The following is a 72,089-nucleotide window of genomic DNA, read 5'->3' on the forward strand; positions in this document are numbered from 1 at the left end:
TGAACATGAGGAGTGAGAGAGAGCTTCAGCACAACCAGATCTAGCCTAGTTTTCCTGCAGATTAAAGTCTGACATTTCTGACATTAAACATCATGATCTTTAATGTAGTTGAGTATGGTAAGTATGCTTATAGCAACGGGTTTTTGTACATTTTAATGTAAAAGACAGTTTATACTTAATTGGTTTTCAGTCTTTATTCAGGAAATTTGTCAGTAAATATAGATTTTGTAACTGACTAAATAGACTCTTTAGACTGGATGTTGCTTTAAGTCTATAACGGTGTCTTGATGCTCGTAACGGTTCAGAGGTGAAGTGAACTGTACATTTTCATTTTTTAAGATGACATTTTTTGAAGAGTTTGTATATAAACAAATCGGTAGTGTTTAAGCACATTTCAGTTGACTACATTTTAATTTTGTATTTGTATTTCAACATGCGTATGTCAAGCATCTGTTGATTGAACTATTCCATGCTGAGAAAAAAAAAACGTAATTTTTTTTTTTTTTTTTTTTTGTGCTTTAAATGCAAATAATTGTATGTATCTTTTGGCAGTTAAGTAGGGGGAGACCGGGGACAGTTGCAACACTTTTTGCATTTCTCTCAATTACTCAGAGACTATTGTATATATTAAACTTGCATCTGTCTGCTAATTACCCATACCATTTAAAGATGATTATATATGACATATCGTTCACAGTATTTATTTGAATGGAAGAAGTCAGATGTTGCAACTGACCCCGACCCAGGGGACAGTTGCAACACAACCCAGGGACGGTTGCAACATGTTAAAAATACCTTAAATTTCATTAATTAACTTAAGCTTTTTGTCTCAATGAGCAAAGAATTCTGAAAATATTAACTGTTTTAGGCCTACTATAATATTATAGTATTATTTATTTCAATAATATTATTGTAGCCTATTATTTATTTATTTAGTCATATTTATCAAATAACAGTTATTGAGTTTTGTTTGTTCATGTGTAGAACATAGGCCTACATAGATTCAGTGTGCAGGTGTTACAGATGCTATTCAATCCCTCCATATTTCAGCGTCAGACAGGAAGAATTTAACAATTTGCAATGCAACAAACTTTTATTAAACATGCAATTTATAACATGTTGCAACCGTCCCCAACCCTATCAGCCATGACAGAACATCATGTGCCTGCTAGACACACTGACTTTGACACATGCTAACCATGTCACTTAGTAGTCAACAAAACAACAATTCAAACTATGTAAGTTTTGATTAAATCATACAAAATTTCAGGACAGTATGACAAAAATATATCTCATGAAAAAATGTACTTTCATACCTCCAAAACAAGTTTTGTTCAATAAATACATCAGCAGAGGTTGAATATGTCTACTGTCTTCTTGGTGGGTGGAGGGTCTAACTGTGGTTGTGCAGTATGAGTGTCATCACTCTAGCTTGTTTCTGATTGGAGAAAAATGACATGTTGCAACCGTCCCCTGTTGCAACTGTCCCCGGTCTCCCCTATTTTATGTTAGCAGCGTCAGTATAAAATTGCTTAGTAACTAATTCAACAACTATTCCTATTATCATATAACATGTAACAAATAAAATGATAAACAATAAACTGTTTTTTGTCATTTGTAATTGACAGAATCTTCACACTAGATTTCTAAATGTTGGACTAAATAAAACTTCTCAGTTGAATGAACTATGAAACTAGTTGAGCAAACATGTTTTAAAATTGAAGTCAATGGGCCAACTAAAAAAATAATATGTATTCTTTTTGATAATATTCAGTGTTGAAATTGACGATGGTGAATGAATACAAACCAATAATATTTTATATTAACTACTAACAAATTATCTTTTTATTTGTGCATAATTTGACAAAAACAGCAGAATAAAAATATTTGATATGTGAAATGTACCTGGTTTTTATGTATACTGTTCACCTCATTTCATTTTGTTGGCTCTTTGGTAACTGGAAACAATAACTTTTTAAGAAATCATTTTCACTTGATAAATAGGCTATTCAAATGTTATATATTTATTTATTTTAGGTTTATCATAGTTTTACAATGAATTTTCATAGTTTTAGATTGAAAGTCTAGAGCTGGCAGGGTAAATCAAAATCTATATATAAAAGTAATTTAAAACATTCACACGTGATAAAAAAAAATATGTAATTGTCATGTAATTGTTTGAATCAACAACTAGAACATTTAAATAATAACCATTTCCATCCTCAGGAGTTCTGGCGCGGCCTTTGTGACGTCATAAGCACTCAGTCAAGAGTTCGGTGAGTGAATGCAGTGTGGAGAAGTGAATCTGCTGCATCGCGCGACATCAGAGGTAGGAACAACTATTTACATTATTTCGCCATTAGATGGCGGCAAAGACTGTCTTTATGAGACAGTCTGTCAGACGCAAATGACTAGGGTGTCAGGGCACGGGAAAACCCCTTAACTGTTAAAAGTTCAAGATATTGCAGCGGACATTCAAACAGATTTTTCTTATGAATATATGACTATATCTACTGTAAATGCAGGTACTCTCGTAATACTCTACTCTATAAGCTTCAATGAACAATATCAATGAGAAGTTTATGTTTATGTTGCTAAGATGGTTGCTAGGGGTGTTGTGCAGTGAAATGTTGAACCATTGAAGCGATCATTGCCGTGTTTTATCTGGAAAAAACCCCACTAACGTTAATCAGAACCAAGGACTGGAACTACCCGTTTTATATAGATAAATATACTGCAGATAATGGCTTTATTGGTAAATGATGTTGTTAAGCATTTATAATTGCAGGATGTTTTTTCGTTGCTATATTTTCGTCTTGATAATTTCTCTTGTTTTAGTAAAAAAAAAGTATTTATAAAATTTTTACAATTTTCAAAACTCTTAGCTAAAAAAATCCAAACTGATCACACTTGTAACCCAGCTAGTCATTCTTTCAAAACCTGATCCATGCTTTCATTACAGTTATGCACATTTTCAGTCCACATAATCAATGTTTCAAAACACAAGATGATTGTAATATGTAACGGAACATTTGGTTTAATCACCAAAACACACATGACCTTCTTTCAGTTTAGTACTTTTAAAGGAATAGTAAACACCAAACAAATAGTTCATGGCCCTGTATGAGTTTCTTTCTCCTGCTGAACACAAAATAAGATATTTTGAAGAGTATCGGTAACCAAACAGTTGATGGACCCCATTGACCTCCATAGTATGGGGGTAAAAAATATGATGGATGTCAGTGGGGTCAATCAACTGTTTGGTTACCGATACTCTTCAAAATATCTTATGTTGTGTTCAGCAGGACAGAGAAACCCTACAGGATTGGAACAACTTGAGGGTGAGTAAATGATGACAGGATTTTCACAGAGATGGGACCAAGTCACACATGTGTAAGTCTCAAGTAAGTCTCAAGTCTTAACCTTCAAGTCTCAAGTTAGTCCCAAGTATTTTTTTCTTGGGCAAGTCAAGTCAAGTCACAGGCTATGTCAAGTCAAGTCAAGTCAAGTCACCTTATTATTGTAATTTTACCTGCAGAATCTGATCTTAATAAAGTGAAAAGACAAGATATAAGTAGCCTAACTGTCAGTAAATTACAATAATTTGGATTTGCATTGTAAATACTCATTAAAATTGAAAATATATTTTAACAATCATCAACCATTTCAATTGTGACTTATACAACCAGTTAAATTAATGTAATTGAAAATATGAATTAAATTAAATTTACATTCTTTATTGTCACTAAAGCATATACACAAGTATCGAAGTGAAGGTCTTGGATGCAATTATGTTGTGACAGGAAAGACCAGAATTCACAAAACATTAACTGCATAATATAGGCCTACATGTACAGTATTCTCATATACATTACAATACAAAATGAAAAATTACAAATACAGAATACATTTTAAAAATTCATATACATTTTAAATGTTGCAATGATTCTTTGAGCAGTTCCTGTTGCAGTTCAAGTAACATAGCAGTGACTGGATACAAGCAGTACAAGGATAGTCCACCCAAAAAATTTGAATTCTCTCATCATTTACTCCTTCATGCCATCCCAGATGTATATGACTTTCTTCTTCACATAAACATAGACAAAGATTTTTAAGGAAATAATCCATCTCTGTGAGTCCATAATACAAGTGGATTGTAACCCATGTACGCAAGACAGTTGGTCGGAAGTGATTTTTAATAGTTAAAACAGTTTACATTATTAATATTTCTTTTATCTAGCCTATTGTTTGACTTCAGAAGGCATTGATTCATTCACTGAGGTCGCATGGATTACCGTCACGCTCACTGTGTGTGGTTTTTAAAGCGTCTTTAGGACTCACCGAGATGGATTACTTTCCTTATAATCTTAATTCGTGTTTATCTGTAGAAAGAAAGTAAAATGCATCTGGGACAGCATGAGGGTGAGAAAAATAAGTGAGAATTGTATTTTTGGGTGAACTATGCCCTTAACATTCATATGCTGTTGGTATGCTAATCCAAGATCAGCACAGACTTAATACGAATAAAGTGCAAGGTGTCTGAAGATCAAGATCCCAGTCATTCAAAGGTGATGTGTCTGAACAAAGTAAGATTATTGTCTGATAGGGACATCTCTGGTACTATCACTCCATCCTCTGTGTCAGCATCAGAATTTTGTTTATGGAAAAGTTGCTCCACTCCTGGAAAATGAGAGAGGAAATTAATTATAATCTAACAATACAAACTACTTTGAACCCCCACATACAGTAACAAGTTGCAGATTTACAATATTTTTTCCAAACAAATTATATAAATGTTTTAAGGGATTTTACAGTACTAGCTTAAATATTTACCTCGGGAGTCATGAAGCATTTATCATATGTAATACTGTTGTGTAACCAGTAGATGGCTGTATACCCCTATAAACATATATCCATGGCTGTGTATTCCCCAGTTGCTGGATGTTTTCAGTCATAATTACTTGCATGTATTAAGGTTTTAATTTGGACATATATTTATTATTAAAGACTATTAAAGATTAAAAAAAATTCTCAGAAATGTTCATTTGAAGTGCAATTTTTGGCATTATTATTAGTCAAATATTGACACAGAAAAAGCATTTACTCATACTAGCTACATATAATAGCTTTATCTATCAGTCATCTTTATCACACAAAAGTAATCAGAATAAATTATTTCTAAATAATTAAATAATTTTCAAGATACTTCAAAATAATTGAGTGTTTATTATTATGAACTGTGACGTGTTCTGTGGTCAAGTCGTTTCTCTCCTCTTTCAAAAACTCTGCATCGCAAATTAATCAGCAATTGAGAAATTCAGGTTTAAATAGCTTTATTGGCATGGTAAAAAAAAGGCTTTACATTGCCAAAGTTAAATCAGGCAGTGATTGACAGCGCTCTGGTCCAATGGCATCATTGACTGATACAGTACTTTTTGTACTGTAGGCTACAGTACATATACTGTACAGTACTCTAGCACAATGTTGTTTGGGGTGGCTGGGGGGAAATATGATATAATCGAAGACTGTAACCGAATGTAGATAAACAAGTCATTTAATGATTGGGCTAAGTTAAATCAAGACAACACAGCTGTATAATGTTATGGGCTCTCACCTGAAAAAAGCCAGTACTGTATTATAAATAGTATTAGTAGGCTATAGTATTGATTAAAAATAAATAAATCTGACTTACCACGAGTAGGCTATCCAGTAACCTTATAGCGACGATGGCTAATGATATCATTCGTCTGTACTATTCCTTCTATAAGAAATCATCTAAAAAATATAGTGTAGCAGCAAAAAAATACAGATATAAAATGAAATAGAAAGCTGCGCTTACAGACGCTCACATCCACACATAAACACAGCACTGACGTCTTCACTTCCAGGTGAAGAAGCTGTCAATCAAAAACTCAGTAGCCAATAAGAGCACACTGCTACTAGCCCCGCCCCCACGAGAGAAATGTGTCAGAACAGCAAACGAAAACTCTGGGAGCGTAAACGAAAACTTCAGAAGCGTAAATGAAATCTCTGGAAGCGCATTTGTAAGTTCAGATCAGCGAACGAAATATGAGAAATTGTTAGCAAAACATGCAGTGTATTAAAAACGAAGTAAAAAAATTTGCCTGCGATTTATTCTTTTTCAGTTTCAAAGATATTTTATTCAGTTTCAATTTATATTTTCATTAGTTTCTTGAAAAGTAACGTTCATTATTATTGGATCAAAATTAATTCCATAGGGAGTCCATAAAACAAATAACAGCTTAACATCCAACAGACTCCTCTCTGAACACCTCCTCTCTCTCTCTCTCTCTCTCTCTCTCTCTCTCTCTCTCAAACACAGTTTACTTACAACATTAAACTTTGTTACATTTCTCCTCTCTCTCACACACTCACTCTCACACACACTCTCTCTCTCTCTCACACACACACACACACACTCACTCATCGTTAGGAAAGATTAGATGAATGTGATCATTTATATTTGGGCCTTTTTTGGGCCTGAAATCGCTGATAAAACCTTATGGCTACTTTAGCTATTATTACATTAGCTAACTACCAACTAACCAGATAACATTAACAAATTGACAAGCACTTACTGGGCAGAATGGCTGTTAATGTTGCATGTCTTGCAAAGCGCTGTTCGTCTTTTGCCATCATGTGAACAATTCTTGAAGCCGAAAGCGATGACCCTCGGTACCCCTCCGGCTGACATGTTGATGTGATATCTGATCTAAGTGGGCGTGGTGTGCGTAAGGTACGAGAGGGCATGACTGATGATAGTTTCATGATCCAGTCATGACAACGCTATTCTCAGCCTGCGCTCCAGCTGGGTAATCAACTTGATTTTTAAAAATAATTTCTATATTTTATATTCAAACTGAAAACATGATGTGATTAACACTCAAGTCATTCAAGTCATCGTGTCTCAAGTCATGTCAAGTCCCGAGTCTTTAACTTCCAAGTCCGAGTCAAGTCTCAAGTATTTTATTTTTTGTCAAGTCAAGTCACAAGTCATAAAAATAGCGACTCGAGTCCAAGTCACAAGTCCCCATGTCTGCCTCCAGCTGTTCCAGGAAGAGCTCCAGGAACTCCTCAGGTACGTGCAGAACCTCCTCAAAGTGCTGCAGGATGTAGTGCTGTGCTTTACAGCGGAGCTTTGAGCAGGAGGAAAAGTCCTCTGTCAACTTGCAGATGCCAATGCAGTTTCCTATATTAAATTTGAAATGCTGGGTAAAACTTCATTCATAGCCACTTCCAGAATAAAATTTCAAGAATGTGTTTGCCTAGATATCATAGTTACATTCTTTTTTCTGGCAATACACTCATTCATTTTCATGCATTTATATATTTGGACTTAGGCAGTTTCAACCGTATAATGTTGGCAGTGGAAATGATGTATATAATTATAATCATTTCTAGGTAATTTGCACACAATTGCAGTTCAAATGCTTCTTCTCACCTAAAGTAGGAGCTGCAGCCACACATGATGATCTTGTGCACTTGAAATTCTCTGTCATTTGACTTGATGATCAAGTCAGTGTGTTCGCCCAGTAAACGTGCTTCATCAAACACGTCAAAGGCTGTTGCTCTTATGTTCTCCATGTTCTCTCAGGACTGTAAATGTATTCAGTCTTCTCTCCTCAAACTCTGATTAAAGTCTCCTCAGGATTGTGTCTTTGTGGGACTTTTGCTCAGGAGAGTTCTATAGAATGTCTCTGTGACATCATAGTTGTAGAGCTTCAATATATCTTTTCAGTTTGTGTCTTGGCCACATAATTATTAAAGAGTTTGGTTTTATCGATTCCTTTTGAATGAAACATCTTCACAGTAACAAAGATATTAAATTCAGAATTACTGCCATTATAAGTAAAATTACAAATAAATGGGCAAGCTGATTTTTTTTTTTTTTACAATATTTACAACTGGAAAAATTCAACAAACAAGACTTTGAACAGTCACTAAGACACTACGGCTGTATCTGAAATTGTCCCTTATACTGGACCAGCAGTTCTCAACTGGTTTGGCCATGGGACCCACATTTTCCCATGGACATTAATATTATTATTGGGTTTTTTTTTTTAGGAATTTGACCGAATATATATGGTATTATCACGATATTGAAATGAGCGTTTTCAAACAATAAGAGGTTTTATATATTTTTTCTTAAAACAAAACAAACTAAATTATATTTCAATCCAATAAAGTAATACACACAAAAACTACATAAAGTAAACAAATGTTTTAAACTGATTCAAGTGTTATAAAGAATTATAAAGAACAATAGGTAACACTTTACAATAAGGTAAAGTCAGTTAATGCATTAACCAACATTAACATTGAGCAAAAGCTACATCTGTTACCATAGTTATTCTTTGTTAACATTAGTTTAAAAAAAAATACAACTGATCATTGTTAGTTCATGTTAGCTCAGGTCCATTAAATCCTTCTGAATTTAATAATGTGTTATTAAATGTTGAAATGAACATTAACCAAGATTAATAACTGCTTTAGGAGTATTGTCCATTGTCAGTTTATGTTAACTATAGTGAATTAACTAATAAAGCCTTATTGTAAAGTGTTACCTGTTACAGAATGCAGATCCAGACACAAAGAAATACATTGAAATGTGAGCTTTATTAACAGCACTGAGCAGAATGGAGAATACAGATGAGTATGCAGTTCAAATAGACTTTGAAGAATGAGTAAAGCTTAGTAACGAAGACCTTCCTTGTTTTACAGGTGCAGGAGATCATGGATAGTTGGACGGATGGCTGGATGGACGCACACACCTTTTCGTGTTTGGTGAGTATGCAGGATGATGACAGGAGAACACAGGAGAGGAATACACTGGAGCACCAACGCTGGAGAACAGGTAAGCACTTCATAGAAACAAGACCAGACAATGATGTGAGACGAGGTGTGTGCTTTTGTAGCTGGCTTGATGATGGTGCAGATGAAGTGCAGGTGTGAGTGTTCAGTACTCTGGTGAAGGTGTGCTGTGTGAATGGCTGATGTGACAGCCTGGCAGATCCGTGACAATTACCCAACAATAATAAAGAATCAGAACATTTGCAATCAATGTGTAGGGCAGGGGTTCTCAACTCTGGTCCTCGAGGTCTATTTTCCTGCAGAGTTTAGCAGCAACCTTGATCAAACTCACCTGCTTATTGATCTTATGGGGACATTTTTTTGGTCCCCACAAGGAAAACAGCTTGTAAATCATACATAATGCAGAACATTTTCTGTAATGGGAGGTTTCAGATTAGGGGATATAATTTGTACAGTAAAACAAATCATTATTTCTATGGAAAATCCCCATAAAACATGAAGTGTGTGTGTGTGTGTGTGTGTGTGTGTGTGTGTGTGTGTGTGTGTGTGTGTGTGTGTGTGTGTGTGTGTGTGTGTGTGTGTGTGTGTGTGTGTGTGTGTGTGTGTGTGTGTGTGTGTGTGTGTGTGAATTAGTCTACTACAAACTTCCTTAACAGTATTTATGCTTACAGGGCACCTATTATGACCCTTTTCACAAAAAATAAGTCTCTGATGTCCCCAGAGTATGTATGTGAAGTTTTAGCTGAAAATACCCAACAGATATTTTTTTTACAGCATGTTTAAATTGTCATTTTTTGGGGGCTCAGAAAAACACACCGTTTTAGTGTGTATCCCTTTAAATGCAAATGAGCTGCTGCTGCCGCCCAAAGGGTGGAGCCTTACGAGCTCGCGCTCAGAGCCAGGACAATCTCATCTGATAATATCAAAACAGAAACTCTCATTAGTGGTGTTCATTTCGACTCGGAGTCGGACAATAATGCCCACAGAGCCAGAGAATATATACTGTATGGAGATTGAACAGGTATAGTTTAGCTTAATTATGGTTATAACTTATTTGTCATCTGCTTTTATCCACTATTAATACAAGCCTGCTGTAGCAGACCTCGTCCGAATGATGACCAAAATATACTGATGAGTTCGATTAAGTTTATTGTACATCACACAAAAGATGAAGCGTTAGTTTTACTCCAGAAAATCACTGTAAGAGCAGCTAAATAAAAACAGTATAAGATGTGAGCATTTAAGTCTTATCCAAAACTCTCTCTCTCCCTTTCATTAGCATGGAACATACACAGCGAAGTACACAAAACACTCGTTACAACTAACAGTAAACAAATATATACACACCTTTTCAGTCTGTGCTTAAAGGTGAACTAAGTATCTTTTTTACTTTAACCGAACAGCTTCGGAGTCATTGGAATAGTTATATGACTTATTTCGGGTTGAATGGTGGTCGTCTCGCACCCCCCAAGCGCCTGTGAGCCGAAAAACCACCCTTGCAACTTTGGGCCGGCGGGCGTGTATCGCTTGATATCAGGTCTCGCGTTGCAACGAATTGCTTTATGGCACTGCAAAGTGCACACGTACACGTAGAAAAAGGTAACGTTAGATACTGAGTTCTTCACACTTTCGTCATGGCTGAACCGGTAAAAAAGAAGCAGAAAGCTAGGAAAGGTTTGTCGGAGGACCAAAGAAAGAGGAAACGGCAGACTGACCGAGCAAGGAGTCAGACTCGAGTAAATATCGTTCTTGTTGATGGACTAGTAGACATCTTCAGAGCTTATCTGTGCCTGTTCGATGTCCGACGCTTTGTAACGCGTTGTGTCAGGAGGAGAAATAGGGATAGCTCACAGATGAAGTTATTACAGAGGCCAGACAGACTCACGGAGGCGATTGGCATCTCACAACTTGCACTTTATTCCCCAATCGAACTCGTGTAACTGTTTGTCACCCATTCTACCGTCCACAGCTTAATGAGCATCAAACTGAAATAACCCGCATACATGGGGGTGTTCGAGGTGCACACACAATACAGACTGCCGACAGTTCAACAGGGCGCGCGCAGCTCTTAAAGGGGCCACACCTTATTTCCACTCATTACAGCCTCATTACAGCCTCCATCTGCGCGAGTGGCGACAGTAATATTAAATACAAGTACTCCACAGCGACTCTAGGGGTCGCTGTTTGACAAAAACGGAAAGCTGCATAGTGTGCCTTTAATAAAGTGAAAGTGAAAGTGACACATGACGGCGCTTGTCTGAAGTTTTAAATCATTGGTTACCCGTAAGCCAATCACATAACGTTTGGTTATGACGTGTGTTATGCGCTGGCTCAGCCGCATCGAACTTCCACTGTAAACACATGTATGATGTGAAAACAAAACCATCGAGCGAAATACCGGAGTGAACATGGCTGTGAACGACTTTTGCAGATTATGTGAAGTAAATCTCCGCATCCACGGTACAATCAACGTCTACGTCACGGCTCTCAGCCCGCCCTCTGTTCGTTGATTGGCCGGCTGTTTTGAGGCCGGAGGAAAACTGAGAGATAGGTCGCTATCTCAGACTGAGTACAGAAGCGAACTGAAATTGAGCGGAAGTACGAAGTCTGACGTAGTCAGGCTAGTCTACAGCTGCTCAAGCGTCGAAACAATGGCGGACTGTGTCCCGCTCCCTCAGGGCGGGTCTATGCTCAAACTGCAGTGTCAATCAACAGTCGTGGGAGGGGCCTGTGCAAAGTGACGTCACATTGCCGCGAATCTGAGAACGGCTTGTTCTGAGACAGTGCTTATGATTTTTTGGGATTATAAAAAAAGCACTGGGTGGATTTTTATCATTATAGGGTGGTTGTGTACACACACTGCCAACACACATTTATGTTGGCATAACGTTGGCTGTCTTGCGCAGTCTACCCTCGTCGGACAGGTAATACAAGGTGCAGGCGACAGGGAACCGCATGACGGTCGTCTCAGCCTCGATGTAGGGACGCAGCAATTCGGAGAGTGACAGCAGCGATGACCTTGACATCCTACAATTTTCACGCCACTCATCCGGGACAACCACTTCATTTTCGAAGTTCTCCCACCAGACAGCAGTTCGCCCAGGTCGGACCCAAAACCGGCGACGCTGGCGGTGACGCGGACTGGTTCTTTTGTGTTGGAGGGAGGAGAAGTTGTTGCAAAATTGCTGACCTCCGAGCACTCATTCGTCTCTGCTCCTCGACATAATGGAGCAGCTGTATTTGCAAATGCAAACACATTGTAGCAAATTAGCTCTATATGAAATATTAATAATCAATAATAACTGGTTATAATTGATTATGAATATTTGGATTAGTTAATATAATTAATTTACTGTCGTAAATTAATATTACAATCAATGAACCTATTTGTCCCATGAACACTCAGGATCAATTGTTTATTAACTCTAAGAAATGTACATTTCCGGGGCATGGGAAATGTCTTTCTTAATTTACAATACTACTAAGAGCAGTAACCAAGATCTAAATGATTAGTGACTCCAGTTATGAGCTTGAGACAAGGACAACTTTACGTGTGACATAAACAAGATTTTATTAACTAGTCTAAACACTTAAACTACTCTAACATACACACACATACATGCATACAGTTTACCAAGGGAAAGAGAGCTGAAGCAGAATACAGGAAAGCAAGAAATTATAGCATTGTTTGAAATCATTGTTTGTCAGCAGATCAACAGCCTTGAGCAAACCATCATTTTAGTTCTAAAACGCCCTTCTTTAAAGGGTTAAGGATACTTAAGGATACTTAATGTATCAACTAATGAGACTTAGTTTGATACTTGCATGTCTCGCCCATTTGAATTAAAATGTCCTGATGCAATTTGTTGAGGCTCCAGTTGATCTTTGCTGATGTGGTCTTGATGAGAGAGAACCAGTGGTTTTCAGAGTATCTTTGGTGAATGGAAAGACAAGGCCGCAGCCTGGCACAAGCTTGGTGGGTCCTTAGAGGCTTCTAGTTCAGCATCATCTTCACGTCAGCATTTCAGAAAGGGACTAAGAGAGAGCTAAGAGCTGATCAGTGACTTTAAAGCATGAAGATGGCACAACCTCTGGAGCTGTGTGAGCCAATGAGAAGATTTCCGTTTGGAGGGAAATTTTTACGACCCATTGTCCCTTTGAACATGCAATTTGATTGGATGTTTAACACTAGTGATGTATGTCTCGAGACCGGTCTTGGTCTCGAGACCGGTCTCGAGACCACTTTTACGTGGTCTCGGTCTTGTCACGGCCTTGACGGTCTTTGGTCTTGGTCTTGTCTTGGTCTCGGACCTCTCGGTCTTGTCTTGGTCTCGCTGTCTCAGACCGACATAGTGGTCGGGGAATTTAGCAATACAATACTACAATATCCACGATGACACAACGTTCGATAATGCAACATTATTATCCGCAACGGAACGGATTGAAGCGCGCGTCCGAGTGAAAGTGCGGCGCGTGCGCGAGCCACACCAGAAAACACTTTATCCGCGCCACTGATCGCAGCGGCAACGAGCACTTTGATCACTTGATTTAAAAAACACATATCAGTGACATGATGGGTTTTAATTTCATTCAGGAGATTTTGGGTAACTGCACAACTGACAGATGACTTTGAGCGCACCGCCAACGGTGTGTGTGTGTGTGTGTGTGTGTGTAACCATAGCGACAAAACGACCAACTTTCAGATCCTGCACTTAAGCCTATAATTTCGTTTTTAAAATTTTTATTATTTATTTAAAAGTTGCAGAATGGATTAATTTGGAGACTCCGAAATCGGCAGAGATAGGCAGGCATTTGCTTAGATGAATTTGTGACTTTGATATATGTGTGTGTGTCTGTGTGTGTGTGTTGTTTGATTACAGTATTGTATTTAAGATGGTGTTAGACTAAATAAATGGTCTTTTAAATATCATATGCATATCTCTGTTGTGTTGACTAAACATTAGGTCTAATCCAAGTTTACAATTGTGTATCTTTAATTTGATGTTACGATTTCAACTACACATTAAGTATAAATGTAAACTGCGGCTGAACCCTAGTATGCTGCTGTTCTTGAATTCATACAAGTTGCTTAGCTTCAACACTAGTCTGTTTTTTTTCCCCTCCGGTCTCGACTTGGTCTCGGTCTTGGTCTCGTCTTAGTCTTGGTCTTGACTTGGTCTGTCTTGGTCTTGGTCTTGGTCTTGTCTTGGTCTCGATACCCTCTGGTCTTGGTAGTGTCTTGGTCTCGGTTTAGGCGGTCTTGACTACAAGTCTATTTAACACAAGAATCTTTAAGATGCTTATAATACTAATGCGTCACAAAGTTAGCAGAATGTAATGTAAATTAACAAAACGGGGATGAAGATTGGAGTTTATAGAGACCAAAAATGCCGCACATATAATGTTGGTTAACCATAATATGCAAAGTCTGAAACATTAACCCAATTGAGTTTACAAGAATACAAACGCCACATAAAAGGGAAAATCATGAGATGGGAAAAATTAGATACATGTTTACACATTTATCAAGTGGTTATATATAGAATATATATAGGATTAACAGGGTTTTTATTTCTCTTCCTCGGCAAGAGTTTAAGTGAGAGTCGCAGCTCTCAGGACATTCCTTTCGCTCGTAAAATCAGTTTCAGTGTGTGTCCTGTAACAAGACACCGCGTCCTGCCAGTGTGTTAGCTTCATTTGGGGAACGTTTCACAGGCCTTATTTGGGAGAGTGAGTTTACACAGATTATTCATTAACTAAATGAATAATTTGTGTGTCTGATTGGTCCAGACGCTACATATTCCCCCCTTTCGATCGTTGTTGTCCCTCTCAAGGACAACCACGAACGACGTTGGAAGTGCAGAAAGATCAGACACACCTCTGTCATACAAGGCTGGAAGGCCATGGTGGCCTCTGGTTGTTTGTGTTTCCTGGAGCGGTGGTCGTTCCATCGGGTGATGGTGACAGTAGCCAAGTCCAGGTCTCTGCAGCAGGTGCCGAGGCAGCAGGTGCCTTGACAGTGTGTCACCTGTCCTTTGAGGCAGGTGGTTGCTTGTGACTGCAGGGAGTGGTTATGGGTGTTGTGTAGCGTGGAGAGAGTTTCAGACTGACCTAGTGTTGGTAGCAAAAGGGCAGCAGGTGGTCATTCGCCCTTGGTTCTGTATCCAGGGACCAGGAATCTGAAGTCTGCATTGTTACTCTGCTCTGTGGTAGTGCTGACTTAAGCTTGCCCGAGCTGTGTTGGGCAAGAGTCAGAGGTTCGTTCGTCCCAGTACTCCTCAGGGGAGTTCTGTTCAAGGAGCTCCTTTGCTAGTGCTAGCAGCTCTTGTAACTCGGAATCAGGCATGTCCTGCTGTCTTTGTGCAGCCTCTGTTTGGCACCTGTGTGAAAGGTGTGGAGAAGGATGTTGTTGTTGTAGACTGCTGTGGGACGTCCTGTGGTGTTTGCTGGGTGAGGATGTTCTTTTCCATGGCTCCTCCAAGCGGGTGGTCTTGTGTCTAGGTCTATGGCCATGGTGACAGTTCTGCCCTCTGCTGGCTAGCTTTTCGTTAAAGGCTCTTGCATTGTGGAAATGCTGGGTGCCTTCTGGTGCCAGCTTTGGATTCTGGATTTTGCCATTCAGAATCGCTGGGATCTTACAAACCCTTTTTGAGGAGGCCTTGTGTTTGTTAAAGGCCTTCTGTGTCAGGTCACGCAGTTGGTGGATAGGCATTGTGTTGGCGCAGGCCATGATGCCTAAATGATGACTTACAATAGGATGGAGGTTTCGGAGGAAAAGGCTCTTGAAGCTGGTGTCCTCCTCCATCCCAGATTCGTTGCGAGCTCCGAGGTAAGCTCGTCTGAGTCTGTGATAGTAAACATAGGGAGTTTCATGCCGACCTTGTTTGGTATCTAGGGCAGCGATCAGTCCGTTTTCAAACTCAGAGAACTCCTTTATGATGGCTTGTTTCAGCTGCTGGTAGTTAGACTGGATGTTTTCTGGCTGCCGAGCCAGAAAGCGTTGCACCTCTGGGCTGGATGTTATCCAGATAAGATAGAGTCTATCTTGATGGTGCACACTCATCAAAGACTGCAGGTGAAAGTCAATGTCTCGCAGGTAAGCGTGGACGTCTCCTGCAAGCTCTGGTGTAAATGCAGGGATCTGTCTGGCCATTCGGTTGAGGTCTTTGAGTGTCACTACATGTGTCGTTTCAGGATTCGTTTCAATCAGTCCTTTTCCTTCTGCGGCTGCAGAAGCTTTAAGGAAATTGTCCGATGACATGTTCAGCAGAGGGTTTTTTCTCCCCCCTTGGTAACTCTGTGCTTGGCTGGGGGAGGTTTCTCTGCTGATTGCAAGTGGGGGAGTGAGATGTCTCTCCTGCTGTGGTTCTTTTTGCAGCAGGTAAGAGTGTCTCAGTTCTCGTTGGACCATGTCAAGTTCATCTTTGGTATTGTCCAGCTGCTGGGTCAGTGCCTCAATTTCAGCTCTGGACACCTTCAGTTGACCTTCACAGGCCATGATTCTGGCATCTTTTTCCAAGATTTCAGAATTTGCTGCTTTTAACAGTGACTCTGTGTGAAAGAGTTCCTTTTCCAGGTCCTCTCTGGCTGTCTTTTCAAACTGCTCTTGTTGTTTAGCAGTTGTCAGTGCGGTTTGAAGACTGTGGATTTTCTCCTGTGTCTCTCTTCTGCCAGGGTCCTTGTGTCTGTCCTGAGCCTCCATCTCTAGCTGGTCTATCCGGCTTTTAGCATGTGTCAGCTACTTTTGAGACTCTGTGATCTGGAGTTTGAGGTTGTTTACCTCCTGTTTCAAACCTGTGAGGTTGTGGGCCAGGAAGATAACCTCAGTCAGATATTTGTGGTCATACCTCTGGTTTGAGTCATCTTTCATTAGTTGTCTTCCCTTGTTTTCCAGTTGCCTTTGGCTCTTGTGCTGAAAGTCGTCAGCAGCCGTGGGTAAAAGAGTGTTCTTCAAAACACCTAGCCAGTCCTTTTGGTCTGCCATCTGGGCAGTTAGGCTGAGCATCTGCAACATTCTGGCACACTTGTGGTGAGAGTAAGGGCAAGAGACTAATGCAAGATCAAACAGAATTTGGAGCTAAAGGCAAAGTGAGACAGCTAGGTGTATAATGTACAGCTAGGTTTTGCCAGGTGTGGTTAGCAAGTGAAATGTGTACCTGATTATTACTATCTTAGCTGCAAATAGCAGGATGCTCAGATTTGTGTGGATATGAGTGGCTTTGCTAGAAGAGCGTAAGCCTAGATTTAATAAATGACTTAAGATGGTTCTTATGGTCAAATTATTTCTCAGAACTTACTGATAGCATACAACAGGCTTGATCTCTGAACAAATGAAGAAGAGAAAGAAAGAGGAAGAGCAGAGCTTTCCGATTAGATTGTGTTTATTAGTGGTACTCAAAATTATGCCATAGCAATCGTCTAGATTACTTGTGTAGCTGGCTCATAAAATTGAAGAAACTGTTGAAAATAAACAAACCAAGAAGGAAAGTTGTCTAGTTACTTTTGCGGTTTTATGGGGAAATAAAACCACACTAGAACAAGTGGGTTAAATGAAAAAATTAATGGCTGACTTCTATTATGATTAAATTTAATAAAAAGATTTAAAGTGATTAAAACAGCTGAATGATCTAGTATTGGGAATAATCAATTGCACTTATGATCAACCATTAGATTTGCTTTGGACATCATTCTATAGTTGGTCACAGCTGCTGCGTGTTCAAGACCATACCATGTGTTTGTCCCTCCATAAAGTTTAGTCAACGTGCCATTGAAAGTTCCGAATAACTATAAAAATTCTCTATTCTTCTCTAGCTAAACAGTTTACATGTAATTAAGTTTAGATTTAATTAACAAAGTAACTGTAAATTTAGCTGAACAGCGTTCAGTAAGGAATGCACCTGAAAAGTGCAGGTGAAATTAGATGAGAAGAATTAAAGTTAAGGAAAGAGAAAGTAAGAATTCAGAAACCAGAAATGGTTCGGCTGTTTGTTTACAAAATGGCGTCGGAAGGTAACACATGTGCTATCTAGAGTTAGCACTTCCTGTGACAAGTCGTTGTCATGGGAACCAATGCACTTCAGAGTTTCAGTGAGTGAGACACAGTTTTGATCACCAGGTAGCTATGCTTTTTAAATGCACGGATAAAGTTTAGATGAATGACATCAATCTAACTATAATTTGTAAGGCTTCTACACTGTAAAAAGGGGAGCATCGCCCATATTTACATTTATATAACACTGTACTGAGATTCCTTCATCAGAAACAGGTTAAGCAATACTGCATTTGGAATTCTTTAACCAAAGCAGAATAATCAATTCTGGTACAGTTTATATGCCGCTGAGCTGAGATTCCTTCGTCAAAACAGACTTACGCTTTAATACTGAAATTAGGGTTTCTTCGCTAAAATCATATTAACCTTACACTGATACCATTTGAAAATATGCTTAAATGTGTTAAGACTTTTTCAATTACAGTAGAGACGTCAATTCAAATCATCATTTATCCGCATTTAAACAAGCCAGCAACTAGCGACCTTAATGCGGTATCGCATGTTGTGTCCTATTCTGACTAGAATTATCAAATACACACTTTTAGGTTGACAGTGGTTTAAGCTCATAACCTTTGTTTAATCATGCCCTATTCATCCTCCACCATAATGTAGCAAATTAGCTCTATATGAAATATTAATAATCAATAATAACTGGTTATAATTGATTATGAATATTTGGATTAGTTAATATAATTAATTTACTGTCGTAAATTAATATTACAATCAATGAACCTATTTGTCCCATGAACACTCAGGATCAATTGTTTATTAACTCTAAGAAATGTACATTTCCGGGGCATGGGAAATGTATTTCTTAATTTACAATACTACTAAGAGCAGTAACCAAGATCTAAATGATTAGTGACTCCAGTTATGAGCTTGAGACAAGGACAACTTTACGTGTGACATAAACAAGATTTTATTAACTAGTCTAAACACTTAAACTACTCTAACATACACACACATACATGCATACAGTTTACCAAGGGAAAGAGAGCTGAAGCAGAATACAGGAAAGCAAGAAATTATAGCATTGTTTGAAATCATTGTTTGTCAGCAGATCAACAGCCTTGACCAAACCATCATTTTAGTTCTAAAACGCCCTTCTTTAAAGGGTTAAGGATACTTAAGGATACTTAATGTATCAAATAATGAGACTTAGTTTGATACTTGCATGTCTCGCCCATTTGAATTAAAATGTCCTGATGCAATTTGTTGAGGCTCCAGTTGATCTTTGCTGATGTGGTCTTGATGAGAGAGAACCAGTGGTTTTCAGAGTATCTTTGGTGAATGGAAAGACAAGGCCGCAGCCTGGCACAAGCTTGGTGGGTCCTTAGAGGCTTCTAGTTCAGCATCATCTTCACGTCAGCATTTCAGAAAGGGACTAAGAGAGAGCTAAGAGCTGATCAGTGACTTTAAAGCGTGAAGATGGCACAACCTCTGGAGCTGTGTGAGCCAATGAGAAGATTTCCGTTTGGAGGGAAATTTTTACGACCCATTGTCCCTTTGAACATGCAATTTGATTGGATGTTTAACACAAGAATCTTTAAGATGCTTATAATACTAATGCGTCACAAAGTTTGCAGAATGTAATGTAAATTAACAAAACGGGGATGAAGATTGGAGTTTATAGAGACCAAAAATGCCGCACATATAATGTTGGTTAACCATAATATGCAAAGTCTGAAACATTAACCCAATTGAGTTTACAAGAATACAAACGCCACATAAAAGGGAAAATCATGAGATGGGAAAAATTAGATACATGTTTACACATTTATCAAGTGGTTATATATAGAATATATATAGGATTAACAGGGTTTTTATTTCTCTTCCTCGGCAAGAGTTTAAGTGAGAGTCGCAGCTCTCAGGACATTCCTTTCGCTCGTAAAATCAGTTTCAGTGTGTGTCCTGTAACAAGACACCGCGTCCTGCCAGTGTGTTAGCTTCATTTGGGGAACGTTTCACAGGCCTTATTTGGGAGAGTGAGTTTACACAGATTATTCATTAACTAAATGAATAATTTGTGTGTCTGATTGGTCCAGACGCTACATATACTGTAACGACTCGGGGTAAATGTGAATTAGCTCAAGAATATAGGGAATTTTTAGCCTGGGTGCCAGCCCGAACCCCGCCCACAAAATTTTTTGGTCGGGAAGTTCGGTCTGGACTCGCTCCGTTGAGGAGCTATTATGCCCGAACAAAAATTGTTCGGACCAATCAAATTGTCACGGCGGGCTTTATACGATGATGGACAGATGAGCAACGGTAACGTAATCATCCACGTCACCAAAGAGCGCTTGATTTGAATTAGTTTACAACAAAGGCGACTGCTGCTGGAGAATTGAGATTTCACGAGTTCACATTTACAAATAAGTTAGATAGAATAAATGCGTATATAAGATTTCACACAAATAAGTCGATAGAATAAATGCGTATATGACGTGCTGTCCGAGGAGAGGGCTGTGGGCTCGGTAGCCATACTCCCCCGTATTCCTGGTTGTGAGAGAACAAGACAAGAGTGAGGATTCGGGGTGGTGGAGGGATGCTGAAAAACTGTCAAGGAGTGTTAGGTAAGTTGACAGAGTGAATTTGCTTCCTCATGCTGATAGATAGGGTAACGTTAGACATGGTATTGTTTGATGACAAGTTGATATTGTATTGATTATTTGTACGTGCTCCTCCCGAACTTTGTTTATGAAACATCATGTGTAGATTCCGCCATCGCGTCTGTTATAGAAGATATCGACAGCGCATTCATTTTAAAAGAGGAACAGAGAGCCGCGACATTTTGTTGGTTGAAAATATGAATGAAGAACATGCGTCATTTACTCCGTTGCTCTGATTGGTTGTAGGTCTATCCAATTGAGTGCAGAGTTTTTTTTTTTTTCCTGGTTCGGTTGAGACACACCCCATAATCAAATCTCTATGGAGAAGTATCAGACTCACATTCTGACTAGAATCTGAGTATGACGACGTCAGGCTAGGGAATTTTGGTAATATTAATAATTATGACTCATGGTCATAATTCATAAGTCGCATGTACATTTATTTTATCAATTTTCGAGATGACCTTGTTCTGTAACTGTCTGATCATTACAGTTAAGAAGGGGGGTATCCCTTTTTAAACTCCAAGAAAGTTTTATCTTCTGGCCACGAATATCAAACTTTCGGAGTTTATGAATTAAAACTACTCAAGGTAGTCAATATCGAGCTTGTAGCTTAGATCTTGAAGTTTCATTGACTTTTATAAGGTGGGTTTTCAAACACAGAGACAATTAAAAGTATACATGGGTTTATTAATAAAATGGCACACACTAGAGATTATATAAACTACAAACATAAACGTACGTAAAAATGCAAACAAACAAGTAAACATTTAACCGAACAAAAACATAAACATAGCGTTATCAGAATGAAAATGAAATGAAAGAAAGAAAGATATAGAGGGAAGATAGAGGGTAACTTAGTTCACAGACCTAAGACCTAGACACCTGGAACAGCTTTTATAGGAATCAATATACTTGCGAGTGCTCTTTCTGGTCAGGCTGAAGCTGATGCAAGAAGCGAGGATGGTGTCCTGTTTCTGCTGCGTCTTCCGGTGTCGCGGGAAGCTTGAAAGGCTCACTGAATGTAATGTTACCGGAAAATAAAGTTCATCTCCTGGGATGGGAGAGGTTTAAGGTCTTTGTTGCAAAGGACGCAGCTACGACTCGAACATGTGCTCGCTCGATGGAGAAGGCCAGGGCCTCCTCCAGATGTTCCTTTGGAGAAGCGCTGCGCCGAGGAGGAGGGTCAAGAGATATTGAGTTGAGAGTAGGATGAGAGAGATAAGAGAGTTTGGACTTTTATCAGTGTCCCATGTGCCGTCCCCTCCTTCGTGTAGGACGAATCAGCTGTCGAGATTTTTCGAGCGGGAAGATTCCTTTGTCCGGTTAGACACGCCCACTCGAATGAGTCATGATTGACTTTAACTTGAGAGGATTTTCTCCAGACATATGAACTTATAAAACAATGCGCATCACTGAATTCTGCTATCGGAATTCAACTCCGTTAGCTGGAGAGGATTACAGAGATATCAAAAATAGAATATAGGCTTTGTAGCAATGCAAAGATACGTTATTATGCATTTGTATAGGCATTTGCAGTTCTATTAATGTTACAAATAGGACATGCATGCTTTCCTATGGTTTACACACACCTCTTAACACACAAATTTATATATTTAGTACATTTAAGAGTGACTTTATGGGTAAAAGTCCTTTTCTGTAGGGGGTTTCTGTTTCAAAGTCCAGAGTGTGTTTGTGTGTGTGTGTGTTGGAATGTTGCGACCCTGTTATCTCATGCATAGGGCTGGATAGCTCTGTGGTCAAATTTTATGACCTGCCAATGAGCTCGGGTTACGGAATGCGATTCTACTGGGAGAACATTCTTCAAAAATACATTTCAGATCCAAACACTCGAAGATCATAACTATATGATCAAAACAACATTAATCACACATGCATACAGGAAGTTCAGATACAAGTCTGAGTTACATACATTAAAGGATGTTGGTGTGTGTGTGTGTGTGTGTGTGTGTGTGTGTGTGTGTGTGTGTGTGTGTGTGTGTGTGTGTGTGTGTGTGTGTGTGTGTGTGTGTGGAATGTCACGAGTCTGTGAGGTTGTAAAAGTCACAGGGAGTCCGCGCTGAACTGGGGGGGGGGGGCGACAGACACCCCGGCGCTGGTGAATTATTCCGTGGGGAATTATTAACCAGCGCTGTTTGGACAAAGAAGATGTGTTCGACATCACATGATTCACTTAATGTGAAAAGCAGATGTCATTGTTGCTACAACATGAAAAGAGTTTGCACCAACATAAATGTGACTGCTACTCTGAACGCTTCCATGATCACCAAAGCCAAATGAAAATGTAAACATAGGTCGCACTTTTGGCGTAGGTGCGAGCTCTGGCACACTGTGACGTTGGCTGCCTAAACATCCGTTTGTCTCAGTTTACATGCAAACGAAGATTTTCAAAATCTCCACTCTGGCCGGAGTTTTTAGAAAGAATCGGTTTCAGAGGCGAATTCTCCGTTTGCGTGTAAACGAAGGGCGCAAACGAAGGGAAACGTCTCCGTTTTTCAAAATAACCATGTACGTGTAAACTGGGCCCAAGGCAACACTTAAAAATGTCTTGTGTGGACACCAAGCGGGAAGGAAGTCGACCGGAAGTTGAAGCCGGCCGCGTGCCACCATCTTGTAGCAGAACTTCACCTGCTGTTAGCATCCCATTGACTCCCATTCATTTTGGCGTCACTTTGACAGCGAATAACTTCACATCTGAGGCGTTTAAAGACTCCATTTGTCCATTATTTATTTCTAAAGAAACACAACAATGTATAAAATGCTCCATTACCTTGTAGCTTATGTTATGGCCTCGTAGAAGCAGTTTTTGTAAAAGTAGGCTAAAGATTGCGTCATAACCACGCGACTCTCTGTCGCACAGTAGAGAGATTACCGTATGGACAGGAGGAGAAGCTCGCGGGCAATCGGGAGGACATGGAGGCAAAATGACAAAATAATGAATCAGAATACCTAGCAAAAGTTTCTCCTGCTCCTAGCTCGTGGATACCTCCTACTCACGCTCTCCGTCTCTGCAAGATTCGGAAGGGAATGATTCAGATTTCTCATGCCACAGCCACTAGAAGACAGACGGGTTGCTCACATCACATCTACGTCGTCAAGCTCGGTTTGAGTCTGCGCGTCAGGAACGGAAGTCCAAAAAAATCGCTAAAAATGGGCTTCACTTGTCTCAATTGAGTTCCAATGAGATGGCTCTGTCCACTTCTTATACTGTCTATGGTGGACACCCCTCATGGGTGAGCAGTTGCTCATTATCATTTAAAGAGACATGCACCGAAACGGGTCGCTGTGAACAGAGCTGTTTTGGAGGAGGTAAAAAGGGTGTTGTTTTACACACCCATTGAGGAATTTTAGTATACGTTACACACTTTACATGAAGACCCTAAAGAATCATACCAACTTGTGGAAAATGGGCATCCGATGACCCCTTTAAGAGAGCAAACATACATCTGCATTGCCCTTCATTCATGCTATTTGAAATCTTTTTTCATATTACTTTATCTCTGTCATATTACTTTCTATATCAGTCATTTTTTTCTTTACATTATTTTTCTCAAATTTTACTGTATGTTTTGTGCTGTGTTGTACAAATATGTCTCAATTTGAAGGTGTTTAACGTCACGGGATGATGTTGTGAAGCAGTAATTTCCCATTGTCTTCATGAACACTTGTTGAATTTGTGCTGGTCAGATGAAGTCCGACTGAGCATTGAGAAGTAATTAAGATTATTCTACAAACACTTTTAGTGTCCTGGTCCTTCTCCTTCTCCTGTCCCGGTCTTTTGGGCTGAGCGAAGTTTTAACAAAGTGTTGACTGTTTGTTTTGAACATCAGGAGTGAGAGAGAGCTTCAGCACAACCAGATCTAGCCTAGTTTTCCTGCAGATTAAAGTCTGAATTTTTGTCAGTAAATATAGTCAGTAAATTTGTCAGTAAATATAGATTTTGTAACTGACTAAATAGACTCTTTAGACTGGATGTTGCTTTAAGTCTATAACGGTGTCTTGATGCTCGTAACGGTTCAGAGGTGAAGTGAACTGTACATTTTCATTTTTTAAGATGACATTTTTTGAAGAGTTTGTATATAAACAAATCGGTAGTGTTTAAGCACATTTCAGTTGACTACATTTTAATTTTGTATTTGTATTTCAACATGCGTATGTCAAGCATCTGTTGATTGAACTATTCCATGCTGAGAAAAAAAAAACGTTTTTTTTTTTTTTTTTTTTGTGCTTTAAATGCAAATAATTGTATGTATCTTTTGGCAGTTAAGTATTTTATGTTAGCAGCGTCAGTATAAAATTGCTTAGTAACTAATTCAACAACTATTCCTATTATCATATAACATGTAACAAATAAAATGATAAACAATAAACAGTTTTTTGTCATTTGTAATTGACAGAATCTTCACACTAGATTTCTAAATGTTGGACTAAATAAAACTTCTCAGTTGAATGAACTATGAAACTAGTTGAGCAAACATGTTTTAAAATTGAAGTCAATGGGCCAACTAAAAAAATAATATGTAGCCTATTCTTTTTGATAATATTCAGTGTTGAAATTGACGATGGTGAATGAATACAAACCAATAATATTTTATATTAACTACTAACAAATTATCTTTTTATTTGTGCATAATTTGACAAAAACAGCAGAATAAAAATATTTTATATGTGAAATGTACCTGGTTTTTATGTATACTGTTCACCTCATTTCATTTTGTTGGCTCTTTGGTAACTGGAAACAATAACTTTTTAAGAAATCATTTTCACTTGATAAATAGGCTATTCAAATGTTATATGTTTATTTATTTTAGGTTTATCATAGTTTTACAATGAATTTTCATAGTTTTAGATTGAAAGTCTAGAGCTGGCAGAGTAAATCAAAATCTATATATAAAAGTAATTTAAAACATTCACACGTGATAAAAAAAAAAAAAGTTAATGTAATTGTTTGAATCAACAACTAGAATATTTAAATAATAACCATTTCCATCCTCAGGAGTTCTGGCGCGGCCTTTGTGACGTCATAAGCACTCAGTCAAGAGTTCGGTGAGTGAATGCAGTGTGGAGAAGTGAATCTGCTGCATCGCGCGACATCAGAGGTAGGAACAACTATATTTACATTATTTCGCCATTAGATGGCGGCAAAGACTGTCTTTATGCGACAGTCTGTCAGACGCAAATGACTAGGGTGTCAGGGCACGGGAAAACCCCTTAACTGTTAAAAGTTCAAGATATTGCAGTGGACATTCAAACAGATTTGTATTATGAATATATGACTATATCTACTGTAAATGCAGGTACTCTCGTAATACTCTACTCTATAAGCTTCAATGAACAATATCAATGAGAAGTTTATGTTTATGTTGCTAAGATGGTTGCTAGGGGTGTTGTGCAGTGAAATGTTGAACCATTGAAGCGATCATTGCCGTGTTTTATCTGGAAAAAACCCCACTAACGTTAATCAGAACCAAGGACTGGAACTACCCGTTTTACAGGGACGTGCGGTCAGGGTAGGCAGGGCCTCACCAAAGGAAATGTTGACATTTTTGCATTTATTAATTCATTTATTAATTCCAAGAGCTTTATTAATTCACCACATTATTAATTGCATTTATTTTATTCCAAATATTAATTTTTGTAACAAAAATGTTCAGGAATACACATATAATATACTCATTTTGCCATTGTTTGCTCCTAAAACCATTGTTTCATGCAGGAAATTCAAGGCCATGGCCATTGAGGCAGAGGTTAGCAGTGCCTCTTTGGTCCATAGAACGTAGTTTACGTAGATTTGCGCATGCGCAGTCAGTTCTCATGCTGTCTTGAATTATCAACATTGAGGCAGAGACCGAGCTTGCTTCATGTCATGTGATCCACTCGGTCTCACTCAATCCGCGCTTCCCGATACTTAGCATCTAGCGGCGCCTAGCGTTGGCTGTCAACAGGCCCGGGGTGGGTAATCGGGAGAATCGGGAGAATTCCCGGTGGGCCACTTCACTTTTGGGCCGGTCGAGGAATATATATATTTTTTTTATACACACGTTCTGCATTCTGACACCGTAGCGCTCAGCCTCTGCATGGGTTGTACCATGTGAGGGAGTTCTCCCCTACCCTCCTATAGAGTTGGTTGGGTCCATAGCCCGTCTTTTCCAAAACGTTTTCTCAGGTAGGCTACCGCGGCACCGCCGGCGCCTACCGATAGCTGGGCTGGCCCTACCGTAACGGTACGAGTCAGGGAGGATGGATGGGAGGAAGAGGCCAGGAGGTATGGAAGCATGTTTCTGCCACAGAATAAAACATTTTAAAAGATAATTGCGACTTTTTATCTCACAATTGCGAGTTTACAACTCGCAATTCTGTCATTATTTCTCACAATTGCAAGATATAAAGTCAGAATTGCGTGAAATAAAGTCAGAATTGCGAGATATAAAGTCAGAATTGCGAGATATAAAGTCAGAATTGCAAGATATAAAGTCAGAATTGCGTGAAATAAAGTCGCAATTGCGTGAAATAAAGTCGCAATTGCATGTTATAAAGTCAGAATTGCAAGCCTACCCATGACAAGATTTTCCCGCACGTTACTGCCGTTTTATATAGATAAATATACTGCAGATAATGGCTTTATTGGTAAATGATGTTGTTAAGCATTTATAATTGCAGGATGTTTTTTCGTTGCTATATTTTCGTCTTGATAATTTCTCTTGTTTTAGTAAAAAAAAAGTATTTATTAAATTTTTACAATTTTCAAAACTCTTAGCTAAAAAAATCCAAACTGATCACACTTGTAACCCAGCTAGTCATTCTTTCAAAACCTGATCCATGCTTTCATTACAGTTATGCACATTTTCAGTCCACATAATCAATGTTTCAAAACACAAGATGATTGTAATATGTAACGGAACATTTGGTTTAATCACCAAAATACACATGACCTTCTTTCAGTTTAGTACTTTTAAAGGAATAGTAAACACCAAACAAATAGTTCATGGCCCTGTATGAGTTTCTTTCTCCTGCTGAACACAAAATAAGATATTTTGAAGAGTATCGGTAACCAAACAGTTGATGGACCCCATTGACCTCCATAGTATGGGGGTAAAAAATATGATGGATGTCAGTGGGGTCAATCAACTGTTTGGTTACCGATACTCTTCAAAATATCTTATGTTGTGTTCAGCAGGACAGAGAAACCCTACAGGATTGGAACAACTTGAGGGTGAGTAAATGATGACAGGATTTTCACAGAGATGGGACCAAGTCACACATGTGTAAGTCTCAAGTAAGTCTCAAGTCTTAACCTTCAAGTCTCAAGTTAGTCCCAAGTATTTTTTTCTTGGGCAAGTCAAGTCAAGTCAAGTCAAGTCAAGTCAAGTCACAGGCTATGTCAAGTCAAGTCAAGTCCTGTAGTAGGTCAAGTCAAGTCCAAGTCAAGTCACCTTATTATTGTAATTTTACCTGCAGAATCTGATCTTAATAAAGTGAAAAGACAAGATATAAGTAGCCTAACTGTCAGTAAATTACAAGAATTTGGATTTGCATTGTAAATTCTCATGTTCAGTAAAATACATCATGGAATCAAACAAAATTGTAACTTCATAAAATTATGTATTTTTCACTTCTGCCAACAGTGTTTGAAATGTTTTAAATTGTCAACATTGAGTCCATAAAACAAATAACAGCTTAACATCCAACAGACTCCTCTCTGAACACCTCCCTCTCTCTCTCTCTCTCTCTCTCTCAAACACAGTTTACTTACAACATTAAACTTTGTTACATTTCTCCTCTCTCTCACACACACTCACTCTCACACACTCTCTCTCTCTCTCTCTCACACACACACACACACACACACACACACACACACACACACACACACTCACACACACACACACACACACACACACACACACACACACACACACACACACACACACTCACTCATCGTTAGGAAAGATTAGATGAATGTGATCATTTATATTTGGGCCTTTTTTGGGCCTGAAATCGCTGATAAAACCTTATGGCTACTTTAGCTATTATTACATTAGCTAACTACCAACTAACCAGATAACATTAACAAATTGACAAGCACTTACTGGGCAGAATGGCTGTTACAGTTTTTCTCGATTGTTTACACACATTTTCTGAAAGCATGCCTCATATTCTCAGAACTCTACACACAAATCCAAAAAAACACACACAATGGGCAAAACCCCTCAATTCTCCTGCAAAATGAAACTTTACATTCAAAACAATGTTATTTCTTCTCAAAATGGTATTTTGTTTTCAAATGACACACACAAACCATCACATGAATAGACATTTATAAGAACCAGTTGAACACTGATGTGCTCAATGTAAAACACTATGATGAATGGAAAACACTTCTTCTCCATTCATCATAATGACTTAGGCCTTTTTTTGTTCAGTGTTACACTTACTACAGACAGTACATAAGTGTGTTGTCAAATATTTGATACAGTATTTTACTGTAATATAAAGAATACAAATTATTTCAGGAAAATACAATATTTGCCATATGCAATTCATATAGCCTATGTGTACGTTATTCTTCTATTACATCATATTGATATTCGTACTGCTTTTGAATTTCATGACACACACAAACCATCATATGAATAGACATTTATACAGTAAGAACCAGTTGAACACTGATGTGCTCAGTGTAAAACACTATGATGAATGGAAAACTCTTTCTACAGACAGCACATACATAAGTGTGTTGTAAAATATTTGAGAATATTGTTTTTATACTCAGAACACACAAATACATGGTAACAAATATATTTTATTTTTCCCACAAAAACAATGTACACAGTGTACATCCCAACCAACACAAAGTTGTACATACAGTGGTCTACATACAAAACAACAGAAGAATTGAATGTATACAGTTACAGTAAAAAAAAAAAAAATTAAAAAATCCAATGTTGGCATCCATTGCTCCACTGAAGAGCTCACCTGTTGCCCTTTTATGCTAAAGCTCTGATTGCTAATTGTAAAACTGTGTGACGGGTGTTTGCCCATGTGATGAGTCAGTGTGCATATTTGAATGGCAGTGTGTTCCTTGTGAAAACAAGAGATTTTCTGCATGAAAATTGTACCAAAAGCAGAGAATTGTGTGTAGTGTTTTGAAAAAAGTGTGTTTTAGAAGTACAATTTGAGTGTAAAGCAGGAATTGTGCTTGTAGTTTAGCAGAATTGGCTCAGGGGGTTGGTGAATGAGTTACATGTTGTGGTCATTGTGTCTCAAGTACCAGAAAATGTGTGTAAACAATCGAGAAAAACTGTAATGTTGCATGTCTTGCAAAGCGCTGTTCGTCTTTTGCCATCTTGTGAACAATTCTTGAAGCCGAAAGCGATGACCCTCGGTACCCCTCCGGCTGACATGTTGATGTGATATCTGATCTAAGTGGGCGTGGTGTGCGTAAGGTACGAGAGGGCATGACTGATGATAGTTTCATGATCCAGTCATGACAACGCTATTCTCAGCCTGCGCTCCAGCTGGGTAATCAACTTGATTTTTAAAAATAATTTCTATATTTTATATTCAAACTGAAAACATGATGTGATTAACACTCAAGTCATTCAAGTCATCGTGTCTCAAGTCATGTCAAGTCCCGAGTCTTTAACTTCCAAGTCCGAGTCAAGTCTCAAGTATTTTATTTTTTGTCAAGTCAAGTCACAAGTCATAAAAATAGCGACTCGAGTCCAAGTCACCAAGTCACAAGTCCCCATGTCTGCCTCCAGCTGTTCCAGGAAGAGCTCCAGGAACTCCTCAGGTACGTGCAGAACCTCCTCAAAGTGCTGCAGGATGTAGTGCTGTGCTTTACAGCTGAGCTTTGAGCAGGAGGAAAAGTCATCCGTCAACTTGCAGATGCCAATGCAGTTTCCTATATTAAATTTGAAATGCTGGGTAAAACTTCATTCATAGCCACTTCCAGAATAAAATTTCAAGAATGTGTTTGCCTAGATATCATAGTTACATTCTTTTTTCTGGCAATACACTCATTCATTTTCATGCATTTATATATTTGGACTTAGGCAGTTTCAACCGTATAATGTTGGCAGTGGAAATGATGTATATAATTATAATCATTTCTAGGTAATTTGCACACAATTGCAGTTCAAATGCTTCTTCTCACCTAAAGTAGGAGCTGCAGCCACACATGATGATCTTGTGCACTTGAAATTCTCTGTCATTTGACTTGATGATCAAGTCAGTGTGTTCGCCCAGTAAACGTGCTTCATCAAACACGTCAAAGGCTGTTGCTCTTATGTTCTCCATGTTCTCTCAGGACTGTAAATGTATTCAGTCTTCTCTCCTCAAACTCTGATTAAAGTCTCCTCAGGATTGTGTCTTTGTGGGACTTTTGCTCAGGAGAGTTCTATAGAATGTCTCTGTGACATCATAGTTGTAGAGCTTCAATATATCTTTTCAGTCTTGTCCACATAATTATTAAAGAGTTTTGTTTTATCGATTCCTTTTGAATGAAACATCTTCACAGTAACAAAGATATTAAATTCAGAATTACTGCCATAATAAGTAAAATTACAAATAAATTGGCAAGCTGATTTTTTTTTCTTTTTTTTTTTTACAAATATTTACAACAAACAAGACTTTGAACAGTCACTAAGACACTACAGCTGTATCTGAAATTGTCCCTTATACTGGACCAGCAGTTCTCAACTGGTTTGGCCATGGGACCCACATTTTCCCATGGACATTAATATTATTATTGGTTTTTTTTTAGGAATTTGACCGAATATATATGGTATTATCACGATATTGAAATGAGCGTTTTCAAACAATAACAGGTTTTATATATTACCCAAAAACTACATAAAGTAAACAAATGTTTTAAACTGATTCAAGTGTAATAAAGAATTATAAAGAACAATAGGTAACACTTTACAATAAGGTAAAGTCAGTTAATGCATTAACCAACATTAACATTGAGCAAAAGCTACATCTGTTACCATAGTTATTCTTTGTTAACATTAGTTTAAAAAAAATACAACTGATCATTGTTAGTTCATGTTAGCTCAGGTCCATTAAATCCTTCTGAATTTAATAATGTGTTATTACATGTTGAAATGAACATTAACCAAGATTAATAACTGCTTTAGGAGTATTGTCCATTGTCAGTTTATGTTAACTATAGTGAATTAACTAATAAAGCCTTATTGTAAAGTGTTACCTGTTACAGAATGCAGATCCAGACACAAAGAAATACATTGAAATGTGAGCTTTATTAACAGCACTGAGCAGAATGGAGAATACGGATGAGTATGCAGTTCAAATAGACTTTGAAGAATGAGTAAAGCTTAGTAACAAAGACCTTCCTTGTTTTACAGGTGCAGGAGATCATGGATAGTTGGACGGATGGCTGGATGCAGGATGATGACAGGAGAACACACGAGAGGAATACACTGGAGTACCAACGCTGGAGAACAGGTAAGCACTTCATAGAAACAAGACCAGACAATGATGTGAGACGAGGTGTGTGCTTTTGTAGCTGGCTTGATGATGGTGCAGATGAAGTGCAGGTGTGAGTGTTCAGTACTCTGGTGAAGGTGTGCTGTGTGAATGGCTGATGTGACAGCCTGGCAGATCTGTGACAATTACCCAACAATAATAAAGAATCAGAACATTTGCAATCAATGTGTAGGGCAGGGGTTCTCAACTCTGGTCCTCGAGGTCTATTTTCCTGCAGAGTTTAGCTGCAACCTTGATCAAACTCACCTGCTTATTGATCTTATGGGGACATTTTTTTGGTCCCCACAAGGAAAACAGTAAATCATACATAATGCAGAACATTTTCTGTAATGGGAGGTTTCAGATTAGGGGATATAATTTGTACAGTAAAACAAATCATTATTTCTATGGAAAATCCCCATAAAACATGAAGTGTGTGTGTGTGTGTGTGTGTGTGTGTGTGTGTGTGTGTGTGTGTGTGTGTGTGTGTGTGTGTGTGTGTGTGTGTGTGTGTGTGTGTGTGTGTGTGTGTGTAAATTAGTCTACTACAAACTTCCTTAACAGTATTTATGCTTACAGGGCACCTATTATGACCCTTTTCACAAGATGTAAAATAAGTCTCTGATGTCCCCAGAGTATGTATGTGAAGTTTTAGGTCAAAATACCCAACAGATATTTTTTTTACAGCATGTTTAAATTGTCATTTTTTGGGGGCTCAGAAAAACACACCATTTTAGTGTGTATCCCTTTAAATGCAAATGAGCTGCTGCTGCCGCCCAAAGGGTGGAGCCTTACGAGCTTGCGCTCAGAGCCAGGACAATCTCATCTGATAATATCAAAACAGAAACTCTCATTAGTGGTGTTCATTTCGACTCGGAGTCGGGCAATAATGCCCACAGAGCCAGAGAATATATACTGTATGGAGATTGAACAGGTATAGTTTAGCTTAATTATGGTTATAACTTATTTGTCATCTGCTTTTATCCACTATTAATACAAGCCTGCTGTAGCAGACCTCGTCCGAATGATGACCAAAATATACTGATGAGTTCGATTAAGTTTATTGTACATCACACAAAAGATGAAGCGTTAGTTTTACTCCAGAAAATCACTGTAAGAGCAGCTAAATAAAAACAGTATAAGATGTGAGCATTTAAGTCTTATCCAAAACTCTCTCTCTCCCTTTCATTAGCATGGAACATACACAGCGAAGTACACAAAACACTCGTTACAACTAACAGTAAACAAATATATACACACCTTTTCAGTCTGTGCTTAAAGGTGAACTAAGTAACTTTTTTACTTTAACCGAACAGCTTCGGAGTCATTGGAATAGTTATATGACTTATTTCGGGTTGAATGGTGGTCGTCTCGCACTCCCCAAGCGCCTGTGAGCCGAAAAACCACCCTTGCAACTTTGGGCCGGCGGGCGTGTATCGCTTGATATCAGGTCTCGCGTTGTAACGAATTGCTTTATGGCACTGCACTGTGCACACGTACACGTAGAAAAAGGTAACGTTAGATACTGAGTTCTTCACACTTTCGTCATGGCTGAACCGGTAAAAAAGAAGCAGAAAGCTAGGAAAGGTTTGTCGGAGGACCAAAGAAAGAGGAAACGGCAGACTGACCGAGCAAGGAGTCAGACTCGAGTAAATATCGTTCTTGTTGATGGACTAGTAGACATCTTCAGAGCTTATCTGTGCCTGTTCGATGTCCAACGCTTTGTAATGCGTTGTGTCAGGAGGAGAAATAGGGATAGCTCACAGATGAAGTTATTACAGAGGCCAGACAGACTCACGGAGGCGATTGGCATCTCACAACTTGCACTTTATTCCCCAATCGAACTCGTGTAACTGTTTGTCACCCATTCTACCATCCACAGCTTTACTTGATAAACAAAAGTAAGATAAGAATGAGCATCAAACTGAAATAACCCGCATACATGGGGGTGTTCGAGGTGCACATACAATACAGACTACCGACAGTTCAACAGGGCGCGCGCAGCTCTTAAAGGGGCCACACCTTATTTCCACTCATTACAGCCTCCATCCTACTGAACAGGTACCGGTATAGAGGGCGGAAGGGATCAGGCCGTGAGTGCAGAGACGGCTCTGCGCGAGTGGCGACAGTAATATTAAATACAAGTACTCCACAGCGACTCTAGGGGTCGCTGTTTGACAAAAACGGAAAGCTGCATAGTGTGCCTTTAATAAAGTGAAAGTGAAAGTGAAAGTGACACATGACGGCCAAGTATGGTAACCCATACTTGGAATTTGACCTCTGCATTTAACCCATCCAAGTTAATGCACACACATTAGGAGCAGAGTAGTGAGTAGTTAACACACACACACTGCAAACGTGGATACACACACCCAGAGCAGCGGGCAGCCTTTGTGTACCTAAACTGGTACACTGTATATCCGTAAAACTACTCGATGAGCTGTCATAAAGTGCGCGCTTCCCACTTTCATTTCTGCCGTGATCAGTAACGTTAGGCCTGTCGCTCCAGAGACTGTAAACTGGATCACGAACAGTTGGTGAGATCCATCCTCGAGGAACAACGGGAGTAAATGAAGACTGCTATGTTCATTCTTACATCCAACAACAAAAACCCTCAATCACTTAGGAGACATTCTTGTCTACAGCTAGCCTGGTAAAACTAGCTAGCCTGGGTGCTTGTCTGAAGTTTTAAATCATTGGTTACCCGTAAGCCAATCACATAACGTTTGGTTATGACGTGTGTTATGCGCTGGCTCAGCCGCATCGAACTTCCACTGTAAACACATGTATGATGTGAAAACAAAACCATCGAGCGAAATACCGGAGTGAACATGGCTGTGAACGACTTTTGCAGATTATGTGAAGTAAATCTCCGCATCCACGGTACAATCAGCGTCTATGTCACGGCTCTCAGCCCGCCCTCTGTTCGTTGATTGGCCGGCTGTTTTGAGGCCGGAGGAAAACTGAGAGATAGGTCGCTATCTCAGACTGAGTACAGAAGCGAACTGAAATTGAGCGGAAGTACGAAGTCTGACGTAGTCAGGCTAGTCTACAGCTGCTCAAGCGTCGAAACAATGGCGGACTGTGTCCCGCTCCCTCAGGGCGGGTCTATGCTCAAACTGCAGTGTCAATCAACAGTCGTGGGAGGGGCCTGTGCAAAGTGACGTCACATTGCCGCGAATCTGAGAACGGCTTGTTCTGAGACAGTGCTTATGATTGTAACAATAACGACTCGGGGTAAATGTGAATTAGCTCAAGAATATAGGGAATTTTGGAAATATTAATATTTATGACTCATGGTCATAATTCATAAGTCGCATGTACATTTATTTTATCAATTATCGAGATTACCTTGTTCTGTACTGTCTGATCATTACAGTTAACCCTCTGAGGTCTGAGGTGTTTTTGGGGCCCTGGAGGTGTTCTGACATGCTCTGACATTTGTTTTTTTTTCAGTTATTTATAAACATGTTAATGGCAAAAGTGTAAATTCACTCTATATAACACAAACAGGGCTAGCATAATATCTGATCAACATGCTTGTAAATCTTTGTATTTTTAAGAGAATAATGTTTATGCGTGGTTATTTAAAAAAAAATTCAGCAACTTTCTTTTTTTAAGAACACAAAACACATTCTAAATATGTGCCCACAAGACTCTTGACTAATATATGTTGCCGTTTCTAGTTCTGGCTTCAAAATGATGTGAAATTCATCCTGCCTGATCGTTCTCTTAAAACAATACATTGATTTAAACATTGTAAAACAGTTTTTTTTTGTCAGAAGAGGTTTATGCGTGGGAGGGGTAATCGCTCATCAATATTAATGAGATTCAGACCAGGGGTGTGACAGACACTCCCCCAATGACTAATGGGCCATCAAGAGAGGCAGCCTGAACAAAGAGGAGATTCAAAGGTTTTGTTTTTCACAGTTTTATTGTAATTCCTCTATGAGGAGGAACTAAATGTTTTAAATTTGCAATGTTTTAAACTCAGCTGTGGTCCAGGTTCCCGTGCAGGCAGGAATCTCAGAGTCTGTGGAACCATATCAATGTCAGTCTCTGTTTTCCATGACAGAGTAGACTGCTTGTTGCTTGTCTGAATGTTTGTCTTGGCCCTCTTTGCAACAGGTGTCTGATGATCACCATCACCTTTATAGCTGTAAAACAAACAAACAACTGTGAGCATGTTTATTACACAAAATATAACAACTGCATTTCAATCATTATAAGTAACATTGGCCAGATGCAAAGCCATACAGACACATAATGTTTGTATGGACTATGTAAAACCAGAATATGTACAGAATTATACTAATATCTGAAAGAAAGGGAATAAGTGTACTTACTTTTCAGTTGTTCTCAAAACTGAACGACACCTGTCGCGTGCCCTCCCAGTGCGAGTTGCAGGTGAGGGTGAGAGTGATGCTACCACATTCCTATAAAAATAATAATATTAATATTAATAAAGGTTGAACAAAGTACTATACCAGCACATGCATAACTGATGGACAGTCAGCATTTTGGTAAAACAACAAAAATAAGCTCTTTTATACTAACATTACCAATCACTAATTGTAATATTGTGCATACATAACACCACAATTTTTGCAATTGTGTCTGGTAATTGTGTTTTGCAATTGTGTCTGGCAATCCACACAGGCAGGCACATGTACATTTGTAGCATAACTAAGTATATAAACAAAATTGGTCTAACATCTGTAAAATAGTGGGTAAATATGTACTTACTCCTTCTGATTTCTGTCTGTGTTGCTGCGTGCCCTCTTAGTGCGAGTTGCAGTGAGAGGTGAGAGTGAGCAACCTACATCATTCCTTTCAAAAAAAGTTGAAAACTATTATTATCATATAGAGTACTATTCCAGCACATGCACAACTGATGGGCATTAGCATGCTGATAAGATAGCACAAAGAAAAAATATGTAACATTATCAACCAACCTCCAAAAATAAATAAACTCATACAGGCTCATATTGTAATAAGTATATAAACAAAATTGCACAAACATTGGTAAATATGTACTTACTCTTTCTGACGTTCAACTGTGTTGCTGCGCGCCCTCCGAGTTGCAGATGAAGGAGATGCAGCATTCCTGTTTTAAAAAAAGTTGAAAACTATTATAACATAAATATTTCAAAGTATATTACCATTAGTCTATATGAATAACTGATGCAAATAATTGTAGACACGTGCTGTAGGCATATATTGCGTGTAATGGGCCATTACCGGAGATAGCACAACGCAAACATTAACACATTTGCAATTCATCAGCTGGGCATATTTACACATTTCAGCACATACACACATTTGCAATAGATATTTGCAAGCACTCTTCATTTAAATATAAATTACTCTGAATGGAAAGAATGGAAATGGTCCAACCAGTAAAATCTGTAGCCTACGTTTATTTAAAATAGCTTGTCAACTAATTTCTCTGTACTGTAGGCTAATTGGCCTACGTGTTGTAGCCTAGTCATTAAAATTAAATAAAACAATTTAGTTCATATTTAGGTTTAAATAAAATCTTTTTTTTTTTTTTTTTTCATTTATGTTGATTATATGAAAAGTGAAAAGCATGAGTAAGATCATGCGCAATCGCGAGACAAATGGAGTGGGCAGACAAGATTTTGACCATTTCATTAAGTTTATTTTTTGTATAAAGCCTTTCTTTAAAGTGAATTTCGTTTTGTATTAATTGTATCTTAATTTTAATAGTTGTTTCATCAACCAAATGCCTGTATTTAAAACATAAGAATTAAAAATAGCAGGAACTGGAGGCCTCATAAATGAACCCAAACTCATAAGCTTTGCCTAAAATACCAGAGAAATATATAGAAAGCTCGAAATGTGTTATTTTAAACAAAACTATTAAAAACGAAAGAAAACAGACTGCATGAAGCCTCTCTCCTACTTTATAAAGCATAGCCTAGACAATTTAAATATAATTACTCTGAATGACAAGTATGGAAATGGTCCAACCAGTAAAATATGTAGCCTACGTTTATACAAAATAGCTTGTCAACTAATGCAAGTAAATTTAAAAAGACTTACTCATCCGAAATATCCACGGCTGGATCAAGTCGCTCTTCAAAAATACAAACGTTCGTTGTCAGAGTCCTGTTCTTCTTCTGAGGAAAAAGTGAACTCTTCATTGCTATCCAGGACGAGCTGAAGGGCTGTGTGTCATCTTCCAACGGCGTAGGAAAGTGATTGAATGAAACTTGCTGGTTTTAAGGCATTTCAGGGGGCTTTTTACCTTATTTTGCATAGATCACCTCAGCACATTATCTTATGAATAGCGCGCTCTGCGAGTGGGTGTGAACTCATTTCAGGGGGCGTTTACCTTATTTTGCATAGATCACCTCAGCACATTATCTTATGAATAGCGCGCTCTGCGAGTGGGTGTGAACTAATTACAGATAATTAGATGAGACGGGAGAAACTGTACTTCTCTTTAGTTTCATACAGATTACATTGCAGGAGAATATTTGTTTTGAATGTGAACTGTTTTATTTTAAAGTAGAAATTTAAAGCTTTCTTTAGACGCATGTTTCATGGTTGTGTGATAAGTATTCGCTGAGTTTTCCAGACTTGTTTCAGAAAGATTTTTGCGGAGACAGAGTGAGCTGAAAGCGCACCCTGTTTATTTTATTTATTTAAAAATAAAAACAAGGTTTTGATGTTAATGTGAGTGTACACAAAAAAAAGAAGACCCTCTATAGTTTATAATCATGTATTTATTTTATTTATATGACCATAAATGACGGATTTTTTTAAGTTTATGTTGCTGCTATGTGAAAAAAATCCAGCAAAACGCGTGGGCGCATTTCTCGACCTCAGAGGGTTAAGAAGGGGGTATCTCTTTTCAAACTCCAAGAAAGTTTTATCTTCTGGCCGCGAATATCAAACTTTCTGAGTTTATGAATTAAAACTACTCAAGGTAGTCAATATCGAGCTTGTAGCTTAGATCTTGAAATTTCATTGACTTTATAAGGTGGGTTTTCAAACACAGAGACAATTAAAAGTATACATGGGTTTATTAATAAAATGGCACACACTAGAGATTATATAAACTACAAACATAAACGTGCGTAAAAATGCAAACAAACATTTAACCGAACAAAAACATAAACATAGCGTGATCAGAATGAAATGAAATGAAAGGAAGAAAGATATAGAGAGAAGGGAAAAGCTAGTAATTATTACATACAGAAACCTACGTTACGAGACACCTGGAACAGCTTTTATAGGAATCAATATACTTGCGAGTGCTCTTTCTGGTCAGGCTGAAGCTGATGCAAGAAGCGAGGATGGTGTCCTGTTTCTGCTGCGTCTTCCGGTGTCGCGGGAAGCTTGAAAGGCTCACTGAATGTAATGTTACCGAGAAAGTTCAGATTCGTCTCCCGGGATGGGAGAGGCTGGAAATCTTAGTTGCAAAGACCGGCTGTTACGACTCGAACATGGGTTCGTTCGATGGAGAAGGCCAGGGCCTCCTTCAGATGTTCCTTGGAGAAACGCTGCGCCGGGGAGAGGATCAAGAGAAGTTGGATGAGTTGAGAGAGGGATGAGAGAAGGTTTTGGACTTTTATCAGTGTCCCAGGTGCCGTCCCCTCCTTCGTGTAGGACGAATCAGCTGTCGAGATTTTTCGAGCGGGAAGATTCCTTTGTCCGGTTAGACACGCCCACTCGAATGAGTCATGATTGACTTTAACTGGAGAGGATTTTCTCCAGACATATGAACTTATAAAACAATGCGCATTACTGATTTCTGCTATCGGAATTCAACTCCGTTAGCTGGAGAGGATTACAGAGATATCAAAAATAGAATCTAGGCGTTGTAGCCAGGCAAAGATACATTATTATGCATTTGTATAGGCAATAGCAGTTCTATTAATGTCACAAATAGGACATATGCTTTCCTATGGTTTACACACACCTCTTAACACACAAATTTATATATTTAGTACCTTTAAGAGTGACTTTATGGGTAAAAGTCCTTTTCTGTAGGGGGTTTCTGTTTCACAGTCCAGAGTGTGTTTGTATGTGTGTGTGTTGGAATGTTGCGACCCTGTTATCTCATGCATAGGGCTGGATAGCTCTGTGGTCAAATTTTATGACCTGTCAATGAGCTCGGGTTACGGGATGTGATTCTACTGGGAGAACATTCTTCAAAAATACATTTCAGATCCAAACACTCGAAGATCATAACTATATGATCAAAACAACATTAATCACACATACATACAGGAAGTTCAGATACAAGTCTGAGTTACACACATTTTAAGTTAAACACAAAAGGATGTTGGTGTGTGTGTGTGTGTGTGTGTGTGTGTGTGTGTGTGTGTGTGTGTATGTGTGTGTGTGTGTTCTGGAATGTCACGAGTCTGTGAGGTTGTAAAAGTCACAGGGAGTCCGCGCTGAACTGGGGGGCGACAGACACCCCGGCACTGGTGAATTATTCCGTGGGGAATTATTAACCAGCGCTGTTTGGACAAAGAAGATGTGTTCGACATCACATGATTCACTTAATGTGAAAAGCAGATGTCATTGTTGCTACATAATTCCCCCTTTTTGTTAGATGAAGACCGGGGATGGACTTCATCGAACAACAAATTAGCACAATGAATGACAGGTGAATCCTGATGGTCGTGTAGCAGGTGGATCATGATGGTAGGATAGCAGGTGGTCCTTAGAAGCTGAGGATTCAGCTCGATGAGGTTCGGCGTGGTCTCTGACTTGGCACCCCCTTTCCGGGGATTCCCTCTGAGACCTTCGGACACGGCTTTCGTGAGCTTGGCTGTAGATGTTCACATCTCGTTGAGTCCTGTACAGGATGAAAGCCAAGACGAGTGTCGGGGCGTGGTCGGTGACCGTGGAGAGACACAGCACAGTGCCAGCTGCGGTCCAGATTTGGACGCAGGTGAGGTATTCAGGCTGGGCGGTTGCCCATGCTTGGAGGGCTGTGTTGACAGGAGCCATGTTCATGAGTTGGGACCCCCCCCCCCCCCCCCCCCCCCCCTTCTCAAACCAGAGGTCCAGTTCTGGATCTAAGGTGAAGTTGTAGTTCTTGGAGGATGGGAGTTCCAGTGCTGTCTGGTTCAGTTTGTTTTCGTAAGATGGTACCATGACAGGTCACCAAGGTGTGGGATGGCACCTGTTGGTACTTGAAACGACATACTCTGAGCATGTTGACACGTGTGGCAGTGTCATGTTGGTCGTGAGTTACAGTGGCTGTGTGCGCAGGTGTGTTAGCAAGCCATCGTTCACCTACAATCTCTGCTTGTGTCTCTGAGGAAGGTGTTGCTAGGGCAGAGATAATGAATGTCTTTAGTCAAAGTACACACGTGCGGGTTTGGAACCGAGTACAGTTGTGTGTCGCTTTCGTGGTAGGTTGCTCTTTTAGCTGTGGAAGTTAGGTCTGAATTTCGGCCACAGGCCGTCTTACTGTGACTAAGTTTGCTGTTGTTGAGGTAGTGTGCTCTTTCGACGTTGCTGGGTTTGAGTCGAACGTACACTTTCTGAGTGTGGGTCCTGCCTTGGTAGTCAGGAGTCGGGGCTGCTCTCTCCATGCGATGCCGGATGCCGGACCTGGTGAGGTGATGTCCGATCGTGGCTGCTTTCTCGCGAACCACCACAGCATCCTGTTAGAGGCAAAAGGGAGAGAGAGAGAGAAAGGGAGGAAAAATTTCAGCGAGGGTCGTCCTTGGTTGGCTTAGGACAGTCTTTTTGGTTCGCTGAGGTTGGTATGCCACATGCTTTGATGTCCCATGCATGGCTTTTTGGCACATGTGGCGTCATTGTTACGCCTGACCCCCCCTTGTGCTTTGTGGCGTTACAAGCTGTGGCGCTGTGATGGCAACAGGTGCACAATGCGTATTGAAGTCCTGTGAACGCAACATGTGCGTGGTGGCAGACAGCTGTCTGAGGCACTGGTTGTCAGTGAGCTCGGATGGCCTGTGAGGGTGGTGGAGGGGTAAGTGGTGGCATAGGAAAAGTCTGTTCATCAGAGGCCCGCATGACTTTCTTTGTACACAGCGGAGGTAGCGTTAGCGGCTCTGAGGCGTGCAGTGTAGTTGGTAAAGTTCGTTTGTGCTGTGTAATCACTGCAATCATTAGGGTGGGTGGGTGGGTGTTCTGTATGTGGCGCAGACATTGGTTTGGTTACTTAGCTGCGGTTCAGTCATGACCTTGAAGCAGTCGGTGTTAGTGTTCGTTTTCTTTGTCTGTGTCAGACGTGGCTGCACTGTCTTCATCTGTTGTGTAAGAAGACTCGGGCTCACCAGTGTTTTGGGGAGAGTGGTTCCAGTTTTGACGGTCTGGGCTTGGAGTTCTGGACGGCGGGTGGTGCTGGTTCCAGAATCTTTCCGAGCGCTCGGTCCGATGCTTTGGATGAGCACCGTCACCGTCGTGCTGCCATCTGCTGGCCTGGAACGGTGTTGATTCTCTGTGGTAAGGTCTGTGACTGAGGGGTTGTTGGAGAATTTCTGTGTCTAACTCTGAGCAGTGCTCAGAGACGGAGTAGATTGTGTGTGTTTTTACAGTCTTTTCATCCATAGCCCTTTGCTTGGTGTAAGCCTTGTGGGCTAAGTCTCTGAGTTTTCGAGTAGACATGGTTCGTGGGCAGACGAGCACACCGAGATGTTTACTCACGGTGCTATGCAGGTTCCGCAGAAACAAAGTTCTAAAGGTTATATCTTCTTCCATATCTGGTGTGTTGGTTGCTCCGAAGAACGTTTGTCGGAGTCGGCCATAGTAGGAGTGTGGGTGTTCAAGTCGGGCCTGTTTGACGTCAAATGCCGTGATAAACCCTTGGTCTGATTCTGGGTCAGAGAATTCACGGATCAAAGCTTGTCGCAGTTGCTTGTAATCTGCTTTGACAGTGTCTGGTTGGCGATCCAGAAAACTACGCACATTTCTGCTTGAGGTGATTCTTACCAGGTACAACTTGTCCCAAGCTGTCGCGTTGGCGACAGTTTGTAGGTGAAAATCAATGTCTCGAAGATACGAATTTACGCTGTTGTCCCCGGCAAACGTAGGAATGTTTCTGGCCAGCTTGTCAAGGCTTGTGGGAGGAGAGCTGTTGCTGGGGGCCCAATCCGTCTGGAGAGGATTCTGACCCTTTACAGCTCCGCCCCCTTTAGCTTTTGGTGTTTGGCTGACAGGCGTGGACTCGCTGGAAGGGGGAAATGGTGTGAGATGTTCTTCCCCTTCCCGGTCACTGTTAAGTCTGTAAGAATGTCTCAGTTCTCTGCGAACAATGTCAAGTTCGTCTCTGAGATCGTGTCTCTGCTGAATGAGCTGATGGATTTTAGTCTCTGCTCTCTCAAGGAGAGCTTCAGCCCGTTGGAGCCTTTCGTTGAGTTCCTTCCGGGTGTTTTCCTCCGACTGCTGTCTTTGATCTGTGTGCCGATGAAGATCGTCCAGGGCTTTTTGAAGTCTTTCAACTTCCTGTTGTAGCGTTGTGTCCGTCTCGTCCTCTTCCTCGGTCAGGAAGATTAGCTGGTCTAGCCGACTCTGTGTGTTGGCTCGGTCCTTCCGGGCTTCTGTGGCCTGGAGCTGTAGTGCGGCTGCCTTCTGTTCCATGTCGAGGCTGAGCCTTTCGCTGGCCCGGGCCTTGGTGACGAGGTTGAGTGCGAGTTTTCCGAAGATTTTGGCCAGCTGCTCGTGGTCGTACTTCTGGGTTGGATCGTAGGTCTCAAACTGGTCCAGGTACTGTGGGACTGGGTTAGCTCGACATCTCTGCTTACTGTGGTGAGAGAAGCACAGCACACACAAAAAGAGACACAATGCAAGTTTGTTTTAGGGTTAATGAGCTATACTCATACGGGCTATGCCGTTTATGAGAATTTCGGGGCTAACTGATGCCGACAGTTAGCTGAGCCAATTTCGTGGGTATGGATGAAACCCACAATAGAAATTTGGACAGGCGGTAGCCTGGGGGGTCGTCTAGCGACGCCCGCTTTGATCGTCACTCTATTATTCAGCTTTCCTGGGGTCTCTCTTAGGTTCTGTGTCTAAGTGAAATGAAAGAAACAAATCACAACAGAGTGGAGAAAGAGACAAGGTTGAAGGTAGGGAAGATCAGAGGGAAACACAACACAAGGAAGTGAATTGGTCTGCAATGAAATGTCACAAACAATAACACGGGGAGCGTTATTTAACGAAAATAAATAAAATAAGATAAAATAAAATAAAATAAAGAGGCCTAAGCCTTATTAACACTGCGAGAGTTCCTGATCGGGCCAGGAGATGCGTGGGTTATCGGGACAGGACCTCGAAAGAAGGTGTGTCTTAGAGAGAGGAAGGTGGGTCTAAGCACTTAAAATACCCCGAAGGAATAGCTAGTATTCTGTGGTTCATAATAAGTGGATGGGTTCTATCAAATTTTAGTTTACCTGGGGTGAATAGAGGTCATCCAGGTGGAAACCAGCGGGCGCGGTCAGACCCTCCGACGGTCCCAACACCAGACAGAGCGCAGTGTCAGTAACGCCGGACAGATGATCCCCGCCCACCGGAAACCACCAGGGATGACTTTCGGATCACCACAGTGCACTGACTGAGTCCTGCCAATAGATACACAATAAGGGATTAAGATGTTAGACTTAAAGTGAATTAAGGTTTTCTGGTTTCATCAAATTGAGTAAATATGTATGCAGGAGTCAGAGGCAAAGGCTTTACTAAAATAATGATACAATGCAAAGGAATTATGATAACCGATGGGAATAATTATCAGAATAACCTACCCCCCCCCCCCCCTTCGAAGAGGCTGGGGAAAAAGAAAAAAATTATCAATGAAATAAAATTCAAATAACAACACAGGCTTGAGACGCAGGCAGAGGGATAGGCCTTGCAGTAGGTTTGTGCCACAAAGGAAGGGGGCGTATTCCTTCTCCGTGGTCCACCTGGTTGTTAGTGAACACAATTTAAATTAAAATTCAAACTAGTTTAAATTAAAATTCAAATAAGCATGCAAGGAGAGGTCCAAATAATAATAAAGAAGAAAAGAAAATTAGAATGATAACAATGGAGTATCAATACTAATTATACAATAATTAAACTAAAACAAAATCAGAATGACTTCCCACAATCCTTACAATAACACTGAAGTTATTAGTATTGATTATAAAATAATCAAACGAGAAGGGTAGCAATGTTGAGACACTTCAATGCAGACTGGGGGTGAAACAGATATTGATACATCGACCCAAGATGGCCACACGGTGGCGTGCTTCCTCATAGGTGGACTATCAATTGACTGAGTGAATCAAATCTAAGCTTTGATTCGAAAAGTTTTTTTTTTTTTTTTTTGAACTTCGCTTAAAGTGTGACAGTCAAAAACAGAAAAGAAGAATTGTCTAACTCCAAATAATATCAGCATAAGCTAAGCTTTGAATGCAGGTGAATATTTGAGAGTCAAACCATTCTTCTATCCTTGGGGGAGAGAAAGAGGAAAATTGTTAGCAGAAAAATGAAAGCCGGTATTATCTGAGAGCGTCCACCAGATGGCGTTATTGCGCTCATGCAGGCTGACGTCAGTGGGAGGCGACGCTCACGCAGGATGACGTCGGTTGGGGGCGCGTAATTTGAAAACTGCCACACCTAAAGGCTGCCCTCTAGTGTTGGTCAGTGGCGTGATTCAGCAGTTTTTTTTTATTTTATCTGTGGAATCACGAGCATTTTGCACTCAGTTGCATGCGGAAAATGACGCGAGTTTCACAACATGTGACTAACAGGAATTACACATTATACATTATACACATGTGACGGTTTAAAGAAGAAGAACAGGGATTATCATCTGTTTTCTTATTTCATAAAACTGGTCTCCAATTACACATTATATATTATACACATGAGACGGTTTAAAGAAGGAGAACAGGGATTATCATCTGTTTTCTTAATTCATAAAACTGGTCTCCAATTACACATTATATATGGTTTACAATAAAAACAGGAATTAAAACTTCTTGTTTCAATTAATAGAGCTGTGCGCAAGACAGGAATTAAACATCTGTGAACAGGAATTATTGCATCTGTTCCACCTCCCATAAACATTAATCAAAATAGCACTTTATGATAATGCATAGGTTTTCAAAATTGGATCGCGAGACCAATTTCTGACCAGGAGTTTATCGTTAACGTATCGTATATCATAAGGCCTATATTACGACTGAAACTGAAACACTGTTCAGATCAGATTTACGCCTTCGTACTAAAAAAAAAATTCCTTCGTCTTTATTTAGTCGGTTTAAATCATGTTACATGTATCAACTGCAAAGAGTTTTGCTTCGTCTTTACAGAGACAGATGTAATGTCATGAACTGCAGTTTTAGCAGAGCTGGGCTGGCTTTGTGCCCGCCATCAGCTGGGTGAGTTCGCCTTGGCGACTTATCTCATAATTCAAAACGCGCGTACAATTATTAAATAGCCATAATACACATTCAACTGAAACTGAATTTGTCCACCAAATAAAGTTTGAAACTGCCCGCATTCTCCACCATATGTAACAATAACGACTCGGGGTAAATGTGAATTAGCTCAAGAATATAGGGAATTTTGGAAATATTAATATTTATGACTCATGGTCATAATTCATAAGTCGCATGTACATTTATTTTATCAATTATCGAGATTACCTTGTTCTGTACTGTCTGATCATTACAGTTAAGAAGGGGGTATCTCTTTTCAAACTCCAAGAAAGTTTTATCTTCTGGCCGCGAATATCAAACTTTCTTGAGTTTATGAATTAAAACTACTCAAGGTAGTCAATATCGAGCTTGTAGCTTAGATCTTGACATTTCATTGACTTTATAAGGTGGGTTTTCAAACACAGAGACAATTAAAAGTATACATGGGTTTATTAATGAAATGGCACACACTAGAGATTATATAAACTACAAACATAAACGTGCGTAAAAATGCAAACAAACATTTAACCGAACAAAAACATAAACATAGCGTGATCAGAATGAAATGAAATGAAAGGAAGAAAGATATAGAGTGAAGGGAAAAGCTAGTAATTATTACATACAGAAACCTACGTTACGAGACACCTGGAACAGCTTTTATAGGAATCAATATACTTGCGAGTGCTCTTTCTGGTCAGGCTGAAGCTGATGCAAGAAGCGAGGATGGTGTCCTGTTTCTGCTGCGTCTTCCGGTGTCGCGGGAAGCTTGAAAGGCTCACTGAATGTAATGTTACCGAGAAAGTTCAGATTCGTCTCCCGGGATGGGAGAGGCTGGAAATCTTAGTTGCAAAGACCGGCAGCTACGACTCGAACATGGGTTCGTTCGATGGAGAAGGCCAGGGCCTCCTTCAGATGTTCCTTGGAGAAACGCTGCGCCGGGGAGAGGATCAAGAGAAGTTGGATGAGTTGAGAGAGGGATGAGAGAAGGTTTTGGACTTTTATCAGTGTCCCAGGTGCCGTCCCCTCCTTCGTGTAGGACGAATCAGCTGTCGAGATTTTTCGAGCTGGAAGATTCCTTTGTCCGGTTAGACACGCCCACTCGAATGAGTCATGATTGACTTTAACTGGAGAGGATTTTCTCCAGACATATGAACTTATAAAACAATGCGCATTACTGATTTCTGCTATCGGAATTCAACTCCGTTAGCTGGAGAGGATTACAGAGGTATCAAAAATAGAATCTAGGCGTTGTAGCCAGGCAAAGATACATTATTATGCATTTGTATAGGCAATAGCAGTTCTATTAATGTCACAAATAGGACATATGCTTTCCTATGGTTTACACACACCTCTTAACACACAAATTTATATATTTAGTACCTTTAAGAGTGACTTTATGGGTAAAAGTCCTTTTCTGTAGGGGGTTTCTGTTTCACAGTCCAGAGTGTGTTTGTATGTGTGTGTGTTGGAATGTTGCGACCCTGTTATCTCATGCATAGGGCTGGATAGCTCTGTGGTCAAATTTTATGACCTGTCAATGAGCTCGGGTTACGGGATGCGATTCTACTGGGAGAACATTCTTCAAAAATACATTTCAGATCCAAACACTCGAAGATCATAACTATATGATCAAAACAACATTAATCACACATACATACAGGAAGTTCAGATACAAGTCTGAGTTACACACATTTTAAGTTAAACACAAAAGGATGTTGGTGTGTGTGTGTGTGTGTGTGTGTATGTGTGTGTGTGTTCTGGAATGTCACGAGTCTGTGAGGTTGTAAAAGTCACAGGGAGTCCGCGCTGAACTGGGGGGCGACAGACACCCCGGCACTGGTGAATTATTCCGTGGGGAATTATTAACCAGCGCTGTTTGGACAAAGAAGATGTGTTCGACATCACATGATTCACTTAATGTGAAAAGCAGATGTCATTGTTGCTACATGATTTATTGGGATTATAAAAAAAGCACTGGGTGGATTTTTATCATTATAGGGTGGTTGTGTACACACACTGCCAACACACATTTATGTTGGCATAACGTTGACTGTCTTGCGCAGTCTACCCTCGTCGGACAGGTAATACAAGGTGCAGGCGACAGGGAACCGCATGACGGTCGTCTCAGCCTCGATGTAGGGACGCAGCAATTCGGAGAGTGACAGCAGCGATGACCTTGACATCCTACAATTTTCACGCCACTCATCCGGGACAACATCTTCATTTTCGAAGTTCTCCCACCAGACAGCAGTTCGCCCAGGTCGGACCCAAAACCGGCGACGCTGGCGGTGACGCGGACTGGTTCTTCGTGTTGGAGGGAGGAGAAGTTGTTGCAAAATTGCTGACCTCCGAGCACTCATTCGTCTCTGCTCCTTGACATAATGGAGCAGCTGTATTTGCAAATGCAAACACACGAAAAGAGTTTGCACCAACATAAATGTGACTGCTACTCTGAACGCTTCCATGATCACCAAAGCCAAATGAAAATGTAAACATAGGTCGCACTTTTGGCGTAGGTGCGAGCTCTGGCGCATACTGTGACGTTGGCTGCCTAAACATCCGTTTGTCTCAGTTTACATGCAAACGAAGATTTTCTAAATCTCCACTCTGGCCGCAGTTTTTAGAAATAATCGGTTTCAGAGGCGAATTCTCCATTTGCGTGTAAACGAAGGGCGCAAACGAAGGGAAATGTCTCCGTTTTTCAAAATAACCATGTACGTGTAAACTGGGCCCAAGGCAACACTTAAAAATGTCTTGTGTGGACACCAAGCGGGAAGGAAGTCGACCGGAAGTTGAAGCCGGCCGCGTGCCACCATCTTGTAGCAGAACTTCACCTGCTGTTAGCATCCCATTGACTCCCATTCATTTTGGCGTCACTTTGACAGCGAATAACTTCACATCTGAGGCGTTTAAAGACTCCATTTGTCCATTATTTATTTCTAAAGAAACACAACAATGTATAAAATGCTCCATTACCTTGTAGCTTATGTTATGGCCTCGTAGAAGCAGTTTTTGTAAAAGTAGGCTAAAGATTGCGTCATAACCACGCGACTCTCTGTCGCACAGTAGAGAGATTACCGTATGGACAGGAGGAGAAGCTCGCGGGCAATCGGGGGGACATGGAGGCAAAACGACAAAATAATTCATCAGAATACCTAGCAAAAGTTTCTCCTGCTCCTAGCTCGTGGATACCTCCTACTCACGCTCTCCGTCTCTGCAAGATTCGGAAGGGAATGATTCAGATTTCTCATGCCACAGCCACTAGAAGACAGACGGGTTGCTCACATCACATCTACGTCGTCAAGCTCGGTTTGAGTCTGCGCGTCAGGAACGAAAGTCATTCTTTCAAAACCTGATCCCATGCTTTCATTACAGTTATGCACATTTTCAGTCCACATAATCAATGTTTCAAAACACAAGATGATTGTAATATGTAACGGAAAATTTGGTTTAATCACCAAAACACACATGACCTTCTTTCAGTTCAGTACTTTTAAAGGAATAGTTCACCCAAACAAATAGTTCATGGCCCTGTATGAGTTTCTTTCTCCTGCTGAACACAAAATAAGATATTTTGAAGAGTATCGGTAACCAAACAGTTGATGGACCCCATTGACCTCCATAGTATGGGGGTAAAAAATATGATGGATGTCAGTGGGGTCAATCAACTGTTTGGTTACCGATACTCTTCAAAATATCTTATGTTGTGTTCAGCAGGACAGAGAAACCCTACAGGATTGGAACAACTTGAGGGTGAGTAAATGATGACAGGATTTTCACAGAGATGGGACCAAGTCACACATGTGTAAGTCTCAAGTAAGTCTCAAGTCTTAACCTTCAAGTCTCAAGTTAGTCCCAAGTATTTTTTTCTTGGGCAAGTCAAGTCAAGTCAAGTCACAGGCTATGTCAAGTCAAGTCAAGTCCTGTAGTAGGTCAAGTCAAGTCCAAGTCAAGTCACCTTATTATTGTAATTTTACCTGCAGAATCTGATCTTAATAAAGTGAAAAGACAAGATATAAGTAGCCTAACTGTCAGTAAATTACAATAATTTGGATTTGCATTGTAAATACTCATGTTCAGTAAAATACATCATGGAATCAAACAAAATTGTAACTAATAAAATTATTTATTTTTCACTTCTGCCAACAGTGTTTGAAATGTTTTAAATTGTCAACATTGAGTCCATAAAACAAATAACAGCTTAACATCCAACAGACTCCTCTCTGAACACCTCCCTCTATCTCTCTCTCAAACACAGTTTACTTACAACATTAAACTTTGTTACATTTCTCCTCTCTCTCACACACACTCACTCTCACACACTCTCTCTCTCTCACACACACACACAGCTATTAGCTATTATTACATTTGCTAACTACCAACTAACCAGATAACATTAACAAATTGACAAGCACTTACTGGGCAGAATGGCTGTTAATGTTGCATGTCTTGCAAAGCGCTGTTCGTCTTTTGCCATCTTGTGAACAATTCTTGAAGCCGAAAGCGATGACCCTCGGTACCCCTCCGGCTGACATGTTGATGTGATATCTGATCTAAGTGGGCGTGGTGTGCGTAAGGTACGAGAGGGCATGACTGATGATAGTTTCATGATCCAGTCATGACAACGCTATTCTCAGCCTGCGCTCCAGCTGGGTAATCAACTTGATTTTTAAAAATCATTTCTATATTTTATATTCAAACTGAAAACATGATGTGATTAACACTCAAGTCATTCAAGTCATCGTGTCTCAAGTCATGTCAAGTCCCGAGTCTTTAACTTCCAAGTCCGAGTCAAGTCTCAAGTATTTTATTTTTTGTCAAGTCAAGTCACAAGTCATAAAAATAGCGACTCGAGTCCAAGTCACCAAGTCACAAGTCCCCATGTCTGCCTCCAGCTGTTCCAGGAAGAGCTCCAGGAACTCCTCAGGTACGTGCAGAACCTCCTCAAAGTGCTGCAGGATGTAGTGCTGTGCTTTACAGCGGAGCTTTGAGCAGGAGGAAAAGTCCTCTGTCAACTTGCAGATGCCAATGCAGTTTCCTATATTAAATTTGAAATGCTGGGTAAAACTTCATTCATAGCCACTTCCAGAATAAAATTTCAAGAATGTGTTTGCCTAGATATCATAGTTACATTCTTTTTTCTGGCAATACACTCATTCATTTTCATGCATTTATATATTTGGACTTAGGCAGTTTCAACCGTATAATGTTGGCAGTGGAAATGATGTATATAATTATAATCATTTCTAGGTAATTTGCACACAATTGCAGTTCAAATGCTTCTTCTCACCTAAAGTAGGAGCTGCAGCCACACATGATGATCTTGTGCACTTGAAATTCTCTGTCATTTGACTTGATGATCAAGTCAGTGTGTTCGCCCAGTAAACGTGCTTCATCAAACACGTCAAAGGCTGTTGCTCTTATGTTCTCCATGTTCTCTCAGGACTGTAAATGTATTCAGTCTTCTCTCCTCAAACTCTGATTAAAGTCTCCTCAGGATTGTGTCTTTGTGGGACTTTTGCTCAGGAGAGTTCTATAGAATGTCTCTGTGACATCATAGTTGTAGAGCTTCAATATATCTTTTCAGTTTGTGTCTTGGCCACATAATTATTAAAGAGTTTTGTTTTATCGATTCCTTTTGAATGAAACATCTTCACAGTAACAAAGATATTAAATTCAGAATTACTGCCATTATAAGTAAAATTACAAATAAATGGGCAAGCTGACTTTTTCTCCTTTTTTTTTTATTTTTTGTTTTTGTACAATATTTACAACTGGAAAAATTCAACAAACAAGACTTTGAACAGTCACTAAGACACTACGGCTGTATCTGAAATTGTCCCTTATACTGGACCAGCAGTTCTCAACTGGTTTGGCCATGGGACCCACATTTTCCCATGGACATTAATATTATTATTGTTGTTTTTTTTAGGAATTTGACCGAATATATATGGTATTATCACGATATTGAAATGAGCGTTTTCAAACAATAACAGGTTTTATATATTTTTTCTTAAAACAAAACAAACTAAATTATGTAGTTTTTGTGTGCATTACTTTATTGGATTTAAATATAAAGTAAACAAATGTTTTAAACTGATTCAAGTGTTATAAATAATTATAAAGAACAATAGGTAACACTTTACAATAAGGTAAAGTCAGTTAATGCATTAACCAACATTAACATTGAGCAAAAGCTACATCTGTTACCATAGTTATTCTTTGTTAACATTAGTTTAAAAAAAATACAACTGATCATTGTTAGTTCATGTTAGCTCAGGTCCATTAAATCCTTCTGAATTTAATAATGTGTTATTAAATGTTGAAATGAACATTAACCAAGATTAATAACTGCTTTAGGAGTATTGTCCATTGTCAGTTTATGTTAACTATAGTGAATTAACTAATAAAGCCTTATTGTAAAGTGTTACCTGTTACAGAATGCAGATCCAGACACAAAGAAATACATTGAAATGTGAGCTTTATTAACAGCACTGAGCAGAATGGAGAATACAGATGAGTATGCAGTTCAAATAGACTTTGAAGAATGAGTAAAGCTTAGTAACGAAGACCTTCCTTGTTTTACAGGTGCAGGAGATCATGGATAGTTGGACGGATGGCTGGATGGACGCACACACCTCTTCGTGTGACAGCAGCGATGACTTTGACATCCTACAATTTTCACGCCACTCATCCGGGACAACATCTTCATTTTCGAAGTTCTCCCACCAGACAGCAGTTCGCCCAGGTCGGACCCAAAACCGGCGACGCTGGCGGTGACGCGGACTGGTTCTTCGTGTTGGAGGGAGGAGAAGTTGTTGCAAAATTGCTGACCTCCGAGCACTCATTCGTCTCTGCTCCTCGACATAATGGAGCAGCTGTATTTGCAAATGCAAACACACGAAAAGAGTTTGCACCAACATAAATGTGACTGCTACTCTGAACGCTTCCATGATCACCAAAGCCAAATGAAAATGTAAACATAGGTCGCACTTTTGGCGTAGGTGCGAGCTCTGGCGCATACTGTGACGTTGGCTGCCTAAACATCCGTTTGTCTCAGTTTACATGCAAACGAAGATTTTCAAAATCTCCACTCTGGCCGGAGTTTTTAGAAAGAATCGGTTTCAGAGGCGAATTCTCCATTTGCGTGTAAACGAAGGGCGCAAACGAAGGGAAATGTCTCCGTTTTTCAAAATAACCATGTACGTGTAAACTGGGCCCAAGGCAACACTTAACACTAGAAGTGCCATGGCGGTCATTTTGACCGTTTTGAATTTTATATCTGCAATAACTTTGTTGAAAAAATAAATAAAATCCTGCCGGTACCTGACTTTTCCTAAAAGTGTCTGTATTTTCATTTAAAATGTTTTTCATATAAATTGCACATAAGGCAAAAAAACTAATTAACATATTTACCTATTTCGGCCATAGACGGTCATATTGACCGCACTGAATTTCGCGGTATTATTATAGGCTATACCAATATACACAACAATAAAATGTGGTAAAAATACACAAAACATATTCAACAACAAATAATTTAAATGTAATGATATTCAGAACAGAACAAGAATGAAAAAATAACTATAAACAAGCCAAAATGAAATACTTTATAAGCGAAAGTGAAAGTAAGCGGCGTTAGGCTCACGTAATTCTCTAATTAGAATCAAAATGTTTCAACATTTGCGATGTATTTGGATGGTAAACTATTTTAAACTAAACTACTTTATTATAGGCTTTGTACTTCACTCACGTTCCAATATCGACGGAAAAAATCATCCTCTTCACACGTGCAAAATGGTACGAATTGTACGAGGCTATACCAGAGAATGTCTAATATAAAGAGAATTGGCACTCTCTGCTTACTTCCGGGTTCTGGACTGGTTGCAGTAACACGTCTCTATCCATGCGGGGGCGCTCGCGGGCGAGTGCAGAATGAATGGAGGTCTATGGCGAAATACCCCTCAAAACCCACTTTTCTCAGGATATAATTTTTTTTCTAGTAATTTAAATGTTGTATTCGAAAGGGGGGGCTAAGATAATACACTCAGCTGAAAATTGCATTTTTAAGTTCACTTATCTGCTCTAAAAAAACTTTCAAAAATGTGATGACGTCACATATTTTCACACTGCCAGAGGGTCATTAGCAGAATGCTAGCTTGTTCCGGCCAACAACGGCCCAACCTGTAAGAAATCGAAAGGACATAAGTACTGGTTCATTCAACTTTCGACCTATAACCTATGTTGAACTTGCAAAACCTACAATAAAATCTGAGATTTCTCAACGGCAATCGGGTGAAAGAGACACATTTAGCCGTCTAGCCCCATTGACTCCCATTCAATCTGCACTCGCCCGCGATCACCCCCAGTGGAATTCTAATGGTACTGCAACCAAAATCAATACAATGGGGCTAAATAGGGAGTGCCAAGGCTCTCCGTAGACGGGCTCTGGCTATACTGACTATTAGGGGTGTGACGAGATCTCGTGTTACGAGATCTCGCGAGATTAAAACACGACGAGATTTCTCGTCGAGGTGAAACTTTGTCTCGTGAGTTGTTGTGATGTCAGTGATGGAGTGTGAGGGTGAAATTAGTATTGAAGATGCCCCTGCCGCTTTTAAATAATTTGTGTGCCGGGCCAATCACACACACACTCTCCGCGCACACACACACACTCACTGTCCCTCGCTCACTCACTCACTCACTCGCGCGCACACACCTATGGCACACACACACACACTCACTGTTGCTCGCGCACACTCACTCTCGCTCGCACTCAACCCGTCGTGGAGGACCGTTAAAATTAAACATGCTAGTCTTTCTGTCGTGATGTCCTGAAGCATCGCAGACGCGTAGGTTATCGCCCACTATGACACACTATACGAAATTAAACGATCGAATCTTGCGTCCCGACGCCCGTTGTCCGAATCTCCACGAAACGGATCGTGCCAAAATCGTGCTAAAATAGTGTAATCTGAACCAGGCAGGTAATAAACATTTGACCTATCACGCAAAGAACCTATTAAAGCACTAAGACATGGGAACAGTATAGCTAACATTCACATAAGTCATATCGACATCGCAATATTAAACAATGTTATCGCACATCACAGCTTTTCCTCATATCGTGCAGCCCTGCCCAAAGGTCTCAACTGCTGCCAGAAATCGTCGACATGCTTATATTCTTGAAAAAGAACATGACCATAATCTTAGGCTGTTCTGTGTAGTTATTTTATCTCTTTTTCATGCTTGAAGAAAAAAATTGTTTCTGTTTGAACTTGTAGTTTTGAGAGAGCAGTACTTTGATTATGGATACACACTTACTGTTTGCATTTAAAGTGTTATTTTAGTTATTTATATTTATTTTATTTATACTGTTTTATTTTTTTATGTTCGATTTGTGGAAAGGAGTTAGATTTCTCATGTGAAATCGTACAGGGGAGAAGCCAGACGGTAGAGTTTATAGCAAAACATTTTGCAGTGTTTGCATGTCCTTTACTGCATAGAATTAATTAAAATAGAAGTAAAATAACATTCATTACAAGTTGATTTCAAAATGCACCTAAATTGTTTTGCATTTTGTGATTTTCAGTTGAATAAAAGACTATTTTCCATTCATATATTTCATCATTGAGGATTTCTTAAATTGTGTAAAAATCTCGTCTTGTCTCGTTCTCGTGAACCCAATCTCGTGTCTCGTCTCGTCTCGTGGAGTAAGCGTCTCGTCACACCCCTACTGACTATATAAACAGAGCAGTGGAATTTGTATATGTTAGGTTGACTATTTTATTATGGCTATAAATGAACAGGCTGCAATGTCAAGACTGCAATGCTGTAATATGGTGTGTGTGTGTGTGTGTCGGCGGGCGCGGGCGCGATCGAACAGTGGAAACATGAAAACATAGGCTACTCCGTTATTTTGTTCAGGACATCTACAGATATTATTTATAAATGTATAATTAAACTTGTTTAAATGTACAGTTTGGTGTTGTTTTGTTTTTAAAATATATCCTAATACAATAAATGCATTAATCTCTCAATTGGGTATGTATCATTAAAGATATAGAGTTTGGAATCTAGCGGTCAAAATGACCGCTTGCGGCAGTTCTAGTAGTTATGGAATTCTGGCACTTCTAGTGTAAAAAATGTCTTGTGTGGACACCAAGCGGGAAGGAAGTCGACCGGAAGTTGAAGCCGGCCGCGTGCCACCATCTTGTAGCAGAACTTCACCTGCTGTTAGCATCCCATTGACTCCCATTCATTTTGGCGTCACTTTGACAGCGAATAACTTCACATCTGAGGCATTTAAAGACTCCATTTGTCCATTATTTATTTCTAAAGAAACACAACAATGTATAAAATGCTCCATTACCTTGTAGCTTATGTTATGGCCCCGTAGAAGCAGTTTTTGTAAAAGTAGGCTAAAGATTGCGTCATAACCACGCGACTCTCTGTCGCACAGTAGAGAGATTACCGTATGGACAGGAGGAGAAGCTCGCGGGCAATCGGGAGGACATGGAGGCAAAATGACAAAATAATGAATCAGAATACCTAGCATAAGTTTCTCCTGCTCCTAGCTCGTGGATACCTCCTACTCACGCTCTCCGTCTCTGCAAGATTCGGAAGGGAATGATTCAGATTTCTCATGCCACAGCCACTAGAAGACAGACGGGTTGCTCACGTCACATCTACGTCGTCAAGCTCGGTTTGAGTCTGTGCGTCAGGAACGGAAGTCCAAAAAAATCGCTAAAAATGGGCTTCACTTGTCTCAATTGAGTTCCAATGAGATGGCTCTGTCCACTTCTTATACTGTCTATGGTGGACACCCCTCATGGGTGAGCAGTTGCTCATTATCATTTAAAGAGACATGCACCGAAACGGGTCGCTGTGAACAGAGCTGTTTTGGAGGAGGTAAAAAGGGTGTTGTTTTACACACCCATTGAGGAATTTTAGTATACGTTACACACTTTACATGAAGACCCTAAAGAATCATACCAACTTGTGGAAAATGGGCATCCGATGACCCCTTTAAGAGAGCAAACATACATCTGCATTGCCCTTCATTCATGCTATTTGAAATCTTGTTTCATATTACTTTATCTCTGTCATATTACTTTCTATATCAGTCATTTTTTTCTTTACATTATTTTTCTCAAATTTTACTGTATGTTTTGTGCTGTGTTGTACAAATATGTCTCAATTTGAAGGTGTTTAACGTCACGGGATGATGTTGTGAAGCAGTAATTTCCCATTGTCTTCATGAACACTTGTTGAATTTGTGCTGGTCAGATGAAGTCCGACTGAGCATTGAGAAGTAATTAAGATTATTCTACAAACACTTTTAGTGTCCTGGGGCCTCATGTACAAAGACTTGCGTTGAATTCATACTAAAACATTGCGTACGGACAAAGCTGTAAATGTGCGTACGCAAAAAAAAACCCATATGTATGAATCTCTGCGTACGAAGGATCCCACGCATATTCTCTTTGTACATCCCAATTAACGTAAAATTGAGCGCACATGCACGAGCACAGCGCCCCACCCAGTCTCCTCCCTTAATTAAATTAATTTAAATATGGTAATGAGTCCACTTTGGCAAAAGAAAGCAGTAAGAAAATGGCAGCAAGAAACGAAACTTTACAGAGAGTGAATTGGAGGTGCTACTATCGGAGGTAGAAACAAAAAAATATATATTTTATTTGGAACTTTGTCCTCCGGAATAAATAACAAAAGGAAAAAATATGAGTGGGAGAGTTTGGCTGATGCCGTCAATGCGGTGGGATCTGAAAGTCGCACTGTAGAGTAGACTGAGTACAGTTGAGACACTTTTTGCGTTTTGATTTTTCACACAAAAATAGACACTGAAAAGAAGTGAATTTCCACATGACACGCCACATGACATTTCATTAGCTTGTAGACTAAGATATTATCAATCAATAATACCCACAAGTAGTTTATATTTTCTACAATTAGCTCATAAAAATAAGGTGCCCATATGTGGTACAGTTGAGACAGTGCATGGTACAGCTGAGACACCCATTTTTAATGATGTGAAGGTAACTAACCATTCATTGTAAATATAAAAAATAAAGACAAATAAAGAAAATAACAATTGGGCAACATTTTTGTTTATTCATCCATTTATATTCATTCATTTTATTTAAATTAGCACTGGTTAAAATGTATAAAGCAGGAACAAGATATGTAACAATATTTATTAATAATACACAGTTTAAATATCACAAATATCAAATTTTATTTTCATTTGCGTCCTATGCTGGCTAATTACGACGTTTAACCTGTTATCATAACACTGAACAACTAAACAGTGTGTTTCCTAATAGAACTCTATCGGGGGTACAGTAGATATGTGTCTCAACTATCCCCCGCTGGACACCTCGCACATTTCTCTAGATTTTGCAATTACCTTGCATGACACAATACCATGAAATACAGAATAACGTTTGTGGTGATACCAGTTACGTTTAACAGTCACATAAGGATAATAAGCTATTCATTGTGGAGAGTGCATGGTGAAGTGAACGTCATATCTTAGAAAAAAAAACTTTTCCCAATATCTTCGGATCGGAGATGCGTCCGTTGTTCATATTTCCCACGATCAAAGAGGACACTAATACGCACGTGCACAGCAAAAAAACAAAAAAAAACACAACTTGTGCTTGCTGCGAACGCAAGTTATTTAAGGTGTCTCAACTGTACACATCTATCAACTGTACACAGTCTACCCTAAATGACCTTAAAAAGAAATGGTCTGATATAAAGCTGTCATTGCCATAAACTAAGGGTTGTATCAATTTGCATGCTTTTATATGTTCTTACTTAATTGCATAATTGATAGAATATTCCCATAAGGCTCGTGTGACAATATATGTCAATTATTTTATAAATTTATAGCAATGCTTCCCACAGGTGGTGGTGCGATAGACTTGTAGAACAATTCGTTGTGTAATGTTTGCAACTTCACTTCATTGCCTGTAAGAGTCGCCAACGGACAAAAACAATGAGAAATGTACGTACGCCAGACATGAAATTGGCGTGGAGGAACGCACATTCTCGCGTTAATTTCACTGTTAGTACATACGACCGTGAGCGTGAAAGCTGGCGTAAGCAAAGTTTTTGTGCGTACGCAAGATTGATACATGAGGCCCCAGGTCCTTCTCCTTCTCCTGTCCCGGTCTTTTGGGCTGAGCGAAGTTTTAACAAAGTGTTGACTGTTTGTTTTGAACATGAGGAGTGAGAGAGAGCTTCAGCACAACCAGATCTAGCCTAGTTTTCCTGCAGATTAAAGTCTGACATTTCTGACATTAAACATCATGATCTTTAATGTAGTTGAGTATGGTAAGTATGCTTATAGCAACGGGTTTTTGTACATTTTAATGTAAAAGACAGTTTATACTTAATTGGTTTTCAGTCTTTATTCAGGAAATTTGTCAGTAAATATAGATTTTGTAACTGACTAAATAGACTCTTTAGACTGGATGTTGCTTTAAGTCTATAACGGTGTCTTGATGCTCGTAACGGTTCAGAGGTGAAGTGAACTGTACATTTTCATTTTTTAAGATGACATTTTTTGAAGAGTTTGTATATAAACAAATCGGTAGTGTTTAAGCACATTTCAGTTGACTACATTTTAATTTTGTATTTGTATTTCAACATGCGTATGTCAAGCATCTGTTGATTGAACTATTCCATGCTGAGAAAAAAAAAACGTAATTTTTTTTTTTTTTTTTTTTTTGTGCTTTAAATGCAAATAATTGTATGTATCTTTTGGCAGTTAAGTAGGGGGAGACCGGGGACAGTTGCAACACTTTTAGCATTTCTCTCAATTACTCAGAGACTATTTGAGCTAGACCAACCAAATTTGTATATATTAAACTTGCATCTGTCTGCTAATTACCCATACCATTTAAAGATGATTATATATGACATATCGTTCACAGTATTTATTTGAATGGAAGAAGTCAGATGTTGCAACTGACCCCGACCCAGGGGACAGTTGCAACACAACCCAGGGACGGTTGCAACATGTTAAAAATACCTTAAATTTCATTAATTAACTTAAGCTTTTTGTCTCAATGAGCAAAGAATTCTGAAAATATTAACTGTTTTAGGCCTACTATAATATTATAGTATTATTTATTTCAATAATATTATTGTAGCCTATTATTTATTTATTTAGTCATATTTATCAAATAACAGTTATTGAGTTTTGTTTGTTCATGTGTAGAACATAGGCCTACATAGATTCAGTGTGCAGGTGTTACAGATGCTATTCAATCCCTCCATATTTCAGCGTCAGACAGGAAGAATTTAACAATTTGCAATGCAACAAACTTTTATTAAACATGCAATTTATAACATGTTGCAACCGTCCCCAACCCTATCAGCCATGACAGAACATCATGTGCCTGCTAGACACACTGACTTTGACACATGCTAACCATGTCACTTAGTAGTCAACAAAACAACAATTCAAACTATGTAAGTTTTGATTAAATCATACAAAATTTCAGGACAGTATGACAAAAATATATCTCATGAAAAAATTTACTTTCATACCTCCAAAACAAGTTTTGTTCAATAAATACATCAGCAGAGGTTGAATATGTCTACTGTCTTCTTGGTGGGTGGAGGGTCTAACTGTGGTTGTGCAGTATGAGTGTCATCACTCTAGCTTGTTTCTGATTGGAGAAAAATGACATGTTGCAACCGTCCCCTGTTGCAACTGTCCCCGGTCTCCCCTATTTTATGTTAGCAGCGTCAGTATAAAATTGCTTAGTAACTAATTCAACAACTATTCCTATTATCATATAACATGTAACAAATAAAATGATAAACAATAAACTGTTTTTTGTCATTTGTAATTGACAGAATCTTCACACTAGATTTCTAAATGTTGGACTAAATAAAACTTCTCAGTTGAATGAACTATGAAACTAGTTGATCAAACATGTTTTAAAATTGAAGTCAATGGGCCAACTAAAAAAATAATATGTATTCTTTTTGATAATATTCAGTGTTGAAATTGACGATGGTGAATGAATACAAACCAATAATATTTTATATTAACTACTAACAAATTATCTTTTTATTTGTGCATAATTTGACAAAAACAGCAGAATAAAAATATTTGATATGTGAAATGTACCTGGTTTTTATGTATACTGTTCACCTCATTTCATTTTGTTGGCTCTTTGGTAACTGGAAACAATAACTTTTTAAGAAATCATTTTCACTTGATAAATAGGCTATTCAAATGTTATATATTTATTTATTTTAGGTTTATCATAGTTTTACAATGAATTTTCATAGTTTTAGATTGAAAGTCTAGAGCTGGCAGGGTAAATCAAAATCTATATATAAAAGTAATTTAAAACATTCACACGTGATAAAAAAAAATATGTAATTGTCATGTAATTGTTTGAATCAACAACTAGAACATTTAAATAATAACCATTTCCATCCTCAGGAGTTCTGGCGCGGCCTTTGTGACGTCATAAGCACTCAGTCAAGAGTTCGGTGAGTGAATGCAGTGTGGAGAAGTGAATCTGCTGCATCGCGCGACATCAGAGGTAGGAACAACTATATTTACATTATTTCGCCATTAGATGGCGGCAAAGACTGTCTTTATGAGACAGTCTGTCAGACGCAAATGACTAGGGTGTCAGGGCACGGGAAAACCCCTTAACTGTTAAAAGTTCAAGATATTGCAGCGGACATTCAAACAGATTTTTATTATGAATATATGACTATATCTACTGTAAATGCAGGTACTCTCGTAATACTCTACTCTATAAGCTTCAATGAACAATATCAATGAGAAGTTTATGTTTATGTTGCTAAGATGGTTGCTAGGGGTGTTGTGCAGTGAAATGTTGAACCATTGAAGCGATCATTGCCGTGTTTTATCTGGAAAAAACCCCACTAACGTTAATCAGAACCAAGGACTGGAACTACCCGTTTTATATAGATAAATATACTGCAGATAATGGCTTTATTGGTAAATGATGTTGTTAAGCATTTATAATTGCAGGATGTTTTTTCGTTGCTATATTTTCGTCTTGATAATTTCTCTTGTTTTAGTAAAAAAAAAGTATTTATAAAATTTTTACAATTTTCAAAACTCTTAGCTAAAAAAATCCAAACTGATCACACTTGTAACCCAGCTAGTCATTCTTTCAAAACCTGATCCATGCTTTCATTACAGTTATGCACATTTTCAGTCCACATAATCAATGTTTCAAAACACAAGATGATTGTAATATGTAACGGAACATTTGGTTTAATCACCAAAACACACATGACCTTCTTTCAGTTTAGTACTTTTAAAGGAATAGTAAACACCAAACAAATAGTTCATGGCCCTGTATGAGTTTCTTTCTCCTGCTGAACACAAAATAAGATATTTTGAAGAGTATCGGTAACCAAACAGTTGATGGACCCCATTGACCTCCATAGTATGGGGGTAAAAAATATGATGGATGTCAGTGGGGTCAATCAACTGTTTGGTTACCGATACTCTTCAAAATATCTTATGTTGTGTTCAGCAGGACAGAGAAACCCTACAGGATTGGAACAACTTGAGGGTGAGTAAATGATGACAGGATTTTCACAGAGATGGGACCAAGTCACACATGTGTAAGTCTCAAGTAAGTCTCAAGTCTTAACCTTCAAGTCTCAAGTTAGTCCCAAGTATTTTTTTCTTGGGCAAGTCAAGTCAAGTCAAGTCACAGGCTATGTCAAGTCAAGTCAAGTCAAGTCACCTTATTATTGTAATTTTACCTGCAGAATCTGATCTTAATAAAGTGAAAAGACAAGATATAAGTAGCCTAACTGTCAGTAAATTACAATAATTTGGATTTGCATTGTAAATACTCATTAAAATTGAAAATATATTTTAACAATCATCAACCATTTCAATTGTGACTTATACAACCAGTTAAATTAATGTAATTGAAAATATGAATTAAATTAAATTTACATTCTTTATTGTCACTAAAGCATATACACAAGTATCGAAGTGAAGGTCTTGGATGCAATTATGTTGTGACAGGAAAGACCAGAATTCACAAAACATTAACTGCATAATATAGGCCTACATGTACAGTATTCTCATATACATTACAATACAAAATGAAAAATTACAAATACAGAATACATTTTAAAAATTCATATACATTTTAAATGTTGCAATGATTCTTTGAGCAGTTCCTGTTGCAGTTCAAGTAACATAGCAGTGACTGGATACAAGCAGTACAAGGATAGTCCACCCAAAAAATTTGAATTCTCTCATCATTTACTCCTTCATGCCATCCCAGATGTATATGACTTTCTTCTTCACATAAACATAGACAAAGATTTTTAAGGAAATAATCCATCTCTGTGAGTCCATAATACAAGTGGATTGTAACCCATGTACGCAAGACAGTTGGTCGGAAGTGATTTTTAATAGTTAAAACAGTTTACATTATTAGTATTTCTTTTATCTAGCCTATTGTTTGACTTCAGAAGGCATTGATTCATTCACTGAGGTCGCATGGATTACCGTCACGCTCACTGTGTGTGGTTTTTAAAGCGTCTTTAGGACTCACCGAGATGGATTACTTTCCTTATAATCTTAATTCGTGTTTATCTGTAGAAAGAAAGTAAAATGCATCTGGGACAGCATGAGGGTGAGAAAAATAAGTGAGAATTGTATTTTTGGGTGAACTATGCCCTTAACATTCATATGCTGTTGGTATGCTAATCCAAGATCAGCACAGACTAATACGAATAAAGTGCAAGGTGTCTGAAGATCAAGATCCCAGTCATTCAAAGGTGATGTGTCTGAACAAAGTAAGATTATTGTCTGATAGGGACATCTCTGGTACTATCACTCCATCCTCTGTGTCAGCATCAGAATTTTGTTTATGGAAAAGTTGCTCCACTCCTGGAAAATGAGAGAGGAAATTAATTATAATCTAACAATACAAACTACTTTGAACCCCCACATACAGTAACAAGTTGCAGATTTACAATATTTTTTCCAAACAAATTATATAAATGTTTTAAGGGATTTTACAGTACTAGCTTAAATATTTACCTCGGGAGTCATGAAGCATTTATCATATGTAATACTGTTGTGTAACCAGTAGATGGCTGTATACCCCTATAAACATATATCCATGGCTGTGTATTCCCCAGTTGCTGGATGTTTTCAGTCATAATTACTTGCATGTATTAAGGTTTTAATTTGGACATATATTTATTATTAAAGACTATTAAAGATTAAAAAAAATTCTCAGAAATGTTCATTTGAAGTGCAATTTTTGGCATTATTATTAGTCAAATATTGACACAGAAAAAGCATTTACTCATACTAGCTACATATAATAGCTTTATCTATCAGTCATCTTTATCACACAAAAGTAATCAGAATAAATTATTTCTAAATAATTAAATAATTTTCAAGATACTTCAAAATAATTGAGTGTTTATTATTATGAACTGTGACGTGTTCTGTGGTCAAGTCGTTTCTCTCCTCTTTCAAAAACTCTGCATCGCAAATTAATCAGCAATTGAGAAATTCAGGTTTAAATAGCTTTATTGGCATGGTAAAAAAAAGGCTTTACATTGCCAAAGTTAAATCAGGCAGTGATTGACAGCGCTCTGGTCCAATGGCATCATTGACTGATACAGTACTTTTTGTACTGTAGGCTACAGTACATATACTGTACAGTACTCTAGCACAATGTTGTTTGGGGTGGCTGGGGGGAAATATGATATAATCGAAGACTGTAACCGAATGTAGATAAACAAGTCATTTAATGATTGGGCTAAGTTAAATCAAGACAACACAGCTGTATAATGTTATGGGCTCTCACCTGAAAAAAGCCAGTACTGTATTATAAATAGTATTAGTAGGCTATAGTATTGATTAAAAATAAATAAATCTGACTTACCACGAGTAGGCTATCCAGTAACCTTATAGCGACGATGGCTAATGATATCATTCGTCTGTACTATTCCTTCTATAAGAAATCATCTAAAAAATATAGTGTAGCAGCAAAAAAATACAGATATAAAATGAAATAGAAAGCTGCGCTTACAGACGCTCACATCCACACATAAACACAGCACTGACGTCTTCACTTCCAGGTGAAGAAGCTGTCAATCAAAAACTCAGTAGCCAATAAGAGCACACTGCTACTAGCCCCGCCCCCACGAGAGAAATGTGTCAGAACAGCAAACGAAAACTCTGGGAGCGTAAACGAAAACTTCAGAAGCGTAAATGAAATCTCTGGAAGCGCATTTGTAAGTTCAGATCAGCGAACGAAATATGAGAAATTGTTAGCAAAACATGCAGTGTATTAAAAACGAAGTAAAAAAATTTGCCTGCGATTTATTCTTTTTCAGTTTCAAAGATATTTTATTCAGTTTCAATTTATATTTTCATTAGTTTCTTGAAAAGTAACGTTCATTATTATTGGATCAAAATTAATTCCATAGGGAGTCCATAAAACAAATAACAGCTTAACATCCAACAGACTCCTCTCTGAACACCTCCCTCTCTCTCTCTCTCTCTCTCTCTCTCAAACACAGTTTACTTACAACATTAAACTTTGTTACATTTCTCCTCTCTCTCACACACTCACTCTCACACACACTCTCTCTCTCTCTCTCACACACACACACACACTCACTCATCGTTAGGAAAGATTAGATGAATGTGATCATTTATATTTGGGCCTTTTTTGGGCCTGAAATCGCTGATAAAACCTTATGGCTACTTTAGCTATTATTACATTAGCTAACTACCAACTAACCAGATAACATTAACAAATTGACAAGCACTTACTGGGCAGAATGGCTGTTAATGTTGCATGTCTTGCAAAGCGCTGTTCGTCTTTTGCCATCATGTGAACAATTCTTGAAGCCGAAAGCGATGACCCTCGGTACCCCTCCGGCTGACATGTTGATGTGATATCTGATCTAAGTGGGCGTGGTGTGCGTAAGGTACGAGAGGGCATGACTGATGATAGTTTCATGATCCAGTCATGACAACGCTATTCTCAGCCTGCGCTCCAGCTGGGTAATCAACTTGATTTTTAAAAATAATTTCTATATTTTATATTCAAACTGAAAACATGATGTGATTAACACTCAAGTCATTCAAGTCATCGTGTCTCAAGTCATGTCAAGTCCCGAGTCTTTAACTTCCAAGTCCGAGTCAAGTCTCAAGTATTTTATTTTTTGTCAAGTCAAGTCACAAGTCATAAAAATAGCGACTCGAGTCCAAGTCACCAAGTCACAAGTCCCCATGTCTGCCTCCAGCTGTTCCAGGAAGAGCTCCAGGAACTCCTCAGGTACGTGCAGAACCTCCTCAAAGTGCTGCAGGATGTAGTGCTGTGCTTTACAGCGGAGCTTTGAGCAGGAGGAAAAGTCCTCTGTCAACTTGCAGATGCCAATGCAGTTTCCTATATTAAATTTGAAATGCTGGGTAAAACTTCATTCATAGCCACTTCCAGAATAAAATTTCAAGAATGTGTTTGCCTAGATATCATAGTTACATTCTTTTTTCTGGCAATACACTCATTCATTTTCATGCATTTATATATTTGGACTTAGGCAGTTTCAACCGTATAATGTTGGCAGTGGAAATGATGTATATAATTATAATCATTTCTAGGTAATTTGCACACAATTGCAGTTCAAATGCTTCTTCTCACCTAAAGTAGGAGCTGCAGCCACACATGATGATCTTGTGCACTTGAAATTCTCTGTCATTTGACTTGATGATCAAGTCAGTGTGTTCACCCAGTAAACGTGCTTCATCAAACACGTCAAAGGCTGTTGCTCTTATGTTCTCCATGTTCTCTCAGGACTGTAAATGTATTCAGTCTTCTCTCCTCAAACTCTGATTAAAGTCTCCTCAGGATTGTGTCTTTGTGGGACTTTTGCTCAGGAGAGTTCTATAGAATGTCTCTGTGACATCATAGTTGTAGAGCTTCAATATATCTTTTCAGTTTGTGTCTTGGCCACATAATTATTAAAGAGTTTGGTTTTATCGATTCCTTTTGAATGAAACATCTTCACAGTAACAAAGATATTAAATTCAGAATTACTGCCATTATAAGTAAAATTACAAATAAATGGGCAAGCTGATTTTTTTTTTTTTTACAATATTTACAACTGGAAAAATTCAACAAACAAGACTTTGAACAGTCACTAAGACACTACGGCTGTATCTGAAATTGTCCCTTATACTGGACCAGCAGTTCTCAACTGGTTTGGCCATGGGACCCACATTTTCCCATGGACATTAATATTATTATTGGGGTTTTTTTTTTAGGAATTTGACCGAATATATATGGTATTATCACGATATTGAAATGAGCGTTTTCAAACAATAAGAGGTTTTATATATTTTTTCTTAAAACAAAACAAACTAAATTATATTTCAATCCAATAAAGTAATACACACAAAAACTACATAAAGTAAACAAATGTTTTAAACTGATTCAAGTGTTATAAAGAATTATAAAGAACAATAGGTAACACTTTACAATAAGGTAAAGTCAGTTAATGCATTAACCAACATTAACATTGAGCAAAAGCTACATCTGTTACCATAGTTATTCTTTGTTAACATTAGTTTAAAAAAAAATACAACTGATCATTGTTAGTTCATGTTAGCTCAGGTCCATTAAATCCTTCTGAATTTAATAATGTGTTATTAAATGTTGAAATGAACATTAACCAAGATTAATAACTGCTTTAGGAGTATTGTCCATTGTCAGTTTATGTTAACTATAGTGAATTAACTAATAAAGCCTTATTGTAAAGTGTTACCTGTTACAGAATGCAGATCCAGACACAAAGAAATACATTGAAATGTGAGCTTTATTAACAGCACTGAGCAGAATGGAGAATACAGATGAGTATGCAGTTCAAATAGACTTTGAAGAATGAGTAAAGCTTAGTAACGAAGACCTTCCTTGTTTTACAGGTGCAGGAGATCATGGATAGTTGGACGGATGGCTGGATGGACGCACACACCTTTTCGTGTTTGGTGAGTATGCAGGATGATGACAGGAGAACACAGGAGAGGAATACACTGGAGCACCAACGCTGGAGAACAGGTAAGCACTTCATAGAAACAAGACCAGACAATGATGTGAGACGAGGTGTGTGCTTTTGTAGCTGGCTTGATGATGGTGCAGATGAAGTGCAGGTGTGAGTGTTCAGTACTCTGGTGAAGGTGTGCTGTGTGAATGGCTGATGTGACAGCCTGGCAGATCCGTGACAATTACCCAACAATAATAAAGAATCAGAACATTTGCAATCAATGTGTAGGGCAGGGGTTCTCAACTCTGGTCCTCGAGGTCTATTTTCCTGCAGAGTTTAGCAGCAACCTTGATCAAACTCACCTGCTTATTGATCTTATGGGGACATTTTTTTGGTCCCCACAAGGAAAACAGCTTGTAAATCATACATAATGCAGAACATTTTCTGTAATGGGAGGTTTCAGATTAGGGGATATAATTTGTACAGTAAAACAAATCATTATTTCTATGGAAAATCCCCATAAAACATGAAGTGTGTGTGTGTGTGTGTGTGTGTGTGTGTGTGTGTGTGTGTGTGTGTGTGTGTGTGTGTGTGTGTGTGTGTGTGTGTGTGTGTGTGTGTGTGTGTGAATTAGTCTACTACAAACTTCCTTAACAGTATTTATGCTTACAGGGCACCTATTATGACCCTTTTCACAAAAAATAAGTCTCTGATGTCCCCAGAGTATGTATGTGAAGTTTTAGCTGAAAATACCCAACAGATATTTTTTGTACAGCATGTTTAAATTGTCATTTTTTGGGGGCTCAGAAAAACACACCGTTTTAGTGTGTATCCCTTTAAATGCAAATGAGCTGCTGCTGCCGCCCAAAGGGTGGAGCCTTACGAGCTCGCGCTCAGAGCCAGGACAATCTCATCTGATAATATCAAAACAGAAACTCTCATTAGTGGTGTTCATTTCGACTCGGAGTCGGACAATAATGCCCACAGAGCCAGAGAATATATACTGTATGGAGATTGAACAGGTATAGTTTAGCTTAATTATGGTTATAACTTATTTGTCATCTGCTTTTATCCACTATTAATACAAGCCTGCTGTAGCAGACCTCGTCCGAATGATGACCAAAATATACTGATGAGTTCGATTAAGTTTATTGTACATCACACAAAAGATGAAGCGTTAGTTTTACTCCAGAAAATCACTGTAAGAGCAGCTAAATAAAAACAGTATAAGATGTGAGCATTTAAGTCTTATCCAAAACTCTCTCTCTCCCTTTCATTAGCATGGAACATACACAGCGAAGTACACAAAACACTCGTTACAACTAACAGTAAACAAATATATACACACCTTTTCAGTCTGTGCTTAAAGGTGAACTAAGTATCTTTTTTACTTTAACCGAACAGCTTCGGAGTCATTGGAATAGTTATATGACTTATTTCGGGTTGAATGGTGGTCGTCTCGCACCCCCCAAGCGCCTGTGAGCCGAAAAACCACCCTTGCAACTTTGGGCCGGCGGGCGTGTATCGCTTGATATCAGGTCTCGCGTTGCAACGAATTGCTTTATGGCACTGCAAAGTGCACACGTACACGTAGAAAAAGGTAACGTTAGATACTGAGTTCTTCACACTTTCGTCATGGCTGAACCGGTAAAAAAGAAGCAGAAAGCTAGGAAAGGTTTGTCGGAGGACCAAAGAAAGAGGAAACGGCAGACTGACCGAGCAAGGAGTCAGACTCGAGTAAATATCGTTCTTGTTGATGGACTAGTAGACATCTTCAGAGCTTATCTGTGCCTGTTCGATGTCCGACGCTTTGTAACGCGTTGTGTCAGGAGGAGAAATAGGGATAGCTCACAGATGAAGTTATTACAGAGGCCAGACAGACTCACGGAGGCGATTGGCATCTCACAACTTGCACTTTATTCCCCAATCGAACTCGTGTAACTGTTTGTCACCCATTCTACCGTCCACAGCTTAATGAGCATCAAACTGAAATAACCCGCATACATGGGGGTGTTCGAGGTGCACACACAATACAGACTGCCGACAGTTCAACAGGGCGCGCGCAGCTCTTAAAGGGGCCACACCTTATTTCCACTCATTACAGCCTCATTACAGCCTCCATCTGCGCGAGTGGCGACAGTAATATTAAATACAAGTACTCCACAGCGACTCTAGGGGTCGCTGTTTGACAAAAACGGAAAGCTGCATAGTGTGCCTTTAATAAAGTGAAAGTGAAAGTGAAAGTGACACATGACGGCGCTTGTCTGAAGTTTTAAATCATTGGTTACCCGTAAGCCAATCACATAACGTTTGGTTATGACGTGTGTTATGCGCTGGCTCAGCCGCATCGAACTTCCACTGTAAACACATGTATGATGTGAAAACAAAACCATCGAGCGAAATACCGGAATGAACATGGCTGTGAACGACTTTTGCAGATTATGTGAAGTAAATCTCCGCATCCACGGTACAATCAACGTCTACGTCACGGCTCTCAGCCCGCCCTCTGTTCGTTGATTGGCCGGCTGTTTTGAGGCCGGAGGAAAACTGAGAGATAGGTCGCTATCTCAGACTGAGTACAGAAGCGAACTGAAATTGAGCGGAAGTACGAAGTCTGACGTAGTCAGGCTAGTCTACAGCTGCTCAAGCGTCGAAACAATGGCGGACTGTGTCCCGCTCCCTCAGGGCGGGTCTATGCTCAAACTGCAGTGTCAATCAACAGTCGTGGGAGGGGCCTGTGCAAAGTGACGTCACATTGCCGCGAATCTGAGAACGGCTTGTTCTGAGACAGTGCTTATGATTTATTGGGATTATAAAAAAAGCACTGGGTGGATTTTTATCATTATAGGGTGGTTGTGTACACACACTGCCAACACACATTTATGTTGGCATAACGTTGGCTGTCTTGCGCAGTCTACCCTCGTCGGACAGGTAATACAAGGTGCAGGCGACAGGGAACCGCATGACGGTCGTCTCAGCCTCGATGTAGGGACGCAGCAATTCGGAGAGTGACAGCAGCGATGACCTTGACATCCTACAATTTTCACGCCACTCATCCGGGACAACCACTTCATTTTCGAAGTTCTCCCACCAGACAGCAGTTCGCCCAGGTCGGACCCAAAACCGGCGACGCTGGCGGTGACGCGGACTGGTTCTTTTGTGTTGGAGGGAGGAGAAGTTGTTGCAAAATTGCTGACCTCCGAGCACTCATTCGTCTCTGCTCCTCGACATAATGGAGCAGCTGTATTTGCAAATGCAAACACATTGTAGCAAATTAGCTCTATATGAAATATTAATAATCAATAATAACTGGTTATAATTGATTATGAATATTTGGATTAGTTAATATAATTAATTTACTGTCGTAAATTAATATTACAATCAATGAACCTATTTGTCCCATGAACACTCAGGATCAATTGTTTATTAACTCTAAGAAATGTACATTTCCGGGGCATGGGAAATGTCTTTCTTAATTTACAATACTACTAAGAGCAGTAACCAAGATCTAAATGATTAGTGACTCCAGTTATGAGCTTGAGACAAGGACAACTTTACGTGTGACATAAACAAGATTTTATTAACTAGTCTAAACAC

General features: G+C 39.1%; 1 protein-coding gene across 2 annotated transcripts; it reads right to left on the reverse strand.

The window, feature by feature from the left end:
• Nucleotides 1-18,967: 18,967 nt before the first annotated feature.
• LOC309491433 (uncharacterized protein) lies at nucleotides 18,968-38,237 on the reverse strand. 2 transcript variants are annotated; one of them, XR_014203112.1, is made up of 5 exons: nucleotides 37,046-38,237; nucleotides 36,751-36,834; nucleotides 36,351-36,440; nucleotides 35,382-36,161; nucleotides 18,968-18,987 (listed from the first exon to the last, which is right to left on the reverse strand). XR_014203112.1 is itself a non-coding variant. In XM_082190493.1 (5 exons), the coding sequence occupies exons 1-5, from the start codon at nucleotides 38,169-38,171 to the stop codon at nucleotides 35,951-35,953; spliced, it is 552 nt and encodes a 183-aa protein (XP_082046619.1). In that variant the 5' UTR covers nucleotides 38,172-38,232; the 3' UTR covers nucleotides 35,920-35,950. The 2 variants fall into 2 exon arrangements, 1 of the variants encoding a protein (XP_082046619.1); XM_082190493.1 differs by lacking the exon at nucleotides 18,968-18,987 and having other exon boundaries at nucleotides 35,920-36,161; nucleotides 37,046-37,111; nucleotides 38,071-38,232.
• Between the last annotated feature and the right edge of the window lie 33,852 nt (nucleotides 38,238-72,089).

The sequence above is a fragment of the Leuciscus leuciscus genome (genome assembly GCF_965113295.1).
Source record: "Leuciscus leuciscus genome assembly, contig: HAP1_SCAFFOLD_250, whole genome shotgun sequence".
NCBI lineage: Eukaryota > Metazoa > Chordata > Actinopteri > Cypriniformes > Leuciscidae > Leuciscus > Leuciscus leuciscus.

Excerpts from the sequence above, each read along its gene's own strand:
- LOC309491433 (XM_082190493.1), bottom strand. The coding sequence starts at position 38,171 with ATGAAGAGTTCACTTTTTCCTCAGAAGAAGAACAGGACTCTGACAACG. Across the intron at positions 37,112-38,070 it reads GCCGTGGATATTTCGGATGA|GAATGCTGCATCTCCTTCAT; the intron begins GTAAGTCTTTTT and ends TTTTTAAAACAG. Across the intron at positions 36,162-36,350 it reads GTTTTGAGAACAACTGAAAA|CTATAAAGGTGATGGTGATC; the intron begins GTAAGTACACTT and ends TTTGTTTTACAG.